Genomic DNA, 72,089 nt, shown 5'->3' with positions numbered 1-72,089 from the left:
CAGCTTTTTTTTTATTATTATTATTTTAACGAGGCATCTGCCACAACAGAGTGACACACTCTGCATGCGGTGAAATGTGCATACAGCGTGCTATGTCTAATTCAGGGCACATTAAATGCCATCAGCGTGAAAGCTAACCTGTTGCTGCCAGTGGGCATCTGGATACACTTTTCATTGCATTTTCATTGCTGCCAGAAAATCTTATCTGCTTATTTTTGCGGCTGCGTGAAAACGTCCCCGCCTCGATGGCTCAGTAATGATTATAGACGCTCGGCTCTCTGACCCGCATTATGTGCGTAGCCCAGCTACGACGATCGCATTTCGATGGAATTAACACGCTAAAGGTGGTCCGATGTCAGCGCATGCTAAGATCGCCAGATATATGGCCTAGTCGAGCTCTCCACTATGCGTGTTTTCACTACGCCGCTCCAGTCGGGCCGATATCTGCACGCTACGCCACAGAAGCCGACACGTATACCCGGCCGTAGCAGACTTGCTAACATGATGGAAACGGTGGGCTGCCGCAGGCAGTTTCCAACGACAGTGATACCCTGAGAAGGCCAGCGTTGTCGTCGGATAGGTGCGTCTCTTCTCTAGAGGCAACTGCAGCCCGAAAATCTGTTGGGCGCTTCCAATTCTCAGTCGTAAACAAATTCTTTAATCCTGATACTCGCCGATTTCTCTGCGCGACTAAGTCCATAAATGAAACACGGACAGCTAGCAACATGCAGGCATCTCAAGTGAGGCATCGCTCACACTTGACGACCGGCTGTTTGTGGGGTTTGCGTCGAGTACCGCCGTTCGCTCAGCCTAGCTGCTGGTGGACGTCCGACAGCGTGTGTACTATGATGCACTGTGGTCGCAACTACCGTTACTATAATAGTACAGTACAGCCGCAATGTATACGTAAGTATCTCACTATCTCCTCAGCCTTGCCCTGCCGCGCGACGCGTGTATGCAGCGTAAACACTGTTCGCACCGACCCTTCAGCTTCTTGGCATCGCAGCGTTGGCATTTTTGTAATCGGCGCCAAGTAGCAGACGACGGCGTTATTTTTTGTAACTTTTTTCCTTGTTTTTTAAATTTCGTCATCAATTTCTGTTTATACGCGTTTTAGCGCCGCCCCAATATTTACGTCACGGGTACGTCACAACATGGCCGAAAAGGCGAATATCGAGGATCGGGCCCCAGACCTTCTTTATTGGAATGCTCCGTCGCTTCTGCGCATGCGCCAGCAAAAAGAAGCGAGGAGGAATAATTTGCCGGACGTGACGTAAACCTTGTTTTATGTTGTTTGCCGCTTTTCGTCGCCGTTAAGTTGTTTCCTTCCTTCATGTCGCCGTTTTTAGCGATAGGCCGATAGTCGCCAGTGTCGCCGGCTCCGTGATCGCTCGCAAGCCGGACTTTGCTGTGGCGATGGTGGCGGACGGGTTTCTTGGCATCGTATTTTAAATATCGTAGCCGAGTGGCCTTGTGTGGCCGTGTTCCTTTCCACTTGTGATAATACTCCTTAAGCTTCGGCCTCGCGTACTGCTGTTCTTCAAGCGGCATGCTGTGATATTCCCAGTCTCCGACCTGTGGACTCTGCGACGCTAGTTCAGCCCGCCCTTGTCAATGGAACATGCCTCAGTATGTTGCAAGTAACTGGTATGGTCAGCATTCCATGTACTTACTTGCATTTCCCGAAATTTATACGAGTCACTGCCTTTGGACCATACTGAGGTGTGCAGCGCAAGTAGTGCAACACAAGGGATGAGAAAAACTCGTCTCCCATCGAGTGCGTAGTTGAATGGAATCTCGCTGTCATTTTTATCGTTGTCCTCGACTTCGACACCACTATTTAGTAGCAGTGGTAAATTTTAATCACCTGGAAATACCAGTATAAAAAGGCTGGTTGGAGCCTGTAATTTGTACGAAATTGCCTCTCTAATCCTGGATTTCAAGAGGTCGGTTATTGTATCCGGAGCGCAATTGTTTTGCCATTTTCGTTGCCTTTATCGGATGTACAATTCGGTGTCGAATTGATGCAGGAAGCTTGGCACGGCTAATCTATTATGAGGCTTCGGTGCGGTAGCCAGCCCGGGACTAACCGGGAAATAGAACCTCAACCGGGAAGGCCAGCTATTCATCACAGCTCTCAAGCGACTCGCTGCCGGCCGACTGGACTAGTCATGCAACCGTGTATATTCTCAAGTAAACTTCTGTACTTAGGAGTGCCGGGAGGTAGAACGCCCACGCAAAGAAAAAAATGCTCTCCACATCTCCCGACGCAGTCCTGCCTCTAGTTTTGCTCCTAAAGTTGAAGGCTCGAAGCGCAAGCTGTGAAAGTCCTGGTATTTTTGCACAGTATTTATCTTCCAGCTGCTCTAGCTCTAGACAGTTCTTGTATCGAATTCCTGTATTTTTTTATTTTTTGTCTCAAAACATCCCACGACGTCCTATTCGATCGATGTTATTTCTACCTGCCCTGTTGTGCTTATCATTGTAGACAAGCATGTAGACTAGTGTCAAAACAATAAATAAACAGTGCTGCGTTCGTGATTCCATCTTTGTCCAGTCATTGCCCTTGCGACTAGTTGCAGCATGCACCAAAAACAAAGTTTGCCAAAATTTCCTCTGCCTTAGGAAAAAACATGCCAGCTGTGAAAACTGTAAAGATATGGACTGATATCCCTTCATATTGTTTCACACAATCATGCTAATGATGTGTTGTATTTTCAAAGACCTGCTTGCCAGCGCAAGACGGAACATTGCGGACTGCATATTGATTGTGTAGTGTCAAAATACACACATGCATCTCGATTTCAGGACATTCAATACCCTCGGGTGGTTACAAAATACTCCAATTGTCATGATAGCCAACTGCAGCTATGGGATAAAAAAGGTATAGGGACATAAATCATTGCAAGAGTAACAAAACTGCGTAAATTTGCACTGTTAAAAATATTAAACACTACACAGTGAAAGTAGTTTTGCTAGAACCATTGCTGTGACTGACATGGCAAACAGTGCTTGTTGCCTTTAGTGATGTGTTGAGCACAAGGCCTGCATGGAGATTTTAATCCTGTCAGTTAGGCGGAGTTATGACCTGTTTTTGTCGTGTTATCATACATGCAGGCCAAAGTAATGCCATATGGTCCTTGGTTCCAACACTGCAATTCTGAAAAAGTGACTGCCAACACAGGTCCGATGTACACCGTCCCACTGCTGACTGTGTATATTCCTAAATGATGTCCAAGTCTTGGGCAGACACTAATCGACGCCGCTCACAAAGCAACATTCCTGCCAAGGTGGTTGCCAACCATAAAACCCACATGCCATAGCTGCCATTCATGGCAGCCCAGAAGTAATGAAGTGCTGACGAAACACATTTGAGATGTTCAGTGAGTTCACACAAGAGGGAGTTGTTAATATGGTTAATTAGTCATCCAGTGAAATTTACACTGTATTTATTTTGTTAAACAAAGCTCCTTTTGTGAAGTGAAACAAGCTCCTAGTAGCCACAGGCAAAAAGTAGGCAAATGGCTATACATATTGAAATACTTATTGTGAATTGTGTTTTATTGTCGGATTCCTTTAAAGGGACACTAAGGAGGATGGAAAGCAGGTTTCCTTTATTGCTAAGATACAGTGTTCTAATCTTAAAGAGACCACACGAGTCGCTTTGGGACGTTAAATGATATTCGTGATGACGTTGCCCGCCTTGTCCCTTATCGCATACATCTGGTTTTTGCCTATGCCCAATTTCTTCTTTACCGCTTTAAGGCTTCCCCCGTTCTTTACAGCATGTTCAATTTTCTCCATGTTATACTTCCTTATATCAGCCACATTGCGCTTATTGATTAGCTTTGATATCTCGGCCAAATTGATCTGGTCTGTTCGATTGGAAGCTTTCATACTCTGGTGTTTCTTAATCAAATCTTTCGTCTCTTTAGACAGCATACCGGTATTTGTCATATTGATCGTATTTATATGCTGCGAGCAAGAACGTTCTGATACATTCTAGCAATGCGAGGAGCAGAAAGCTGTCTTATTGAAAGGTCAGGACACTGATTGTAGGAAGGTGCTGCTGAGAGGTTTGTGATGAGCAGAGCCTGTTTAATTCATCAGCAAGCCTCACTGCACCATAATTACGATATGACATGAACGGCCAACACTGTTAAGTTGCGCTGACATATTCATGCGTTTTATGCATGCACAATGTCCGTCATTTTTGGTTGCTGAGTGGGCTTACACATATTTTTGATGTGATACCCAAAATGTGCGCTCTTTTTTCTTTTTTTCCTTCTTTCGTGCAGATGTCCGTGCTTAGGCTACACATGACCACCTCTCTTGCATATGCTCTGGTCGACGGCTGGCAGAGATGCTCGTTTAGGTAACTTTTGGGTCGTCGAACATCGGACTTTCACATTTGTATGAATCCACCGTCAACTGGTTAAAGGAGAATGATTCTCTCCTTGCTCCTCCAGGAGAGAAACCTAGCACATCTAATCTGACCCCTACACGCCCTTTTTTTTGTTGACCAAAGGTGTGGCCGTATATATGAAATAAATAACTGAAGCAACAAATAAATCTGCAATCTGCAAAATATGCTTGCACATTTAATGCCAGTACACTTAACCTAGCGATTACATTTCGTGACATTCTGTGAATTGCAATGCATGTCTGCTAATTATTATGATTGCTGTATATGCTGTACCAGTGTACCTGGGCAGCTGTTTTCCCTCTTTGTGGTGAATTTGTCAGTCTTCTGTTGGAGCAAAGATTGTGTTACCTCAGAATATTTTCTTACATGCATCACTGCATACTTTGCTTGAATGCTTCAGTGCACCCTTTTAAAGGGACACTGAGTACAACTCCATTGAGTCATTGGTCTCAGTAAATATTTGATTATTTCTCTCATTATGGCTGTGTTGTCTGGCAGCAATCGTGGCATATAGTATTTATTGGTGAGAAAATTTAAATTGGAAGCCTTTCCATGAGTCGATTCATGATGACCTTGCTGAAAAGGACGTGTCACTGCCACATTAGAGTGGATCATGACACACTATATCTTGCAGTAATCTGAACCAAAACTTCTGTGTGGAAGCATGCATTTTACTTGCAAAATTGGCCGGCAATGGCAGCATCTTTGTTCTGTTTTTTGGTCTTTCCATCCTTTTAAAACCTCTGCTTTCACTTTAAGTGGTCTCTTTAATGGTTTGTGGGGTTTAATGTCCCAAAGCGACTCGTGTGGTCTCTTTAAGATTAGAACACTGTATCTTAGCAATAAAGGAAACCTGCTTTCCATCCTCCTTAGTGTCCCTTCAAAGGAATCCGACAATAAAACACAATTCACAATACGTATTTAAATATGTATTGCCATTTGTCTACTTTTTGCCTGTGGCTACTAGGAGCTTGTTTCACTTCACAAAAGGAGCTTTGTTTAACAAAATAAATACAGTGTAAATTTCACTGGATGACTAATTAACCATATTAACAACTCCCTCTTGTGTAAACTCACTGAACGTCTGAAATGAGTTTCGTCAGCACTTCATTACTTCTGGGCTGCCATGAATGGCGGCTATGGCATGTGGGTTTTATGGTAGGCAACCACCTTGGCAGGAATGTTGCTTTGTGAGCTGCGTCGATTAGTGTCTGCCCAAGACTTGGACATCACTTAGGAACATACACGGTCAGCAGTGGGACGGTGTACATCGGGCCTGTGTTGGCAGTCACTTTTTCAGAATTGCAGTGTTGGAACCAAGGAGCATATGGCATTACCTTGGTCTGCATGTATGATAACACAACGAAAACAGTACATAACTCTGCCTACCTGAAAGAATTAAAATCTCCATGCAGGTCTTGTGCTCAACACATCACTAAAGGCAACAAGCACTGTTTGCCATGTCAGTCACAGCAATGGTTCTAGCAAAACTACTTTCGCTGTGTAGTGTTTAATATTTTTAACAGTGCAAATTTATGCAGTTTTGTTACTCTTGCAATGATTTATGTCCCTATAACTTTTTTATCCCATAGCTGCAGTTGGCTATCATGACAACTCGAGTACTTTGTAACCACCCGAGGGTATTGAATGTCCTGAAATCGAGATGCATGTGTGTATTTTGACACTACACAACCAATATGCAGTCCGCAATAAATGTTCCTCTTGCGCTGGCAAGCAGGTCTTTGAAAATACAACACATCATTAGCATGAGTGTGTGAAACAATATGAAGGGATATCAGTCCATATCTTTGCAGCTTTCACAGCTGGCCTGTTTTCCCTAAGGCAGAGAAAATAATTACTTGGCAAACTTTGTTTTTTGGTGCATGCTGCAACAAGTCGCAAGGGCAATGACTGGACAAAGATGGAATCACGGACGCAGCACTGTTTATTTATTGTTTTGACACTAGTCTACATGCTTGTCTACAATGATAAGCACAACAGGGCAGGTAGAAATAACATCGATCGAATAGGACGTCGAGGGATGTTTTGAGAGAAAAAAAAAGTAAAAAATACAGGAATTCGATACAAGAACTGTCTAGAGCTAGAGCAGCTGGAAGATAAATACTGTGCAAAAATACCAGGACTTTCACAGCTTGCGCTTCGAGCCTTCAACTTTAGGAGCAAAACTAGAGGCAGGACTGCGTCGGGAGATGTGGAGAGCATTTTTTCTTTGCGCGGGCGGTCTACCTCCCGGCACTCCTAAGCACAGAAGTTTACTTGAAAATATACCTGGGTTCCACGGTTGCATGACTAGCCCAGTAGGCGGGCAGTGAGTCGCTTGAAAGCTGTGATGAACAGCTGGCCTTCCCGGTTGAGGTTCTATTTCCCGGTTAGTCCCGGGCTGGCTACCGCACCGGAGCTTCATAATAGATTAGCTGTGCCAAGCTGCCTGCATCAATTGGACACCGAATTCCGTGTTTGTACATCCGATAAAGGCAACGAAAATGGCAAAACAATTGCCCTGCGGATACACTAACCGACCTCTTGAAATCCAGGATTAGAGAGGCAATTTCGTACAAATTACAGGCTCCAACCGGCCTTTTTATACTGGTATTTCGAGGTGATTAAAGTTTACCACTGCTACTAAATAGTGGTGTCGAAGTCGAGGACAACGATAAAAATGACAGCGAGATTCCATTCAACCACGCACTCGATCGGAGACGAGTTTTTCGCATCCCATGTGTTGCGCTACTTGCGCTGTACACCTTACTTCCGGATGATCCAAAGGCAGTGAGTGTGACTCGTATAAATTTCGGGAAATGCAAGTAAGTACATGGAATGCTGACCACACCAGTTACTTGCAACATACTGCAGGCATGTTCCATCGACAAGGGCGGGCTGACACGCATTGCAGAACTAGCCACGGCCGGTCTCGAGGGAGAGCGCGTTTCCCTCGAGACCGGCCGTGAACTAGCGTCGCAGAGTCCACAGGTCGGAGACGGTGCTATTGGTGCTATCTGTAACTAGAGAACGCATGGGAATATCACAGCATGCCGCTTGACGAACAGCAGTACGCGAGGCCGAAGCTCAAGGAGTATTGTAACAAGTAGAAAGGAACACGGCCAGACACGGCCACTCGGCTACGATATTCAAACGTTCAAACTACGATCCTACGATGCCAAGAAACCCGTCCGCCATCATCGCCACAGCCAAGTCCGGCTTGCGAGCGATCACGGAGCCGGCGACACCAGCGACCGGCCTATCGCTAGAAACAGCGACGAGAAGCGGCAGACATTTTACAAACAAAACATAAAACAAGTTTTACGCCACATCCGGCAAGTTATTCCTCCTCACTTCTTTCAGCTGGCGCATGCGCAGAAGCGACGGAGCATTCCAATAAAGAAGGTCTGGTGGGTACACAGGAGGGGCGCGGTTCTCTTTGGAGCTATTTTGACACGCTATGCAAATGGTGCGATATTTAATAAAGGGGCTACTTATTACAAGTGCTTAAACTCATCCCTGCCATTTCATTACGTTAATCTGGAGACGCCGTGCTCGCTTGGGCAGTCCTACGGAGCAGCGCGCGATGTTTGAATCGCTATTTCAAACTCTTTCAACATTTCTTCCTGCGGACAGCTATAAATCGTCCAGATGAGCTTGTACTTAATGTTTTCAACAAAGCGTGGTGTTTTGCATTCGTTCTTCCAGCAAGGGAATAAAGGCTACTGCCGAGGAGCGCTATTACCACCCGGAAAAAAACAGTATACATGCGAATCAAATCTTGTGCTTCGTAAGGTCTCTTAGGAACAGCTTATTTTTTACGAACCTTATTTACGAACACCTGCTTACATTTTGCAGCTTGTGCTTATTAATACATAACAACGTTTATCTTAAATCGTCAGTAATCTGTGATATATCTCTTTAATAGGTGTTCTTTATGTGCCCTAATCACCGCTTGTAGAAATTACAAATACGGTATGCGAGCAAAACACATTTATTTATTACCGTTCTAACATAAAGCACTGCGGTATTTAGCGGCAAAAAAAAAAAAAAAAAGGAACATATACACGACTCAAGCATTTATTCTCTGTTCGTAATTAACAAATACATATATCGCGGACATTTGTTTACGTGCCGCTGACCAAAGGGTGAACCAACTGTTTAGATTTTAAAAAATGTCAAGTACAGCTAGGGCAATACTTCAGATAAAATATGAAAAATTAAACCTGTCACATATGTATACGAGGGAATACGTTCATAGTGGGCACTTGAGAGCGGACGCTTTGCTGGGATCAAATCGTACAGAGTAAAAAAAAAAAAAAACACACATTATAATTGCGCGTCGTATTGGCAGATATGATGCAGTTCTTGGCGCGCACCGCAAGAAAACGAAAAATGCGAAAACGGTGACGGGGAACAAATGCACATGCAATTAATATAAGGCCTAATTCAGATGCGGACACTAATGCGTGTTTATTCTTCGAGTGTGTGGTATGGAAATGAGGACAGTCGACTGGATATACTCGCCAACTACTGCTTGCCGGACTATAATCGGGCTACTTGCCGCGGCTACTCTTTGCAGAACTAATCAGGCTATAATTGTTAACAAGGTTGATATTACGCGTGGAATACTTCCTAGGGAATTCAATTATTTTCCCTTTGAGAACTCTTGTCGTGGTGCGCTTACTTCGCAAAGAGCGAAGCCGCAAAAACACATGAGATTTCATTACTTCAAGTGTGAGCTTTCTGGTGCTCTAAGTAGGTAAAATTTTCGAACCTCCACATTTTAGATGAAGGTTGCAAAATCTGAAGTGCAAAGGCGTCCAAAAGGATCGTACACCCGAGCCAAATTTTTGGGTAAATTGCGACTATAGCTTGGAGCCTATGGCGCAGTTTTTGTTCGTGGCGAAAAACCATGCCGGCCTCAGAACCTCTCTTTCGCTGAAGGATTATGTAACGGAAGCGAATTAGGCGTACACTATAGCCTCTGCGTCCTCTATTATTATTAATGTAATCTGTTTAGAGGAAAGATAATTAAACACAAAGTAGAAGAAAAAACAACGTGCCGATGGTGGGATCCGAACCCACAACCTCCGAATATCGCGTCCGGTGCTCTTCCAACTGAGCTACATCGGCCGCTGTCCCCCCTGCTACTTGCTTGGGTATTTATGTTGTCTGTATACGAGCCCGGCTGAGGGTGGCGCTGGTGAACACTCTCATATATATATATATATATATATATATATATATATATATATATATATATATACCATCCCCAACGCTTTCCTTGGCCTCGCCGACTGTTGGCTTCTTTCTTACATATATATATATATATATATATATATATATATATATATATATATATATATATATATATATATATATATATATATATATATGTGCACCAAAACAGGACTGGAGCGATCTTCTGGGGTCAATAACTTACATATTACGGGTTGCTTGAGCACGCAGAATAAAAAATACCTAGAATGAAAACATTTTCTGGAACAATTAAGTCATTGTTAAACTATAATGCATTGAGATTAAATGTCTTAAGTATAGCGCGCATCTCTGGGTACTTATAAAGCTACCCGTTACAACGATGTTCCAACTTATGGAACAAAAATAAATGGTTTGTTCTTACATTAGTGTACAGTTTTACAAAGTTGTTGACTTAAATTTCGACGCCTATATATGTACGCGTTCGATTGCAGCCTTTTTGTGCACTGCTTTCTTCTTAATTCCCAGGCCTCCATTTGGTTCTTAAACTCGATTGTTTCCCCCTTTTTTTTTATTGCCTGTCATATTTCTCAATTTTTCTTCGTCTTTAGCTGTCTGCTTTCTTCTCCGTCGTGCGTTTGCCGTGCCGCACGAGAATTCCAAACCTTTGTTCACATTCGCGGTCGCTCTTTTCACGGCGCTGCGGGCCTCCTTTCTCCCTCCCTTGTAGGCGACACGTTTCTTTTCTTTTTTTCTCTGCATCCTTTACTTCCCACTTCTTCCACCTTTCCTGACCCACTGTGTTTAGTTATTTAGTAGCCGTTTACCTGGTGTAGTGTCGTTCGTTCGTAGTGTAGTCTCTACCTCTATGCGGGGTAGTCCATATTTAATTCATTCGAACTGAATGCCAACTTTTCTTGTGGCTTCAGGTTACTTACTGTAGTCGGCATAGTCTGCGCGTGAAATAACGGAATATACCATTTTTGACTGTTTTGATAATGGGGTTACTGTGGCCAGCTTTAGTCAGCGCTCGAACGCACATATTGCATGTATGACTTCTTCATACATCCTGTCTCCGCACTGCCCTCTTTTCAAAACGAGCGCATTTCTGGACGTCAATTAGGTGCTTCAGGAATGCTAAAGAAAGCTGTACGGCGAGTGAAGCGTGGTTTGCGAGTCTGTATTTGTACGCCCTCTCCAAGCTGTTTTCTTCAGAGCCCAGCTCCTGTCATGTTGCTTCCGCGAGGTGTTGCCGACGGCCAAAAGGGAAAATAAATTAGGAGATTACTAACAGTACTGAGCCCCATTAACCGGCATATTTATAAAATCTTGTCGCGAACAGGTCGAGACGACGCACAAGCAAACAAGTACATACAATGCGCGCGCTATCCACCCTGCTGCACAGTGCGCATACGCGAGCGCCCGGACGGCTGACACACCAGTTGCTGGTGGCGCCCTCTGCGCTGCGGCGCCTTCGTCATCGCAAAAGCGGCCCCCCGCTCCCATGCATTTCGCGGCGCGGTCGACACACTGCCCAATCTTCTAGAAGCTGTTTCTCTGCCCAGCTTTTCCTCTAGAGTCTGGTGAACGGGCAGCTTTCCCTCGCGCGAACGACGACGCGCGGGCACGCCGATTTTCATTGACGCCGCCAGATGGCGCCACTGCAACATCTACTAGTCGACTTTTCAATGTTTTCTTGCAATAGTGCGACATAGTACCGATGCTTTTGTGCGCCTATTCAGTAAAAGTAGTGATTGTTTCTCTATGCCGATGTATGTGGACCTCCACCCATGATAGAAGGCGTTTCATTCGACATTATTCGGGTTTTCGCCTTTGCACTAGGGTGAAAGCGCTCTTATTTCGCTGGCGTCTGCTACAGCTCATGCGGGACGAGTTATCGCGCACTGTAAATCGTTACGGCACATTCATCTGTACGGTACGGGTATTTTCTTGAGCCCTGCAGAGCCCGCTTTATTACAGAGCCAACTCAACTGTCCGCAGCAGACTGTTAGCAGAGCGGCCAGGCATCGTGCGCAGGCACGGGTTCTCGCATCTCTCCAACCACGCCGCAGTAACTTTCCTTTAGTCAATAATTATGATTATATTACACTGCACTATTCGGTATCCACTGGTAACCAGGAATCCTCATTTTAGCTTGATATCTGCTTAGCGTTAGGAAATTTGCCAACTGGTAAAATGAGAAGCAGCTTAATTCAGGCTGTTATATACGTATTCTTTTTTGACAAAGTGGTCATGAAAAAAACAAATCCTACGCTTTGAAACGAATCATCCAGCGATATTCTGTGGCGTCACCATTACTCCCTGTTCACAGCAACAATATCTGTTATAAATCATCGCTGTAAGCCAGGTGCTAAAATCTTTTCATCATCTCATATCCATAACATATATATGCCAAAAATACATACATGAGGAGGGCAGAGCAGTTTTGTTTAGGTACTTCACAAAGCTTCTCCACTGTTATTTTATTTTATTTGAGTGCATGGGAAAAAAGCAATCAACAATGAGTTGTTTTGTGAAATTATTGACTACACAAACAGTCCAAGAGCATCCATCTGCTCATCTTCAGGTGCTTTGAATCTTGACATTGCGCTCGTTAATGCATTTTGTGAAAGAGGGCATGTGGGTAGTTAAGCAGTGATTTCAGCTGCACCAATCTGACAGTGGTCAGAGCACCCAAGTTAGCAGGTTTGCTTGGCCAGTAGCACACTGAGTACAAGCTGTCTGCTTGAATTTAGGCTGAAGCAGGTTGTAAACACATTCTCAAGGTCAGCCACAAACTGGTATCACTTGAAGGGTACAAAAGGCCTCCGTTGTCCTTAAAATTAGTAAAATTAGCCAAGTTTAATACATGTGACTTATCTTTTTCTTTAAAAAAAAAAGATTAAAGCCTTTATCAAAGTTAGTTTGAGGTAGGATTTGAGGTAGGATAGAGAGGCCACAATTGTATACAGCTGCCAGCCAACTCGCTCACCCCAGGCAATTTTTAATTTTGATGTTAAGTAATTAGTAATTATTTTTTCTAATTGACTAACTATTGCCTTTAGACAATAACTGGGTTTGCAAAATTTGAGAGCGCCTTCTAAAACCTCCATTCCATTTATTTCCGATAAAGAAAGCCTCATCGTTTTTCCAAGCTCTAAAGAAAGCCCGCGAAATACAAAAATTATCAGCCTGTATAGCGCTGAGACTGGGCTGTTGAGTCACGGCCGCAGCTAATTTCTGTCACTCAAACCATTCACGGTTGGGAGCACCACAATATCGTAACGCATGAATGCGTCAGTCTCGTGATTTTTTTTTTTTATTTCGCGGGCTTTCTATAGAAGTGGGAAAAACTATGCACGTGAGGTTTTCTTTATCGGGAATAAATGAAATGGGGGTTTCAAAAGGTCCTCCCCAACTTTGCAAATCACATTTATTTGAAAGCAATACTTAGCAAATTAGAATTGCAAAATGAAAAATTGCCTGCACCGTTTTTTTTATCGATATTTATTGTCTTGGGACATCAGTAGGGTATGATATGAAGAATGAATAAATGATTAAATAAATGTGCCAGCTAGAGATCCAAGGACATACCATGACTACGCGGAATTGAATTTAATTTATAGTGAGCTGTCTGCTTTATTGAGCCAGTGGTAGTATTCGACATCACGCAAACAGTCGAAGCTTTCTTCCCCGAAGTCTTCCTTTTGTTCAGACCTGGTGCGCCAGGTGGCTGTCAGCAAGTGGTTTCTCTGGCCTATCTCAAATGGTTTATTTTTAACACTTGGCTGAAGTTAGCTTGGACACGCGGTATAAAATATGTCGGCTATCGTTTGGTGCTACAGGCTTAATAGCAAGAATCTGCACTAAGCACTACTCTCTGCAACATCAATATTGCCCACACCCAGCCTTGGCTTCACGGGTTTGACGGTAATATATGCCGGACAACCCGGCAAGAGTGTATAGGCACCGCATCAGGTGCCAGTGATGGCTTTTCACTCGGTATATCCTCACTTCTGCCGTTGATCATACATATGTGCGTAGTCAGGCAGCAGGATGAGATGCGGCTCGAAATGATGCTCACACACTGCCAATGTTTCTGTGAGAGGCTTTTCCTGCCTTCACAAGCTTCGTTTCCACTTTGTGCGATGTTTGTTGCCCCTCGGAGCAGCAAACAAAGGTGACTGGAGCATCCGGACAGCCGCGCTCCGGCTCGAAGCAAAACAGTGCGAGTTGGTCTTTTTCCTGGCCATTTCGAACTGCGCATGGTGCTTTTGAAGAGCTGAGATGTCTTAGTTGCTCTGATAGAAGGCAGAACTGAAAGTTCGAGGGCAAAATCGCTAGAATGTGCAGACTGCACGGCGCGCCAAGCCTTGACTTCCCTTTGCGGAGGGGCACGCGGTACTAGTTTAAACGTAACTGCAGCGCCAGCAACGGCGGTCAGTGGCGTCCGGCGTGCAAGAGCACGGCCGGTCTCGAGGGAGAGAGCGCTTCTCTTCTCTTACGGCCTCTCCAATGGGGTCTGTTTCCACCGCCCTCCGCGCCTCGGTGGGGTCGCCACCGCCCCACTGCTGCTCCTCCGCCCCTACAGCCGTTCACGCGCAAGGGAAACGCGCACTCGCTCTTCGCTCCGCCCGCATCGGTTGCAACCGGCAGGTCCTGATGTTTCACCCTTATGGCTTATAGGAAGAAGCCGTAATCAGCGTCTGATTTATCGTGTATCAGCAATAAAATAGTCAATAATGCGCGTGCGCGCGAGAGCGCGCGCGCCTTCGTCAGTGCTGTCGCGCACGGTCGAATGAAGTTTCGGGTGCATTTACATCAACACTTTTTCCCCCTAAATTTTTCACAAAACTATATGTACCATTTTATGCAGTGTGCTTTTGAAAGCTGTAAGCAGGTATAGCGCGGCCTGACGCTAGTGCATGACAAACACTGGATATTCCAAGTATTCTGTCAACCGCTGTCGTTTTCGTTTAGAGCAAAAGGCACTGACGAAAATTCATAGCACGTCTCAGATTCAGAGTAAGGAACAAAAGTTTACGCATACAGTTAAAATTTCAGTTGTCTAGTGATGTGGGCTGTTCTAGCTTCGTTTAAAACAAATCAGTAGGTTGAAAGACAGCAGATGTATACGTATAGTCTCGCGACTGACGCACACGTAGACAGTCGTAGTCAGTTTAATACGAGTGATAAAAAAAAAACATTTAATCAAGGAAATGGGCATAAACAGATATGCATAATTGAAAAGAGTAGGTTGAAAGACAGCAGATGTATACGTAGTCTCGCGACTGACGCACGTAGGCAGTCGTAGTCAGTTTAATGCCAGTGAAAAAAAAAAAAAAAAACATTTAATCAAGGAAATGGGCATAAACAGATATGCATAATTGAAAAGAGCAGCAAGCAATAAAAAAAAATGTCCTTCAAAGTTAACACATTCACTCATTCATCAAAACGGTACATGCGCGGCTAGAAAATGAAAGTCTCAAAATCTTTCTGGGCGGTTTGTGCACATAATTAAGGAGCTAGCCTTTCGTTCCTGTCTGTCACCTTCTTAGCATAATTGACAAGAAGGAGTCTGATAAATTTCTCACATGTTAAAGAAGCGGACCTTGGCTATTGTCAATGCCTTCCGGGCAACTCAGCAAAGGTGAGTTCTCAAGTGCTGGCTGGATTAAGGTTTGAAGGACTTCAAGAACATTTGTGTGTGGTAGGTGCACGACAGCTTTTTCAAAAAAAGACACAACCTTGTCCAAGAGAGCTACAAACTCTGGTTTTAGATAATGCAGTCCGCTAGAATCTTGTCCTTGCATGCAGAATAGTGTACATGGGGCTGCTTCTTTCGCTGGTTTCAAGAAGGATAGCACAAGCGTCACACCTGAAATCACTGATTAACTTCACAATGTATCCAGTGACGTAAGCTAAACCAGAATACGTGACAGTGCGTAATGGGATGACAGGAGATACCATCACTTCTTTCAGTTCCTCGGTTACTGATTGCGGCAGAACTGAAATGATTTCGTCGGTGTGGACACTATGTGCCTAGGCGCGCAATACAGCGCGACATACAACTCCTATATAGTCACCTCTGAATAAATAGCACAGAGAAAAGCTTTTATATCCATTATTGAGGAGTGTCCCTTGAGTAACAGTGGCGAATGTGTAATAAGCAACGCATTCTACCAAAATAATGGGGCAGCGATTGCTCTCTAAGGCAGGCATTACTGCACAGATAGTTACAAGGAACTATATTAGTTCAAAAACATACTAGAAAAAGAAAGAAAATATTGCTAGGAATTAGTGCTTGAAATAGATTTCCTGTTTTTTCATGAAATAATCATGATATCATGTAAACATTTCATTAAACCAACGTTTATTTGAAAAATTAAAATAATGTTTATAATACAACAGAAAACATTTGCTGGTCTATAAATTATAGCAAAATTGAAAACAAAACCTAAAGCGTTAACTCTGACGTTATACTACTAATACTTCATGACATGTAAGCATTGTGCAACTTACCATTACATTTTTATAAAATTATTTTCATCTTCGGTGTTACCTCGATGGTTTCTCATCGAGCGCTGAAAGACGGTTTTGCCATTGTTGCTGTTATGTTTGCCTTGAAGCTTCGATGTGATCACTGCTCATTCACTTTTTTTATTCATCTTCTTGCACAGGCTGGGCAAAAATTCAGATTAAAATGAACAAAAGTAGATACCATGCCGCAATACATGTCATATATATGCTTGTCGAGCGTTTGCTGAGCGAGAGTGTTTTTTAATATAAAGACTCCATTCACGTCTGTAGCACGCTGACAGGATGCCGCTGCAGCATCTAACTTCTGTAATCTTTCATTTAGGGGCTGAACTCACCACGAAACCCGCGGGCGACAGCGCGAAACCAGGCAAATGCCACCCGTCGCCACTGAAGCAGATGCGGAGCGAACAGTGAGCAGGTCGCGCCCCTTGCGGCGGCGGAGAGCGTGACTCAAGGAGAAAAGTTCCCGTTGTTCACGCGGCGATTGAGAAGGCCGTAAGAAAGAGCACGCGCTCTCTCCCTCGAGACCGGCCGTGGCAAGAGGCGCCCATTTTCCTTCCGTTCGCGCCACTAGAAAGTATTCTAGTTCACTATAGTTTTATCTACTGTGCTGCCCGGCGTCTTCGGTTACGGCCTACAGCCAAGCGTCTGCATACTGGAGCTCCGTCTTGTGTCTGCAGTCGTTTGCGCGGCTTGGTGCTGAGCTCGGAACGTCATAAAATGTGCGGTGTTAGCTTTATCATGAAAGTGCACAAGTTCGCAACGCTTGAAGCGCGGGATGCTGCGAGCAGGCTGAGGTACGTTACACTTACCGCGGCGTTGAAGCGTGCGAGCGCGGCGAACGACGGCACGGTGCGTAACCTCCTAGTCGTCGATAGGCCTAAATTATTTCTCTTCGAAGTCACGGCAGTCGGCGCTTTGGAACTGATCATTTCGACATTAGCGAGCCGCCGTGTCGTTCGTATACGGTTTGCGGGAGGAGGAGCCAACGCGGCGGTGTTTTCGGTGGTCTATGAGGTGCTGCCATCGTGCGGGGCTTGATCGCGCAGTTGATACTGTTATGCCCTGGGCCCTAAATCGTCGCGGAGGGTCCGCGCATATGGAGAGCGCCGCTGGAAGGCCGGATGTGGTTTTTCCTTGCGACAGCGGGCCGAGGCGTGCTGACGGGGGACGTCAGTATACAAAGGAGCACGGATCCCCTTTCGTAAGGATTAAAATAATGTCAGCATTCTTCCAAAACTCCGGTGACAATGTCCAGACATTGCATGTGCAGTGTGGCAATTTTTCAAGCACAATATCCCCACCGTCCTTCAACAAATCTGCAGTTACCTGAGCCTCCCTAGCTGCTTTCCCCCTTTTCATAGCTTCTAAAGCTTTCTTAACCTCTTCCTTTGTCACTGACGGAACGTCTGATTGCTCTTTACTATTGCTAATCTCATTATCAGCCTGGTTAAGTGTAGAACTCCTCGGCTACCTTGGTATGCATACATCGGATTTTCACCTACTTAATTTCCCCTTCACCTCTTTCAGGTTAGCATTGTTTTTTAGAGCATGCTCGATTCTCTCCGTAATATACTTCCTTGCGTCGAACAAATTACGTTCACTGAGTACCTTTAACATCTCTGCCAGTTCTATCCTGACCCATCGGATGAAGGTTTTCACTCCTTGCCATTTCATAATCAGATATTTCATCTGCTTAGGTAGTTTACTGGTAGCCTGTCTAATTATCCTACTGCCTACCTCTGCCATGCACTCATTATCAATGGCTCTGAAATTATCGCTCATTGCTTCTAGACAAAGATCGCCTTCGTCGCTTAAAGCTGAATATCTGTTCTTTCAGAGATCCTGAATTCGTACACAGTCTCTTTTGCGGCAAACCTTATTCGTTCCCTCCCAAGTGTAATTTGCTGCCGGGCTAGTTGATGATTCATGAAGTCAAGAATTTAGCGCAAAAATAAAGAGCGGACGAAGAAGGACATATAAAATGATTGACTAGCGCTAGTCAATCGCCTTATCTGTACTTCTTCGTCCATTGTTCTCTATTTTTGCGCTGCATTCTTGACTTCGTGTAGCAAGGGGCAGCAGAAAATGAAGTGTGCGAATGAGATGAAGTTTTCAAGGATTAGGTCGCCACAGCTGGCTAAACATTAAGATAGGCATGTAGGGACCTTGATGTCGATAGTGGTACCTGGCCATTTTCAATGGGTTCAATGACCAAGATACATAGGATTGGCTTACCTGTTACAAGCGATTAAGCATCTACAACCAGGGAGACGACACTGTGAAACTGAACGACATGGTGTTTTACGTGACAGGCATTGCCAGTTTGTAGAGCAGAAACCGCAAAGCAATCTTCACCACCTAGTCTGCCTTTAAACGCGCCTTTTCTTAGATCTTTGGCTGCCCTTGCATACAAAAGCTGTGTTCCAAACAGTACTTGTGAGCCTAAACCCAGCTGCAAGGATCCTTCACCAGTTATACTGAAGACATTGTGAACCTGTGTACACATCTAGTAGTCTCCAGCCAGAGATGGATCGGATAAAGCACATTCTCAAAAACATCGAGGCTGACGCAGTCCAGATGTTGTTGTCCTAAACCCTATCACTGTTGCCAATATATTCATGCTTTCCCAAAAGCAAAGCAGCGCATTCTGGTTCAGCCACCTGCTGTGCACTTTGAATCACTTTCCAGCTTAGTTCCGTCAGCAGCTTGCTGCTGGACCAGTTTGAAGACTGCAATTGGGGAGGTGATATAACAGCTACTCCTAATTGAGGACATTTGGGGATCTCCATCTAGCCTGGCCATGACCCTTCAGGCTGATTTGCGAGCAAGTGACTGAAGTGCTGCCATTCATTCATCTGCAGGTTCCTGCTGCAATAACGCTCATGTATGGCAACGTCAGATCTGGTCAGACATGTTTATCCCGTTCTGCCTTCCACTGTAGCCTGCCACCTTCATTCCTACGTAACCGTCCCCTCTTTTTGTGGACTCCTGGCGCATATATGACAACCTTCTTATTTGTTATGCGTGCAGAGTTTCTGGTCACATTGTGCATCATTGTCGCCACCTGCAGATGTGCCTGCCTTTACGCGCCCCTGAGCACTGGCCACGTCTGTCCTGCAGACAACTTTGACACCTCCACTCACCACCTGCCTACTCGCCTCCATCCTCATAATGCTACTCTGTTTCTTTGCTGCATCTCTGCCCCAGGAAAACTAGTTACTGGCTGAGGCAAGAACTGCGAATATGTCAACAAATGTAGGGCCGTTCCTTGTTGATACTGGTGCTACTGTATCTGTGATTTGTAGGAAACTGCACAAGCTAACAAAAGTGAGGACATCATTATCTGATCTTTCGCTTCTCACACCGTAATGCGCACTGTCTTTGGCCTTTGACTGCCTGCACGGCCAGGGCCACCATTCACAGCTCATTATGTACCATAGAATTTGTTCTCTCGTCATGCTCCTGTGACACCATTTCAGGTTTTGACTTTCTCTCTGACCATAGCACCATCGTCATCATCATCTGTGTTAATGCTTAATTAGAACTTCTCCCATGCAGTTTGATGATTTGTCTCCCACTTTGAGCAAACTGGCTGTGGCTGCAGACATTGAGCTCCCTGCATGCTCATCTTCGTCCTTACAAGAGAATTAAAGGAGACTTTTATCCTGCAGTGGGCGTAGTCAGGCTGGTTATGATGATGATGAGGAACCTGTTTGGCTATGCTCTTGCCATTTTTTTTTCTTTGCTGTTGCACACTACTGCATCCTCTTCTACCTAAAAAAGAAAAAACGCGACACCCCTACATAAAAACGTACACAATATCCATGGAAACCTACTTGTTGTGAGGTGCTAGTCATTGTTGCATGGCTAGTGTTCTGTACTTTCCAATGTGCAGAAAGTGCTGAGCATTATTTTCATCAAGTCACTCTAGCTTCATTTTTTATTTATCGATTTAATTAAACATTCCATCGATCCAACCTGGACGAAGATAGGAGTGGACACTATGTCAAACTTGGAATAGTGCAGCCATTTCTATCTAAAAAAGAAAAACAACTTTACCAAAAAAATAAACTGCTGAGTTCTATGGTGCAGCTAGGAAGTGCTGTCATCATCAGCCTGATTATAGGCAACCTGCAATGGAGTTTGCTGAGACATGTGGCGCCACCTGGCGGCCGACGGGAGCTAATACTGAGTCGGCGCAGAAGCAGACGCCGTATATGTTGCGGCCGCTGTGTTCCTTCTGCGTTCGCGTTTTGTTATCCCAGTGAGTGTGATTTACTCATTTAGTGACTTCAGTGGTCTCGTGCGATGCTTCGACTACTACGGATGTGAACAAGAATAAAAATAAGCGCAAGGGCGGCGAGAAAGACTACCACAATCACGAAGGAGACCTAAGCGTACCGCTTGCTGGGAGAATTCTGGGGAGAATGATGAGAGAAGGAGATATTGGCTGCGAGAGAGTAATGTAACTGAAATTTGTTTTGTTATGGGGCCATTGGCGTACAGACGCCAAGAAACTAAAATAAGACGATTGCCCGTGAGCGGAGGAAACGGTATAAACTTCTGACTCGGGGAGTCGCACGCTGGTTGGGGCACACTACTCAGTACGCGCTGTAAAATTTGGCGTGTACTGGTATATGCTGTGCAAGATCGAGTGGCATATGTCCAGAAAATCAACAAAGCCGTGCAGCCGCAGCATCGTATTCCAGCCGCATTTCAACGGAGGCGAAATAAAAAAAAAATGTTTGTGGTTCTGCGAACCGGATTTCTAATGCGGTGTCTATTCGGAACCACAAAGCCAAAATATCTTCAAAACTTCCAATTACAGATTTCAATAAGCATATTTATCTGTAAATTAGTTCTTAAGGTGCTGAAAAAGTTGAAGTGGCGGAGTGTATAGAGGCCCGTGATACTGTGTATGCTGAGAATGGAACTTCGTTCTATTGTTCCGCGCCAAATATTTCTTGCACCGACTGCTCAAGCTACTCAAGAGTCTCTTGTCTCAGACGATAGAATATTTCATCATTAGTAACAACAGTAAAAAATTCTAACTCTTAACGACCTCCGTTACGAAAGCTTTGCCGTTGAGTGCCAGCATTTCCCGCCGGCTTTCCCCAAGCTTGAGGTACGGAGATACAAAATGCATGCCAGTTATTGTTGTTGTTAAGGGCTTTATTTTTCCAACGGTGTAGGAGGCCCCCTACTCCCCGCCCCCGGCACGCACAGTTTTCGTTGATGACGCACGCTACAACCGCACAGTGCTTGCAATCGCCACGACATCCGTAGCGGGCACCGCACCATGCCTCCTGTAACTTCCGCGGCACTGTCGAAAGGTGCACCACGAACAAAAGTGTTCGTCATGGTATTAAACTTTAAAGCAAAACCGCGAGGAAATTATTATGCTGCTGTAATCAAACAGCAAGAACAAAAAAAGAAGAAGCGGCGATCAATCTCTTCTCAGGTTCTCTCTGCACTTTCAATGTTTGGGTATGAGGTGTGAACGCAATAGGTGAATGAAAAGCTACGTTTACAACATTTTTCATTCATTTAATTATTTCTTAATTCATCATCACATATCCGACTAATGCCCTGAGATAATAAATTTCGTTAAAAAAAATTCCGTCTACTCACGCGACATTCAAAGCTGTGCGCGCGGGTGTTCCGTCGCGAGCGGCGCGCACTTCGCGGTGACGTCGACACCGTTCGCGTTTTAAACATGAGCATTCTCGAACAGGCGGTGTCCTTTCGTCAGTATTGGTTTTCGGAAGTAGCTATCAAGACATTCGATTGCCTTAAAACTGCAGAAAAAGAGAGCCGAGATGCTTCTAGCCGTACAACGCGAACGCAACCCGACCGCGCCAGCCTACTCAGATTACTCGGCGCCGCCGTTGGCGGCGCTGAACGCTGCGCTCCACTAGCGCCGCCTGGCCACTGCAGGTTGCCTATACCCACTGCAGGGCGAAGGCCTCTCCTATATTTCTCCACTTAACTCGGTTCTGTGCTAGCTGCATCCACTTGACCCCTGCGAACTTCTTAATCTGTATGGTGCTTCATTTCTTTCTTTTCTGACATGATGGGAAGTTTTACTGAAGAGCCAAGATTTTGTTGGGGAAGCAGTTTCAGATAACAGAAATAAGCAGTTGTTCATATATGTGCTTGGAAGAAGAACATAGCTGCTATTCTGCGAGCATGAGACTGTGCGGCTTGTGTGAGTTCCTAACATTTTTTAGTCGCCCCAGTTTTTGTGAAATAGGGGTTTGTTTCTAACTAGACACGCAAGGTTTTAGACATTTCTTGACAGATGAACATAATGCATGCCTGCAAGACCTGAAAGGCACTGTGTTCTGTTGTGCCCGAGTGCGTATTTAGCAAATATGGTAAGTGCAGCACAGGCGCTCTCATTTTGGAGATGCAAGTTCAGGGGCTAACCGGATGGGTAGTAAGGACCTTGTAATAATTCTAAACATAGGTGAGTACACAAATTAGGCGGAAAAAGATTGCTAGATCAAAGCAGTGCATCTTACTGTTGCATTTCATATTGCTTCCCCACAGTGGCGGCAAGTTTTAGATGCATAGCTGCGGATGTCCTGCTGATGACAGGAAAGGTGCTTGCATTACAGACCATATTTTGTAAACATATTTTATAAGCGTTGTGTTCATCCAGAAAAAAAGTATTGTAGTATGCAATTATTTCAATTTGAGAGTTTCTATAGGCTCTTCAAGAGCATTATGTGCCTTTATTTGGACAAATGCTGCATCATTGGTCATTCCTCGTTCATATCCATACAGGTGCATAACCTGCAGGATTTTCATCCTCCTAGCGTGTGGGTGCTCATGCATGAAGGTAAAAATAAGAGTGCGAAACAAAACAAACTATCGCTTGTTTCTATGCTTGGGCCGCTTTGTTTAGTGCAGTTATAAAAGATCTGTATAGCATGAGTCACTGTAAAAAGTAAAAAAAAAAATCATCACGGGTAAGTTTGGCTGTAGTTGATGCCAGTAGATAGGCTGCTTGCTGTCAGTTGAACACATCAACAAAACTGCCAGGCTCAAATCAGTCACTTGTTTTCCAACATGTCAATCCAGTTGGATTCGTAATGGGACTGCTCAGCGTCAGTGTATTCTTTATTTTGGGCTCGGCAAAGTATTTTCATAGTCACTTCTATTTGTGCTTGGAATATTGCTTACGAGAAGAAAAAGGAGCAAGGGAATATCTTCGCATTTGTACTGGTTCCTCAAAGGTCTGCGCGGATGTGCCTTGCGATCACTGCTACATGTCGTGCGTCAAATGCTTCGATGGAGCAAAGCGGCCCTTGCGAGGTCTATCTGCGTATACATGCGCTCGTTTAAAATAAGTATTTCAAACAGGGCGCCGAATCTGCATTTGCGAGCGGTGCAGATGGCGGCACTTACCAAATTGTAACGAATCATTTTTTTTTTCCTCTTTAGGATGCAACATACTCAGCTTTCTCATCAAGAATACAGTTCTAAATGTTTGAAGTCATGTTGTTAGATGTCATTCAGAAGGGAACTTTTTTTTGTAACTGATATTTTCCATGAAGTTGTAATTTCCTGTGTGCTTTGGTCTGGTGATGTGCATTCAGAGCGCATAGTGGTGACGAAAGGCCTTCGGCAGGGCTGCCCACTGTCGCCGCTCTTGTACCTGGTGTATGTGTCAAGCGTAGAGCGGGCCCTGATTGCATCAAGCCTGGGATTTCGCCTGCGGCTCAGCACAAGCGGAGTCGACGAGGGCTGCCGACTGCCAGGACTTGCTTTCGCCGACGACCTGGTCGTGATGGCAGAATCAGCGAGGGACCTTCAGCGGCTCGTCGATATCTGCCACGCTGAAATCTCCGTGCTGGGGCTGCGGTTCAGCGCTAAGAAAACGGCGGTTGTCCGGCTGGCTGGTGAGCGCGCGGGCGAGGACGAGATCACGCTGGGCGGGCACCATCTGACCACCTGCACAGCGTACAAATACCTCGGAATACACCTCCCCGATGGGGCGGACATGTACTCTGTGCACGAAGCGGCGCTACGCCAGAGTGCTCTCCGGGCTCAGTGCATCCTCCGCCGCCGGTGCCTGTGGGGCTGCAGCCGTTATTTGATGGTGCGCGACCTTTGGAAGTTGGTGCACGTGCCGGCACTGTCGTTCGCCAACTCTGTGGTTTGCCTGTCGGCTGTTACGCGCGGATGGCTTGAGAGGCGACAACATGAGGTTGGGCGCATTGCCCTTGGCTGCCATGGCCAGGTTGCCATTGAGGCCATCCAGGGCGACGTAGGCTAGTCCACCTTCGAGGCACGGGAGGCGGCCAGCAAGTTGGCCTTTCGCGGCCGACTGCTCTTCTTGCCACGGGAGCGTTGGGCGAGGCGCGTGTTCGAGTATTTGGCTGCCACTTGCATCCGGACGGACTGGGCCAGGCGAGTTTACCAACTTGAGAAGAAGTTTGGCTTTTTCACCCACCCTATGGCGGCTGACTCTCCATCCAAATGGGCTGCTGAAGTGCGGCTGCGAGTCGGGGAGGCTGAGGGTGTCAGGTGGGCCAGGGATATGGAGGCCAAGTCCACGTTGGCACTGTACCGGGAGCACAAGCAGAGCATCGGCCCGGTTCTACGACAACAGCATAGGCAGCGGCCTCCTTTTTGAGGCACGGGCTGGTGCCTTGCGGACTTTGCTCTACCGGCGCCGTTTCGATCCTGCTGTGTCGTGTACTCTATGCGGGGTGTGCGGCACCCCTGCGCTGCCCTCGTCTCTCCATGCCGGCCATAGAGGGCGCCACACTCCCACAGGCGCTCGGTTTCCCCTCAACCCCACCCGCAACCACGGCCGGTCTCGAGGGAGAGGAAGAGAGAAACGCTCTCCCTCGAGACCGGCCGCGCCGGCCGTGCCGCAACAGTGGAGGTTCGCGTCTCCTCTCGATCGCGTCGCTGCATCCATCGGCCGGCGTCTCCGCGCTCACCACCCGCCCCACCGACCTCGTACCGACTTCCAACGCCGCCTCAACCAACGTTAGCCTCAACTGCCCTCCTCTCCGCGCCCTCCGATTCGCCCGGCGCCTCCGAGGGACCGCCCTCCGCCAGACCACGCCCCTTTTTCTCGTCAGTCGCCTCTCAGCGCTCAGCGGGAGCGGACGTGCCGCGGAGCTCTTCTTCGCTTCTCCCTTCGCCTCGTCCTGTCCTCTGCCTCCGCGCTCCCACTCGCGCAGCCTCCCATCTCTATCTTCCTTCACCCATCCACTCAGCACTCACAGATTCTTTTCCTCTTACTCCTTTGCTCCTTGTTCCACTCGGAGCCACTTCCCCGCCTGGAGTCTCCATCGCTTGGATTACCATCACCGTCCATTCCGCGTCGCCAGCACACCACTCAGCCCCACCTCCTACAACAGCCTGGACTTTCCAACGATCTACATTTTCTTCATTCCCACTCGCTTCCAGTGGTGCAGTGCTGTGGTGTGCCAGTTCAACTATCCAGGATTACCCCTCGCATCATGTGCGCCGCACCAAACGGATAAGTCTTACCCACCATGGATATAACCTCCGCTGACATGGATTACACTTTGGATTACCCTTTGGACTTATCCCACCGCAGTCGTCGCCTGTCGCTTGATCCCGATCGGCGTCGAAGCGTGAGTATCGGCACCGATACTTTTCCTGCTATGCATAACCTTGTCCATAGAGTCGACTATTTGCTCCGCGAGCATTTGGCAGGCCTTCGGGTCATTAAGGCAGCCTCCTCTATACGCGATTCGTCCCTCCCTCTCGTCCACCTAACTCAGTCGGATTCCACATGTGATCCCCCCTCCTCTGGACAGATCACCCATAAGAGTATCCCTACTGCTAAGTTTTCCTCCTCCGAGGATATCACCCCACTCGCCCAGTCCCCTGAGACTCTCGATACTGTTCCCCCCGTCATGCCTCCTCCATCAGATCTACCTGATAGCCTTACTTCCAGTAAATCTGGCGCATCCCCTCTCTTGGACCCCTCACCCCCAGTTAGAAGAAGCCGCGCCCACTTCCTCAAAGACCCGAGCCCCCCTCCCTCCTCCTCTAAGCCTCCCCCCTTATCCAAAATATCCAAAAAGCATCTCCCGCGCGCTAGCTCAGTCAGCTCACAGGACCAAAAGCATCCCGATACTTCTGACCACACTCAGTTCCCAGCCCTACTTGAAACCATCACCCCTGTGACTCCCAGATCTCCCGTCAAGGCAGACACTCCCATACAAGGCCCCCCCCCCCCCCCCCCCTCCCTCAAAAGAGCGGGCTAAGAGCCCAGCCCCCCCAGGATCACTACTGCCAGCGGCAACATCCTCGAGCTCGACGGCAGCCGATTCCCCAGCCATATCCAATAGCTCACAGCCTCCTCCACTCACAGCAGCTCCTCCCACTGCATCAATGGTGGCCCCACCATCTGAAGATGCCACAGCTCGCCTCATTCTCAGCCCGCAGGCGCACATAGTGCCTTTGCAGCGCTCCGCCCCTGATGCCTCCGGCTGGGTACATTAACACGCAAGGCACATCGCCACTCACCTCCACCAGCTGCCACTAGAGCGGCCACCGTACTCTTTCACCCCGCGTCCCCAAAGCTCTCCTTCAGGAGCGCGGTGAGGGAGGACTACTCGGGCTACCTCTATTCCCAGCCGGGGGTCATGGAGGTGAGGGTAAATAGGCAGAAGAACATAATTTCGGCCGACATTACATCCAGGTCCTTCCTCCCACCGCTACTCTCCCTTACCACCCAAGGATCCACCCCGGTGTGTGCCTTTGAGGCCGTTCCCAACCTGGGCTGTGTCGGATCCATATATGGCCTTGATGACGAGATCTCCGAGAACAGAGGGCAGCAGAAAGGGAAGGGGAATTGGGGCATTCATCCATAAAAGTACAAATTGGCAAAGAGTCAAACAGGAATGTAAGGAACATTTATGGCTAAAAGGAAAAGTGGCAGGGGAGCAAACACTCCTTGGCTTTGTATACCTGTGGACAGGAGCAACTGCCAAAGAGGAAAACAAGAAAATGGTAGAATGTATAGCAGGTGACATTAATGAGCTAGGAAAAGGATGCGAAATAATTATAGTAGGGGACATGAATGCTCATATAGAAGATATAGATGGATACACAGACTCGACAGGTACCATGCTGCTGGATATGTGTGAAAGACACGACTTAGTTGTCTGTAACAGTACTGAGAAGTGTGACGGGGTCATAACGTGGGAGGTAGGGAGTCTGCATTTGACAATAGATTATGCGATAATGTCACACAGGATGTACGATAGGCTAAGGGTAATGAACATAGATGAACATGGTGCCAGGAGTCTAGGCAGTGATCATAAACGTATCAAGATGAGTTTTGGAATAAAAACTAATTCAGGAATGAAACATGATGACCAGCCAGATGGGATCTTTTACTCGGAGCAGCAAATAGAAACAGCAAGCACCCAAATTGAAGCAGTAATCTCTAAGGATAATAAAGCAGAGTGGTCATACACAAAGTTAATGGGACTGTTTGGGCTAGAGTTGGCTAAGGTGCGAGTCAGGAAAAAAAGGACAAGACGAAAATCAAAGCGCTGGTGGGATGGGGAGGTGAAGAAGGCCATAGAGAAACGTCAGGAAGCCTCCAGGGAACACAGATATTCTAAGCTTAGGGGAGACCCAGAAGCAGACGTTGAGAGAAAATGGGATAAATACATAAAATGTAGAAGAGAGGCATCCTACTTAATCAATGAGAAAATTAGAAGACAAGGGTCCCAGTGGCTGTCAGAAGTAAACAAAAGGGATAAAAATGCAGCTAAGAAATTCTGGCAACACTTGAATTCCCTTAGTAATAAGACTAGCCTAGAGCAGAGGTCTATTGTTACAGATCAAGGTATTCGGCTAGAAGGGGAAAAGGCAATAGAGCATATAGGACTAACGATGTCAGAAAAGTTTAAAGAACAAAGAAATGTAGTAGGTGCCTTAGTAGAGGACGATAGACCGGTTAGTGCAATTGTTCCAATTGGACAAAGAGAGTGGGAAAGGGCTGAGAAGAGAGTACCAAGTAGCACATCAGCAGGCCCAGATGGTATTCCTATTAGGTTATTAAAGATGTTGGGCCCAAAGTCTAAGGAAACGTTGAGAGGTGGTGAGCAAAATGTTAATGGATGGCAAAGTTCCTGATGAATGGAGACTAAGTAGAATGGGCATGATATATAAGGGAAAGGGGGACAAAGCTGACATAGGCAACTACCGTCCCATAACAGTAACATCAGTGGTCTACAGGGTGGTGATGCAGATTATAAAGGACAGACTGCAGGCATGGATAGAGAGCGAGGGGGTGCTGGGAGAGCTGCGGAATGGCTTCCGGAAGCAAAGGAGGTTAGAGGACAATCTGTTCTCATTCACACAGTGTATCGAGGTAGCAGAAAAGGAACACAGACCCCTATGGCTAGCTTTTCTAGATATCAAAGGAGCCTATGACAGTGTACTTCAAGAAGACTTATGGAGTAGTCTGGATGTGTTAGGTGTGGAAAGCGGAGTAACTAATCTTTTAAAAGATATTTATAAGGATAACCAAGTGCTAATAAAATTGGGAAAAAAAGGGTGTCGAAGCCTGTAGAGGTAAAGAAGGGGCTTAGACAAGGATGTCCCCTGTCACCTTTGTTGTTCATGCTGTACCTGCAAGGATTAGAGGCTAAACTAGAGGGGAGTGGACTCGGCTTCAACCTTTCTTTATTCAAGCAAGGAGAATTTATCCCACAGTCATTACCAGGACTAATGTACGCAGATGATATAGTACTGATGGCTGACAACAGGGTAGATTTGCAGGAGTTGATGGATATCTGCGGTACAGAGGGAGATAAGTTAGGTCTGCAGTTTAGCAAGGAAAAATCGGCAGTCATGATTTTTAATGATAATGAGGCCGGCGAACATAGGATACAGAAGGACATGCTGGAAGTAGTGGATAAGTACAAGTATCTTGGGGTGTGGATAAATACTGGAGCTGAATACCTAACGGAGCATGAAAAATATGTGGCAGCTAAGGGAAGTAGAAACGCAGCAGTCATGAAAAACAGGGCGCTGTGGAATTACAATAGGTATGAAGTGGTGCGAGGGATTTGGAAAGGGGTGATGGTTCCTAGTCTGACTTTTGCCAATGCAGTCCTGTGTATAAGATCAGAGGTCCGAGCACGGTTGGAAATTAAGCAGCACGAGGTGGGTAGGCTTGCTTTGGGAGCTCATGGGAATACGCCAAACCATGGTGTGCAGGGTGACCTGGGATGGTCTTCTTTTGAGAGCAGGGAAGCTGGCAGCAAGATAGCGTTTGAGCAACGATTGAGAAAAATGGGAGAAAAGCGGTGGGCTAGGAAAGTCTTCAGCTACCTCTACATGAGGAATGTTGACACAAGATGGAGAAGGCGGACAAGAAAATTGGCAAGCAAATATTTGGACAGCAGTAGGGGGACCAGCCAGGAATTATCAATTAAGAAAAAGGTTCAGGAAACAGAGGGGTCTGTGGAAAACAGGAATGGAGACTAAATCAGCATTAGAAATGTACCGAACGTTCGAGCAGGAAATAGCCAAAGAAAACATTTACGATAATTTTAGGGGCAGCCCATTGTTGTTCGAGGCTAGGACAGGAGTATTGCGGACTAAGACGTACCGAGTCAAGTACGAAGAGATAGACACGCTGTGCAGGGTGTGTGGGGAGGATGAGGAAACGCCTGAACACTTAATAATTTCCTGTAAAGGGCTCCGCCCTATAGTTCAAGGCAATGGGCCAGATTTAGCCAAAGCATTGGGGTTTAAGGATAATGAAGGGAAAATAGACTTTAAAAGTGTAGAAATAACCAAACGAAGGTTAGCTGATTGGTGGCTGAAAGGAAGGCAAGAATAGGTCCACACTATATATTACTATTCACGGCTAGGCGGCCTGTGGTGCCGCCGCCCGATTCAAAGGGTTCAGCCTTATCCATCCATCCATCCATCCTATGCAGTTGACAGCTGACAGCCGTGTGGTGCGGGCGCGTGTTCCATTGCTCCTCCGATTGCACGTGGCTACCGGAAACGGACGGACTGGCGACAGCGGGAGCTTCCGAAGCGTTAAATAGATGAGTTCTTTCTTTTATTAACTTTGTTTCGTTTTCAGCTAGTTAGGTTAGGTGCAGCCTAAAGAATAGATTTTAGCTCTTGGTCCTAGCGGCCTGGTTTTTCGTGCCGGCAGCTAGGTTTTCTTGGCGTTCATTATTTAGCTATCTTGTTTAGATAAATATTTTTTTTCTAGGCTATTGGCATTCGCAGAATTGGTTTTAACGCGTGTTTGCTAGTCGTTTCTTGTGTCTTCTTTTGGCAATTTGTATATTCTGAGAATTCGTAATAGATATAGTTCAGTCGATGAGCGCTTAAGATGTGCAATCAAAAGAAGGTGAAGTGTACTCAGTGTGAGGCGCAGGTTAATCTCAAGGAAACTCGTTTTGACTCTGTAGGTGAAGCGGAAGGCAGCGACTTTTTGTGTCGGTGTTGCATACTGAGTGCGCGTCTAGATAGATTTGATCAAGAAAGGGGCAGTTTAGTGTCTCGTGTGGATGATTTAGAAAATGAAGTACGTTTGTTAAGAGCGGAAAATCAGAAACTGCTTGGACAGCTTACTCAAACTGAAAAAAAAAAAGGGGCCGACTTTATCCTTGGAACCAACGAGGACGAACAATCCAATGCGGGCCACGTGACTGGTGCCAGCACTGGCATGGAAGGCATAAGCAAAGTAGGTCAGGCGGATCCAAACCATCAGAGGTATTTAGAAGCAGCTAAGACGCCGGAAAAAAAAAAGGAAGAAGTAAGGAAGAATGAAAATCCCAGAGATAAGGACACAGATAACCGAAAGCCCAGGTGCTTATCGCCGGAGATTCTAACATGAACAGGTGCAAGCGAGATATCTTGGAATGTGTAAGGGGTGATAAGAGAGTGTCGGTTGGAGCCTTCCCAGGGAGAACAATGAGGGCAGTGCTAAAAGAGAGTAAAAAAAGTCTGTTGAAGAATTCCGCAGAGCGCAGTATGGTAATAGTAGCCGCGGGGCTAAACGATGTCCTAAATGGTGACGCTGCAGGAGTGGTGGAAAGTTTAGCTAAGGGAGTTGACGAGATCAGGGAGATAGCACAGCAGACGCAGATAGTTGTATGCACAGTACCAGAGGTGCTAGGATTGAATGGAAAGATGGAAAAGGACGTGGTGACAGTTAATCAGGACATAAGAAAGTTAAGCCTAGAGAAGCGTTTCGAAGTGGTTGAGGTAAACAGGGAGGTACATAAAGCAGGTTTTGGTAGGGCTTCTCAGCCAGATGGCATTCATTTTAACAGAAGGGTGAGAGCAGAGATCGGCTGGCGCCTGGCAGGCAGGGCTGTAGCTTTTTTAGGGGGTCCGCGAGGACTCCGTGCACAGAGGTAGTTACAAGTGAAGCAGAAGAAAGTGTAATAATGGAGGCTGAGCCAGGTCGAGAAAGAAAAGTACAAAAAAGAAATTTAACACTAGGATCAGCTACATAAACGTGCAAGGAGGTAGAAAAAGAGCGAAATGGCTAGAGATAGAACAGCAGTTGAAGGATGACAAAATAGGCGTGTACGCTCTTTGCGAGACTCGTCTCAGGATCCGCCGTTTATAGAAGGCTATGTCTGGGAAGGGTGCAACAGAACGAGAACGGAAAAAAAGGGTGGAGGGGTAGGTATGTTGATGCACCAGGGAACAAATTGGCAAAGAATTAAATCATCTTGTAAAGAACATATCTGGGTTTCAGGAACAATTGCCGGCATAAGGACATGGCTAGGGGTAGTTTATTTTGGAACAGGACATCAATGCAGGCAAGAAAACAGGGATCTTGTTGAATGTCTCAGTGACGATATAAGCCAGTTTGGAAACGGAGCCAATATTATTCTACTGGGGGACATGAACGGCCACATCGACGACCTGGATGGATACACGGATTGTAACGGGAAGCTAATGCTAGATTTCTGTGAGCAACACAATCTAGTTATAGTAAATAAACAAAATGCGAAGACCAAATCACGTGGGAATTCCGCAACAGGCAGATGACCATTGACTACTGTCTAATGTCGCAGGGAATTTATAGCTAGGTGACAAAAATGGAAATAGAAGAAGGGGTGTGTAGTCTGGGAAGTGATCATAAACATATTAGTCTGCAGGTGGGGCCCTTGATGAAAATAGAAATGGAACTTACACAAAAAGTAAACGCAAAATAATCGATGATCAAATAGCGCAGATAGCAGCAGACATAGAGGAAGCAATAGAGAAAAGCCCCATGGAAAACTGGGATTATGAACAGGTAGAACTACTCATAAGGAGGAAAATTAAGGAGGTTAAAGTACAGCAAACCGCTGGAATGAAAAGAAGCCACGGAGCTGGTGGAATGAGGAAATCAGGGAAGCTATTGAACCACGACGGGCTGCTTCAAGGGAACACCGAGTGGCAAAAAAAAGCACAGGTATCTCGGGAGGAAATCGACCAAAAAATGGGAATCATATCAACAAAAGAAACTTCAAGTGCAGGCCCTCGTCCAAAGTAAAATAAGACAGTCCACCGATCTCTGGATGGCTGATATACACGATGCCTCTAGAGGCAGAGCAAAAAAATTCTGGAACCATATAAGCTGGCTAGGGAAGAAGAATCAAAGAAAGCAGGATCGGATTCAAGATAACGAGGGAAATTGTTTAAAGGGAGATAACGCAGTGAACTACATTACATCAGTTATAGCCGAGTCATTTAAGAGCGACGATAGGTTAATCTCCGCAAATCAGGAAGCAACACAAGGTAGCAGAATACAAAGAAGCTTAGAACTGACCAATCTAAACTGAATAAAGGCAGAAAAAAATATTCCTAAAAACACATCTACAGGAATAGATGGAATTCCGATCAAGCTGATTAATGAACTCGGTCCAAAAAGTAAGGAAACGTTGTTAAAAGCTTTGGAAACAGTCATAGCGAATAAGCAAATTCTGGACAGCTGGCGGCAGAGTAAAATGAATTTGATTTATAAAGGGAAAGGAGAAAGGATGCACATAAAATCCTACAGGCCGATTACCATAACATCTGTAATGTACAGGTTAGCCATGCAGGCGGTGAAATTAAAGGTGCCAGCATGGGTTGAAAGTAACAAGATACTCGGAGAACTTCAGAACGGCTTTGGAAATGGTAGGCGCTTAGATGATTGCCTGTTCGTGCTTACCCAATGCATCGAAATATCTAGAGTGGAAAATAGACCTTTGTATTTGGCCTTCCTGGACATAAACGGGGCGTACGACAACGTAAGCAGGGAACTTCTGTGGAACATATTAAAAGAAGGTAGCGGTTATGAGATAATAGAGTTCCTACAGGAAATATACCGGGATAACAAAGTAGAAATTACGTGGGAAGGGATAAGAAGTACGGAGGATGTCAAAGTATGCAAAGGATTAAGACAAGGCTGTCCTCTATCACCGGTGATGTTCATGCTTTATATGATAAACCTGGAACGGAGTATACAAGACAGTAACCTAGGTTTTAACCTGTCATACAGATTAGGTGGAAAGGCGGTAGAGCAGCGCCTCCCCGGTTTGATGTATGCAGACGCTATTGTGCTGCTAGCTGAGAGTATGGTAGAATTGCAAACTCTAGTTAAGTATTGCGGAGACGAAGGGGACGCTCTAGGCTTCAGTTTCAGCGCAGTTAAGTCGGGTCTGATGATTTTCAACGGCTCAACAGATCAGGGTCTTAAAATACACGGCCCTGAAATACCTAGAGTAGCAGAGTATAAATATCTGGGGGTATGGGTAAACGAAGGATTGGCATACATTGGAAAGCATGAGCAATCACTTAAGGCCAAAGGGCGAAGGAATGTCGGGATAATGAAGCATAAGGCATTGTGGGGATACAATAGGTATGAGGTTTTGAGGGGTATTTGGAAAGGAATTATGGTGCCCGGACTTATTTTCGGAAATGCGGTTTTGTGCCTAAAATCAGAGGTACAGTCGACATTAGAAACAAATCAGAGATTCGTTGGACGATTAGCACTAGGTGCCCACGGCAAAACTACAAATGAGGCGGTACAGGGAGATATGGGCTGGGCATCTTTCGAAGTACGGGAAGCTCAGAGTAAAATATTATATGAGGAACGCCTGAGGAAATTGGACAGTAACAGATGGGCAGCTAAAGTATTTAAATACCTTTACCTAAAAAGCGTTGACTCACAGTGGAGGAAAAGAACTAGGAAACTAACTAGTAAGTATGCTAGTAACAAGGACGGAGAAATAGAGCATTAAGCAACAGGTGAAAAACACAGAAGGTAAAAATTGGATAAATTCGATGGAAAAGAAACAGAGTGTGGAATTATACCGAAAGTGGAAAATGCAGATCAGGAAGGAAGATTTCTTTGATAACTCAAGAGGCAGTGCCCTACTTTTTGAAGCTAGATCAGGGTGCCTTAGAACACGCAGCTACAAAAAGAAATTTAACAATGGAGATGACTCATGTGCTGTATGTGGAAACTCGAGTGAAACAATTGACCATACTATACTCGAATGTAATGGTATCCATCCGGAAGTTGGTGCAGGCGCAGTCACTGTTCCTAAAGCTCTGGGGTTTAGAGATAACAGTGGCCGGGTGAATAAACCTTCGGTGGAAACTAGCAAAAACGACTGGAAGATTGGTGGCTTAAAAGCAGAGAAGTGACGTAATGTTAGTAATGTAGGAACAAAATTTAATGAATAGAATGGTGGTTTAGTTAACCATTCTAAATCAATAATTAAGATATAGGGAGAAAAATGAGCATGATAGCTACTGCTACCACCCCGTTTCAAAGGGGACGCTCCTATATTCAGTCCAGCCATCCATTCTTCTTCATGGCGCCGTGCTTGAAGCATTCAACGTTCGGTGTTAGAGGCAGAAATATGTGTTGCTATTATGCGGTTACATTTCCTCTTTACCGCTGTGGTTTTCATATGCTTTCCCAGTTTTTATAAGTCTGCAACCAGACCCTTAAACGCTGTGCTAAAACAACGTTGGCTAAAACGTTGTCATACACTTGCAACGTCGGCGAACCGAGACCACCGATACGCGCAGTTCACCTCATCTTGGTAAGTTCGCTCCTATTTGAAATGTCCGTGCATCGGAAACGAGCTTAGGAGGGTAGTACAATGATTTCAGCGGCTTCTGCGAGGTTAAAATGGTTCAGTGCCATTTATAATGTCAATGCGTGGCGGCAAGTACAGAACTTAACCGAGCGCACAAAAAGCATGTTTGGAATGTATCGGCAGGAAGAAAGTAATTTATTGTTTCCGATGTAAAAAGTGCCAGTTATTCTCTAGAAACGTGCACGCAAGATTTGAAGTGATCGATGTTGGGATCAGCTTTAACAGCGCTTAGTTTTCTTTTGTTCGCGTTCTTTGACACGTCACTCTTTGCATCTGTGCCCAACCTGAAGCACTGTTTTTTTTGTGGGTTGTATTCGTTTTTAATTCATACTTTTAGCTCTAGATTTCGCCTATGTACTTCGAAAAACTGCAAAAAAAAAAAAAAAAAAAAAAAACATCTTCGGTAGTCATGGTGTCCATGTCACACTCTTACCAATAATCTTTTTTTGCACTGTTCAGCTGACTTGAAGGGAAACAGCACACCAGGTTGCTTGAGGCGAATTTTTATTTCGGTTTTGCGGGTTCAAAAAGTTTGCTCCATAAAAATCCAAACTGCTGTAAACTGTAGTACTGTACGCATGACCGTTCCGAGACCCACACATATTACTGCTGCTAAAGCCGGTCGCAATTGCTTTCTCATATAACTACATTGCCGGAGTGAAATAGATTGTTTACTAGGTGGAGGGTTTTTGCTGTGACAAAAGCCTATTTCATTTACTTCACATACTTTACCACAAGAATCAATCTATTTTGCAGCCCTTATCTTTCCTGTACTGCTTCAGCCTTGAAAAGAACAAAGTACATAAAAAAAAGTTCTGTTGGCAGATAAAGATATGTATTCTGTGGCAAGTTCATGAACAAAAACAAAATGGTAATACACCCCAAGAAACTGAAGCTCCTTCTTGGCTAGAAGCAGCTGTGTCTGCAAAACCTTTCAATGAACTGCCTATCGACATTACTAGAATAAACTCGTTTGTTCTAGAAATGCCTTGATACAAGACTTCGTGTGGAGATTGTGGCCCATGCAGCTTTCACTTCAGAAGCCTTGCTCTTTGCAGATAATAAGAACACTGGTGGAAGGATGGCTGCCATTCACTTGTAGCTGTTATCAGTCGGAACCGTTTCAACTCATCTTGTGAGTATACAGTTCAAAATCTACAAAATGTTTCATGCATGGTAAGCAAATGATAGTAGCTTACTGATTGAAATAATAAAGATAATTTTGTTTCAAAGTGTGTTGTCCACTAAATATTTTAATTTATGAAATGCTCCGACCAGAAAACGGTTGGTTTGCTCAACTGAGAACATTCTGGCTGAGCTACATGTGTTACAGCAATATGATTAGCAGCAGGTGCACTGCTCATCTCAGGCAGAGTGCTGAATTATGCGATGTGTATCAAAGAAAGCAGTACCACGCATTGGCTGCTGGATCAGTCAAATGTATACTTAGTGGAAACACTTAAGGTAAAGTAGACTTCAAATAGAGGCTAATTACTCATTAGCACCCACACAAGTGCAGCCATACAGGTAAAATGAAAGGCTATACAAGTTTTCCAGAAGCTTCAGTAGTAAAAAATTTGACGTGGTCCAAGGAGTGAACCCTGGACTGTTACTCATGTGGGGCAGTTTGTCTTCCAACTCATCTAACCAGGACAACCAGTGGATGGTGGGGCTAGGCTGAATTTATCAACAATGCACAGGACTATATCTTATGCTTCAATCCCATGGACACCAGAAAGGCCTTCAAGAACTGGCCCTTTATGTCTGATAGTGCACAGTGCACAGCTACACGGTACTAGTGCTGCACTATTGTTACTAAGGGCCTTGCACTTGAATGTGCCCGTCGGACCTGTAAAGGGACAAAACATGGACCAAAATGTAACAATATGTACTAAATTAGATTATGGTGTAAATAAAAAAAATGTCTCATTTAGTATAGATCGAGCACTACAATATCCAAGAATTGAGGATTTATTTTAATTTGGCACTGAAATTGCATAAAAACGACTGAAGGAATCTCTTGCAGTGAAACACTGTCATCATACCTATAGTGAACTAGAAAACTTTCTAGTGGCGCAAACGACCACGCTTGGGCACGCCGTTTTTCATTGACGCCGCCAGGTGGCGCCACTGCAACATCTACTAGTCGACTTTTCAATGCTTTCTTGCAATACTGCGACATAGTACCGATGCTTTTGTGCACCTATTCAGTAAAAGTGGTGATTTTTTTCCCTCTACCGAAGCATGTGGACCTCCACCCATGATGGAAGGCGTTTTATTCGACATTATTCGGGTTTTTGGCGTTGCACTAGGGTGAAAACGCTTTTATTTCGCTGGCGTCTGCCACAGCTCATGCGGGACGAGTTATCGCGCACTGTAAATCATTACGGCACAATAATTTGTACGGGACAGGTATTTTTCTGAGCCCTGCAGAGCCCGCTTTATTACAGAGCCAACTCAACTGGCAGCAGCAGACTGGTAGCAGAGTGGCCAGGCATCGTGCGCACGCACGGGTTCTCGCATCTCTCCAGCCACGTCGCAGTAATTTTCCTTTAGCCAATAATGATGATCATATTACACTGCGCTATTCGGTATCCACTGGTAACCAGGAATACTCATTTTAGCGTGATGTCTGCTTAGCGTCAGGAAATTTGCCAACTGGTAAAGTAAGCAGCTTCAGGCTGTTACTTTTTTTTTTTTTTTTTTTGACAAAGTGGTCATGAAAGAAAAAAATCCCACGCTTTGAAACGAATCAACCGGCGATATTCTGTGGCGTCACCATTACTCTCTGTTCACAGCAACAATATCTGTTGTAAATCATCGCTGTAAGCCAGGTGCTAAAATCCTTTCATCATCTCATATGCATAACATATGCAAAAAATACATACACGAGGAGGGCAGAGCAGTTTTGTTTAGGTACTTCACAAGGCTTCTCCACTGCTGTTTTATTTTATTTGAGTGCATGGGACAAAAGCCATCAACAATGAGTTGTTTTGTGAAATTGTTGACTACACAAACAGTCCTAAGAGCATCGATCTACTCTTCTTCAGGTGCTTTGAAGCTTAACATTGCGCTGGTTAATGCATTTTGTGAAAAAGTGCATGCGGCTAGTTAAGCAGAGATTTCAGCTGCACCAATCTGACAGTGGTCAGAGCACCCAAGTTAGCAGGTTTGATTGGCCAGTAGCATACTGAGTACAAGCTGTCTGCTTGAATTTAGGCTGAAGCGGTTGTAAACTCATTCTCAAGGTCAACCACAGACTGGTATCACTCGAAGGGTACAAAAGGCCTCTGTTGTCCTTAAATGTAGTAAAATTAGCCTAGTTTAATGTATGTGACTTATATTTTTCTTAAAAAAAAACAAGATTAAAGCCTTTCTCACAATTAGTCTTCAGAATGCATTTCCTATACAAGGCGTTTGAGGTAGGATTTGAGGTAGGATATAGAAAGACCACAATTGTATACAGCTGCCAGCTAACTGGCTCACCCCAGGGAATTTTTTATTTTGAAGTTATGTAATTAGTAATTATTTTTTCTAATTTACTAACTATTGCCTTTTGACAATAACTGGGTTTGCAGAATTTGGGAGCCCCTTCTAAAAACTCTATTCCATTTATTTTCGATAAAGAAAGCCTCGTCGTTTTTCCAAGCTCTAAAGAAAGCCTGTGAAATACAAAAATTATCAGCCTGTATATAGCGCTGAGGCTGGGCTGTTGAGTCACGGCCGCAGCTAATTTCTGTCACTCAAACCATGCACGGTTGAGAGCACCACAATATCATGGCGCATGAATGCGTCAGTCACATGATATATTTTTTTTTATTTTGCGGGCTTTCTATAGAGGTGGGAAAAACGATGCACATAAGATTTTCTTTATCGGGAATAAATGAAATGGGGGTTTTAGAAGGTCCTCCCCAACTTTGCAAATCACATTTATTTGAAAGCAATACTTAGTAAATTAGAATCGCAAAATGAAAAATTGCCTGTACCGTTTTTTTTTTTCGATATTGTCTTAGGTCATCAGTAGGGTACGTATGATATGAAGCATGAATAAAAGATTTAATAAATGTGCCAGCTACCATGACTACGCGGAATTTAATTTTAATCTCGGCTGTCTGCTTTATTGAGCCAGTGTTAGTATTCGAGATCACGCAAACAGTCGGAGCTTTCTTCCCCGAAGTCTTCCTTTTGTTTAGACCTGGTGCGTCAGGTGGCTGTCAGCAAGTGGTTTCTCTGGCCTATCTCAAATGGTTTATTTTTAACCCTTGGCTGAAGTTAGCTTGGAAATAGTTCAGCAATTCTTCCCTCAGGCCGAAGGAAGGAAACAGACCAATTTTCATGTCATCACGTGGCGAATATGGATATGTCAGCGAAGGCGGAAGCATTCCGAAGCCCATTTCACTGGCCGGAATTGTGCAGTGTTCAGGTACTTGTCGCTGATTTTCCATGCCTTATCTCGAGAGGTCTTCATTATTTTGAGCGCGGGGGCGAATGGGACATTCAACGTAATTGAGTGTACGTTGCTTTGTATGCTTAACGCCGCTGCAGAGTCGTTCAGTCCTTTGATTGCTCGAGTTTGCCAAATCAAGAGTGCCGGATTAGTTTGGAAAAGTGTCGTCACATGTAGCCGTGGCATTGTTTTTGATAGGCACTTAAAATGCCAATTTATTTGAAATCTATAGTTGCCATTAATCCAAAATTTCAAGTGTTCTCACATATATATTTTTTGCTGTATGGGGCTTGCGATGATGCAATGAAAGTCTGAAAATGTTCAAGCGTGCCCAAAAGATGGGGCATTCCAATTTTCAAACTACCGCTATTTTCCCAAAAGTATCAGTAAAGGAAGGAAGGTGGTGGGACTTCAGCATGAATAGGTTTGGTGTTTTGGAGCGTGGTTCCTAAACGAGCTGTCCCTTGGCTTCAGCCAAACATGCCCTGGGTGAATGAGCACTCAGGTGAAAGCATGTCCTGCTCTGTTTCAGTCCAGTTGCATTTGCAGCAGAACCTTGCTGGTACGTTCCTGGCTCACACGGTTTCCTGTTCCACGCGCTCAAAATCACAAGCAGTAAAAAATTGCCTAGAGAGTTACAGTATTTTTGTCCCGGTTTATATGTTCTCGGATAACGCGATTCCTCGATTACTACATTCGAAATCTCGACAAACTGTGGTCATAAAATACGTATTGTGAATAACCGGACATGTGCTAATGTGCGCTCGCGACATAAAGTGAAAAATAGTGCTCACCTGCCAACATTGCCCTTCTTAGTAGAGCCTGGTTGCAACAGAGCGAAGCATAAAAAAAAAAAGCCAAGCAGCCAACAGAATAGTGTTCCTGTGGAAAAACACTCTTTCATGGGGAGAAATGTGGTCGCTTCTTTGTGGGGCTTCAGGGGAGTAGTGGTGAACCATTTGATAACTATAACTATGCTCTTGCATGCGAGCAAGCCGGATCTGGTGGAACGCAGCATGAGTAAAAACGCGGTGACTGTAAGCTACAGCTTCTCCATATGGCAGTGGTGCAAAGGGGCGAAGCATCCGGAAGCAAAGGAAGGAAAGATCCTGGCTTGCTGTCTCCGAACTGTATTTGTTACTAGATCTCCTCCAAGCTTAGGACAATGCAAACACAAACCCAATTCTGCCAGGCTAAAAAATTGAGCCATTCATACCCGATATCAATAAATGTTAATTTACACTTTTCTATAGTGAAAATTCAATTCTAAATACCTTTTTAGCTTGCTCAACAGTTTTGCAATTTTCAAAATTGGGCAGTTCGGATCAAATGCTTTCCCGGATAATAGGATTAAAAAAAGAACCATATCAACAAGGTTTTACGGTTTGCCTTTGGTGCAAAATTAGCCTTCTACATATTAATAGTGCCCTGCGCCTTCCATTCGGGGCCCCCCACCTGCGTAACACCACCAATGAAACAAGGTCAGCACCACCGCATCCAGCTTTAGTCTGGAATCAATCCCGACAGCTTCATTGTGAGCACTTTCCAAGGAATGGACTTGGAAACAAACAAGTTTATTATTTTCCATTCACCCGAGATTGTGCTTTCCAAATTGGCATCGGTGCCTCTTGACAAGCACGCTCTATTGCCTTCGGACACAGCCACTTTTCTTGATGTAGTTCTTGGTAAATATATAAAATTTAATCTGCATGCTCACTTTTACTAAAAATGATTTCATGCTGTTCTCTGGTCTTTTTTTGCTGCTGAAACCTGTCTTGACACAAAGGTTACTGACTACTCTAGCTGCTGCATATGTCACATCACCATTCAACGTCCTTTCAATTTCCTCCAAAATCCTTGGATTACCTAAGGCTTTTTACGAGTCATAAAAAACGAAAATAGTTTTCACAAAAAGTCGTCATAGCCATTTAATGTTGACATTCATAAGTTCGACAAGTATTTAACCGAAACTTACTGAACATGACTACTGTCAAAGCCAAATAGTGAAAAACGTAATGACACCTACTGCCATTCGTAGCTCATTAATGAATTCCTTAATAACTGGCTTGACCTCCATCCGATTAGAATTAAAACTGATGATTTTACATAGACTGACCCTGATGATGTTTCAGACTTCAGTGATCATTTTGCTTCGACTGTAGAACTCCAGTAGCAGCCATCATTGCCAAACCTGCCTCGTTGTGAATGTTCTTTTTCCTTGCGTCCCACATATGCAGATTAAGTAAAAAGAGTCATTTTTTCGTTGATAGGAATGGGGCCAGAGTTAGATTCCAATCGCCCTTTTGACATTAAGCTTTTGGCAGAAGAGCTTTCACCTGTGTTAGTAGCTATATTAAACAAAATGTTTTGTTCTATCATGTTTCCTGACGGTGTAAAGTTATCAAAACTATTTGTTTTTAAAAAAGGGCACCGCATATTTATCACGAACAACCGACCAGTTTGAAAAATTATCGAAAAACTAATCTCTGCACGACTCATGGCATACCTATCAGTACTTCCATCTAATCACTTTGAGTCTAGGATTTTCCACTGAACATTCTCTGTTTTCTTTTACTGACAAAATGGAGGATGCCATTGAGGATAGTGTTATCATTGGAGCATTATTTAGAGATCTACCCAAAGCTTTTGATACAATTATCCAGTACATTCTTCTGCATAAATTATTGTACTTGAAAATTCGTGATTTGCCTTTAAGGCTTCGGAGCTATTTATCCAACTGATACCAAATTGTTCAAGTAAATAGTAACCATGGGAGTTCCTCAAGGATCTATTTTAGGCCCTTTACTTTTCCTTATACACAGTAGAACCTCTTTATGTTACCGGTTCATATGATTTCCGTTTTCATATGCTCAAAATCACACGCAGTGAAATGTCTCCATGTTTTAAAAAAATGGCCAAATTATATGTAGTCTTCTTGTGAAGATTGTCAAACGTAGCTTAAGGCTGATAAAAAGATTATTACCTGCACCCTAACATCATTTCACTGTAGGATACGCTTATGGCCGGTGCAAAAAGCGGCACGATTTGAGGCCACACAGCTGGTTTAAGCTGGTTTATTGTAATGAGTGAATTTTAGTGCCGTGTGATATTCAATTAGTTTTATCCAGAGACTAGGTCTGTCACACATTGCGCGTGAGCAGCACTAGCGACAGGAGGCATGTGCAGGTGCTGATGTGATATATTTAAATCTGCAGGCTCTGGTCATCATCCCCCTTGGCCTGTGCGTTCAGCTGGCTATGCTGTCTTCAGTATAGGGTAAGAATCACTGCACATTCAATGTTGGACGATTCTTCACACACTCTTGTTGGCCAGCCTCCATGGAGCATAGAGGAATCAAGTGTAGTGCATCACACTTCCCATTTCAAACCATTCCACACGCCCTCCGTTAGGATGTAATTGATGTTGGCCACCTTAGAGAAAATATGGAATGCATGTAACATCATTACTTCTCTAACAGTGGCAAATGTTTGTTCTTACTGTTCATTCCACGATGCCTAATTGATGATGCTCCGCCTCCTCTGTTCATTATTTAATTTTGAAGCTCTTTAGCTTGTCATTGATTTGGAGTTGAGGTTTTGTGTCTCAGCAATGGAATCTGTTTCACAGCTCGGAAAAAAAAAATTCTGCTCAGGCACTCTACACAAGTTTGGCGATCACGTATGTGTCACTGTAAAGAAATAAATGCATTAGGTCCAAAACAAAGCCAAGAACTGTAAGTTTCACCCTGCACTGGTTTGGTTCACCGATGGCTAGTAAGTTTTCCTTTGGAAGAAAGTTAATTAAAGCGAACTCTCTTTTGAAACTACTAAATGTATCACTATAGATTTGTGTGTTTTTCTTTGTGTCCATTCTTGAACACCATGGGACTGATGATTGCTATCAAGTACCAGCAGCAGAATGTTATGGGAGACATAGGTCTTTAAGATCAAAAAATTGCCAAAAGATCGCTTTTCTAAAATAATTTTATTGGAACCTAGAGGTTCGGAAGTGCAAATTTCTGAAGTATTATAGTCCTCTGAATAATACAGTAGCCGACGGGTTTTTCAGGCTCCAATAATTCGGACTTGCGCTATATTTCAGACTTCATTCAAGAACCGTCACATGCCCCAGTGGAACGTGCACATTTTCACGATCAATATTTCGGGCACTGTGGTGTCCAAAAGTTCACTTTTTCAGACCAAGTTTGGTGCCAGCAATACTGTGGAGACGCTTTTTTTTTTGCCGAGGGCTTTCTTTCTAGGCATAAAATTAAGGCGAGTGGACGTCGTTGTTGCAGACAATTTTGTTTTGCGCGGCTGTGAAAGCTTAGGTAAAGTGAGTCATTCAGACGGACTAGCTTGGTTCTCTGTGTACCATTCCCATTGGAGGCAATGGCAGTAAGGGAATGCTCTGCCGTGTCATTGCGGCAGCCTAAAGCGCGCTATTGGATGGAAAAACGGAGCCTGAGCTTTGTTTGATCACCGCCGGCGAGTTAAAGCAGAACAGGAGGGGGGGGGGGGCATTCACGGTAGGCCCTTGGTTTCTCCTGGTGAATTACATCACTGTCTTAACTGGTGCCTTCGCTAACCATGGAAACGGAAACTGCATGGTATTGCAGCGTGAGCATGACCTGCGTAAGTGGCTTGGACATGACGTAAGGTTACAGCATAGCTATTGTGTTTGGAGCTTCGCGTAATCTGCTTCTGCGGGGCACCACTGTGCATACGGTGATCGCTTTGAGCGAATTGCATGCTTCTCGGCGGCACGCATGCCTACCAATTGGTTCCAGTCACCGCGCCCGCACTGGCGGCCAGGCCCACTGAATTGAATTGTATTTGCGTGTGCGCAAGTGCAACTTGAGGGTATTAGTGTATTTAATGATTGCATTTTACACTTGTACTTAATATACTTGCAGTCTTTCGAGGATGGTTTTGAGGTCACGCGTCGGCATCTTGGGGTGATACGCACCTTACATTTTCGGGCTCGGTCAATAGCTTCGACCATAGGCAGATGTGATAGCCCTTGTTGGGAAGCTTGCGAGCCCTGAGCGCTCGTTTATTTTTAGCGTCCTTCGGCCAAGATTTTGCATGATTTCCACTGTAACGCCATGGCATGTTTTGTTTTCCTTAAGGGGGGACATGGATCTTAAAATTGGTTTTGTTATTTACTGCACAAATTTTATGAAACCTCGCAGAATTGTTGTTTTTTCTACTGATTGTTAATTATGCAAAAATTTCTTTTCTCGGGCAATTGGTTCTAAAGGTATTAGAGAATTATTGCTACTGTCTGCCCAAACAATAAGGAAAAAAATGCTCATCAGAAATTAATTTTTAATATACAGATAGGTACTATAAAGTGTTAGGAATGCAATGTTGGAAGTAGTTTTAAAATTGAACTAATAATAGAGATTTAGCAGCTCACTGAACTTCGCACTCACAGACATGGCAACTGTGTAAGGATTTCAAGATAAGATATAAAAGTTTTATAAGTGAAAATAAAAAATGTGACGCTAAAAGGAGCAGGGCAAGAAATGAAAGGATGTGTTTGGGGATATTTCTGTGTACTTGGCCATCACTAAAAAAAAAAATAAAGAAAGTGGCGCAACACAATCGATCGATAGGATCTCTCTCTCAGTAGTGTCTTTCGTGCTGTAATTATGGAAGATCATCACCATCTCGCCCAACAACCTGCTTAGTCGAGTGAAAGAATGTTTTTTGGGTATGAATTTCGGAGCCTGCAACCAGTGATCCCATGGCCTGAAAAAGAAAACAAGAAGTGACAGCAGCATTAAAACTACAATTCGGGTGGATAATGAGTCAACACCTAAAGCAGGTTCAATGCTGATATGCATTTCTTGAAAGTGTATAGGCATTCCAAAGAGTCCTGATAAAAAATGCATTCCGAGGAACAGTTCTGAAAAGCTTTTTGCAAGGAGGGGAGAAGGACAAAGAAACAATAATAACCACGCATGCCAAGCCGATTATCTGAAGAAAAAAAAAGATACAAGGGGGAACCTAATTAAGACGTTATAAGAAGGAAATCTTTGGAAAAACAGATGCAGGTTATGCTATTGCAGAGGTAGAAAAGAGGCACAAATTAAAGTTTGTGTTTTTCATTCATATCGCTTGTTCTGATAAGTGGAACAAATTTATTTTTGTAGCCCAGGGAGGTGGGGGGGGGGGGGGGGGGGGGACATTGCATATGTGCATTTGTGAAAGACGCAAGGTCTGAGCTGCACAGGCCCAGATGTCGCCACAAATTTTTTAACCAAATGAAGCATCACCATAAATACAGTAGACTCCCTTTAAGACGAACTCCGAGGGACCATGAAAATTGTTCGTCTTATCAGGAGTGCTTCCAAAAATGTTTGAGCATGCAGAGTGTGTCCAAATACCTCGTATATGAGAACAAATGAATAAAATGGCCTTTCAGGAAAATAAACTGCAATACAAGCATTTATTGGACTAATGATTGTCTACTACACTTTGCAGTAGTAAGGCATCAGGCATTGTTTACTGTTACCCAGTCTGTTACTTTTTTTTTTGTGTCTGTCATGAAAATCGACGGCCTGCTACAAAAGCAGACATCTCGCTTAACTTTTGAAGATACCCTTCAGTGCCCTGACGCTGTTCAAAAAACTGCACTAAAGTGTCTAGGCAGGCATCAGCTGCATCACAGGTAACTAGTGCAGATTCAGGCATAACATTCAAGCTGTCATCTTCAGCAGCAGTTTCCGATGGTAGGTCTAGCACTTCTTCAATCAGAGCGTCCAGTGTGTCAGCCCTACACGTTTCCACACTTTCGCCAATGCTGACATACGCACTGATGTCAATGAACACACCCTTACTGCTCAGTGCAGAAACAATGCTTCTATCCTCCAAGTTCGCAGTGTGGTCCTCGTTCGTAGTATCGCAGTCATTCTGCACTGAGCAATCACTAAGCGCCACAAATCCTGCATGGCGGAAGGCGTTGGCAATAGTGGCTTGAGTAACCTGCTCTCAGGCGCTCGTCAGTAAGTGGACAGCACTTAACAAGTTAACTGTGTACTCCTTACTGCTCTCCATGCAAATCAGCATCCTTAGCAGCAGAGAGCGACGATAGTGCCTCTTCAAGCTACTTATTACTCCCTGGTCCATAGGCTGCAGCGTCGGCGTTGTATTCGCTGGTAGAAACTCTAGTCGGATGGCATGAAGTTTGGCGATGTGGCCGTGTCCGGGACAGTTGTCAACAACGAGAACTTTTCTCTTCTGTCTCTGGAAGTGGCGATCCATCTCTTGAAGCCACTGCTCGAAAAGTTCCTGCGTCATCCACGCTTTTGAATTAGCCATTTACGTGACCGGCAGCGTTTTTATGTTTTTAAAGCAGCATGGTGCTTTAGATTTGCCAATCACCAGCAACTTTAGTTTGTCAGTCCCAGTCATATTTGCGCCCACGAGGACCGTTACTCGAAGCTTGCTCCGTTTGCCTGCCACGCAGTCATCACCAGCTAATGCGAGCATTTTATTTGGGAGTAGCTGGTAGAAAAGCGCAGTTTCGTCCACATTGTATATGTCTTGAGGAGGGTCATATTCGTCCATGAGTTCATTCATCTTGTTCTGCCTCCAATCGCTGCAGACTGCTTCATCCACTGCAGCGGCCTCGCCGACAACACAAGGAAAGGCCAGTCCATGCCTTTTCCCAAAACGGTCGAGCCACCCATCGCTGCACGCAAACTCGACATTCAGTCGCAGGGCAATTTCTTCCGCCTTAGCTTTCAGTAGCACTCCATTCACTGGCAAATTCGCACTGCGTGCTCTCTTCACCCAGGCAAGCAGGACGTCTTCAAGGTCTTTGTGCATAGCTGTGCGCATCCTCTTCCGCTTCGGCGCAAACTCACCATCTTCCAAAGCACTGATAATCCGCACTTCGTCCTTCACGATACCGCTCACGGTACTTTTTGCGATGCCGAACTTGCGCGCTGATTCAGTCTTTGAAAGCCGGCCGGCGCGAACTTCGGTCAAAACTTCGGCCTTCTCATGAAGCTCAAGCGGCTTTTTTCGAGTTGGCCGACTAGCCATAGCAGCACCACGGCGAACACGGTGCGCACGAAAACAAACAGCGCACACCACGAGGTGACAGCGTACAACCTAGTAGAAAATTGCGGGACACGACGCACACACCTGCCACGAACAATGGATCTGTGCACTGCTTAGTAGGCGTCGTTGGCGGTCAGCAAAGGCGCGGAGCTTGGTAGCACTGGCATGGCGACACTATCACGTGATCACCATTGGGAAACGTCATTGGCTGCTTTTTCTTACCGTTTTTCTTTCCCGCGTTTCGCTAGTTTTGCTCGCTGGGCCGCGCATGCTCTTTTTTTTTTCTCTCTCTCTCTCTTCCTCTCTGTGCTCTGTTTCGTCCTTGCCCGAGGTCATACCAAGACAGCCGGCGTTACGCGAAACGCGAACCTACTCCTACTGCGGGGACAAAAGGAGTGAGCGGGGGAACGGTGGGAGAGGACGAGCAGCGGCACTCTTCCGCCTTCGTAGAATCGCATTTCCGACGCCGAAGTGCTTGGGTCTGCGTGCGTCGGCGGCACGTGTGGTCGTGGCACTGAAAAGCTTTTTTTTTTTTTTCTTTCCGCTGAAGCACTGCTCAGACAGTCGAGTAAGCTACGCGGGTGGGGTGCGGCCGGCCGTGAAAATTCATCTCAACCGATTAGCGATTGCAAAGTGTTCATCTTAAGCGCGGATTTTTTTTGCATTGACTCTATGGGGGACCAAACAAACGACCTCCACTGTTCATCTTAACCGAGGGTTCATCTTAAGCGAGTTTGTCTTAACGGGCGTCTACTGTATCCTCATTTGCACCATGGCACGGGGATTAGTGTCAATTGCACTGAACGCATTGTGCTACAACCAAACCTAACGCGGAGCCTCGCGACATGCACTTATTATCCTCCCAGTAGTGAAACAGAAGTGACATCAACACCCCTAGTTCACCAAGCTTGGTGCCAATGTAGCTTGCGTACAAATAAGAGTAGTACTTGCACTCATGGTCCGCAATAACCTTTGTACCTCATGCGGCTCTTTAGATGTACTGTACACGGAAGTGAGACATTAATGAGGCTTGGTAACGCACCCCGCGCTCGTTCGCCGACTCAGTATACAACCTGAGCTGACCTAGCGCTGCAGTTTTTCAATTGTGCAGCGAAAAACTATGTCTGGGAGTCACTCAAGCCAAAGCAAAAGGTCCCTCTGTGATTGAGAGAGTACTTTAGATCAAACTAAGACATTGCTCCTTCCAGAGCATGGCGGGTGTGTACAGTGTAAGAAAAAAGGAATGTGGCCCACATTACAGAGCTAGGCAGGCCAGTGGGGATAGTCAGGATCAGAACGGCGATGGTAGAAGATGAAGTCGTCATTCTGCAATGTTCCAGATGAATGCCCTGGATGGTGTGCACTCTGTGGCGAGGAAGGCTTGATTGGGACAAGGGCTACAGTTTTCGATGGTGTTAATCAAGGTCTGCTGTCGAACATGCAGGTTATTGTGTTTTAAGGAAGATGGCCAACGTGGCAGAAAATACGCCACTGGGCACAGGCGCTTCCATCTCGGCCACCTTCCGCTTCCTGGACACCACAAACGTTAACATGGAGGATGCCGACGACAATTTTAGGTGAGCGCGGTGCTGTTTTTTACAACTAGGAAAAAGCCGTGACTTGCTTTACCGTGCTGAATAATGCCTAAAGAAAATTCTGAAACTCAGCACTGCACATTCACTTTATGCTTGTTGCGAGCTGTTCCAAATTTCATTATCAGCATCCTACATTTTATTTCTTGTAGCAGATTCCATGCAAGAGTTTTGGTAGTTCTAGGTAGGCGTACCCATTCCATAACAACACTAATCCGAAGCAACGTTACACGCTACTTTATTGTGTAGTGATGAAGCTAAGCCCAATATGCGGCAAAGCCCATTTTAGAGGTGTGTCATTATAAACATAGCAATAGGATCGTACTGGCTCCTCACTGTTTACAGCTACATAACTGGAAGGGAAGCCCTTTTAATACAAAAATAGCTTAGATAAAAACACCTTGATAGTTTAATTATTTGGCCAATTTTAGGCTGCTCACGACACGCGTCACCTCTCACTGTTCGCCCATAATATGCAGAACTGTAATTCTTCAACTTTTGTATTTACTCTGCTCCTGATATCTTTATTTGTTCCTCCCCATTCCCAACACATATTTTGCAGTGGGTGTTAAAGCTAGCGTGCAGCGCAATAAGGCTATGGTGCAAAGTATGACCAAAAGCATAGTGCCCCGGCACCGTATAAATTTTCTACTGAAAGCCTCCTCTAAACTGCCCATCTCGCACGCTGGGTTACTACAAATGCACAGCCGCTTTCTGAACCATCACAACCATGCATGTCTCTCCCCTCCGGGGTGGTGCAGTGGTTAAGGCGCTCGACTACTGTGCCCTAGGCCTCGGCGGCCGCTTTTCGATGGAGATGAAAAGCCAGGTGCCCGTGTGCTGTGTAATATTAGTGCATGCTAAAGGACCCCAGGTGATTGAAATTGCCGGAGTCCACTACGGTGCCTCTCATAGCCTGAGTCGCTTTGAGACGTTAAATGCTGCAAAAAAAAAAAAACAACTGCATGTCGTTAACAATGCATCTCGAATAGCTTTTCTCTGCGTTCACTTAGCTGACTGCACAGAGCTCGCAGCTTCGGCAGAATGGAAATGTTCATACCGAACAGGTAGCGTGGGAAAGCATTGCAGATGCTTCAGTAACTCTTTGCTCATCTTGCTAAGCTTTATGTTAGGGCACTGTGATAGGCACAGGAAACTTTACTGAAAGCGGCCAAGCTCTGCGGTTGGTTTTTTCCTCCTTGGTTGCCAAACGACAGCTCGACATTACTGTCGAAAACAGCAAACCGCACTTTACATTGGGAACTGCTGTTATTATGTGCCCAGCCAGGTTATGTCTCCAATAGTAGTCTCAAAACTGTTGCCAAAGGTATGCCAAACCCTATGTATTGCTTTTCAGTGCAGCAATTGAGCTTATGGCGCAAGCGACGACTTAAACATAGGCAATAAAAAGGAGGAAGTCCTTCTTTGGACTACCTCTAACGCTTCTAGGAAGCCATTGTTACACACTAACCTTAGACTAACAAAAGAAAACCTTGTCACTTCGTAACTTCGGCCACTTGCAGGCTGTTGTGATAAGGTGCTTAGGCATCCACTTCCACTGCAATGCTCTGAAAATTATTTTTTAAATATTGCTGTTCATCCTCTTTTCTTGTTTTGTTCATCCTCCTTACTCCAATTGAGAAGCGAGTACCAGTACAGAGCTCCCCTGAGGCCTTAGAATGCTGACATTCTCTCAATCCGTGAGGCAGCATTATCGTCAGCTGCGAAAACTGCTGTCACAGCTGTTCCCAATCTAAATGCAGCTGTAAAGTGCCTCAATGGGCTCCCATAGCCTATCAAGAATATGAGTAACTTGAACGCAATATATGGTGTTTCAGTGCAGAGTCCATGCTTTATGGTGCGAGCAATAACTGAAACATATATTAAAGAGCAATCAATAAAAATGAGTCCTTCCTCCCTCTGTTTCTCTGCATTGTCATCATCATCAGCCAGACCATACCCACTGCAGTGCAAAAAGGCGTCCCCAATGTTCCTCGAATTAACACTATTATCTGCTAGCTGCACTCACTTTACCTCTTCAAACTTCTTAACCTCACTCCCACTGACTTCCTGGCACCCCCTGCTATGCATTCCATCCCTTGGAATCCAATTTGTTACTCTTAGCACCCATCTGTTATAATTTGTCCTTCCCGATTCCCACTGAATCCTTAAATTCCTAGAGGTATTTCACTGACCCACTCTGCATGTTTATCTCTTAGCGCTATACCTATCATTTTCTGTCACAGCTTTCTGCATTCTTCGCAAGATAAGTTAAGGACAACGGTTAAGCTGAGGAAGGCTTCCTTTTGAAGCGTTTTATATACACGACGGCAGTGAGGAAGTAATATCTCATTTCTTGTCATTCATTATCTTGTGCAAACGTCGCCACCTGTGGAGTAAATACGCAAGACAGTGCTCAAACATCTCGAGCGTAGCATACCGAGCGCACTGAAGGCTATTTGCCGCGATATCGACCTAGAGGTGGCGCCACCGTCACTCCGGTAGTGTGGATCGGCAGCCGGCGGCGCTCGCAGAAACGCACGCTGCGTAGGTCTGCTTCCGAGTTTACGGCGGGTTTGTCGGCGATGAAAACGTGTCTTCTGCAGTATTTCTGCACTATTGCAGAAAAAAATCCAAGGATTTCGCCAATGCAGCAGAAGAAGTGCGGATTTTAGGAAAACAAAGCACGCAACCACCAGTCTTCTAGATTTACTGTGCACGTTTCTTACGCTGTACCGCGCTCACGCGCCTAATGCTTGGGCCTGCCTAATGACAGCTTTGTTTTTCTTATCGACTTTTAAACAGTTTGCGCGTGTCTCATGCGAGTGAGACCGGCGAATTTAGTGCCAAGCCCGCACAGATACCTGCAGTACTTTAGATTGAATCGATGCAGCCTGGTTCATTATATATCGTACTTGACTCGAGGATTAAGCTGGCTAAATGTAGCACTGGCAGCGCACTGCATAGCGATTTGCTTTAGACTAAGTGCACATCAACTCTGGCCCCCAGACAACCACGCACAAGTATTCCCCAAAAATGAGATCCCGCCGACACTATACAGGAAACCTCGCCGCACAGGAAAGCTGATTGTTCAGGTGTACAGCGCTGACTGAATTGAATGTGCAGAGATGCTTTTTGCGGCCACTGTCATAAATTGTGATAGTGTATTACTGCATGCGCCACTAACTGTAAATGATTTCCTGAAACCGAGAAAAGTATAAGGGATTTCTGATGTGTGTGATGTTAATATATAACGGTAAATTAGTAGTGTAATTATTTTATTTTGCAATGCCAATAAATTTCACCATGTGAGATAACTTTTGCACACTTGACAGAATTTACAATAATCAGCGATTAATTTTCAGTAACGTTAAAGTGCAAGCTACGAATTACTCGCTGCGAAGACATCGTTATAAACTGCGCATGGGCACTGTCATGTTCTGGGAAGCAATTTTACAGGCTGAAAATTTCTTTATCACTAATTATTTAGCAGTGACTAAATCTTATGCGAAGTAAAATATTAGGATTGCTTCCAAAATAGATGCCGGATATAAAAGTATTCCGAAGGAAATGGAGGTCATCTTATCATGCGACTATAAAGATGTATTTATTCCTGAACTAAACACTGATATTTAAGCCCGCATGAAGCTGTTTTACTCCCCTTGTCAGAAACTACGAGTTTACGCGGAAGACAGCACTTGGACGAAAAGGGATTATAATGATTATAATAGGCTACCAGTAAAGTACATTAATCTAGGTGTATTATGTAATATTTAGGGTAAAAATTAGGTGCAGGGAATATGTTTCTCAAACATTCGAGCATTTCTCTAAAGCCAAATGTGCTCACTAAAACTTTTACGGATGCACAGAAGCCTTCAACAAAAAAAAAAAAAAAGAAATGCATATTGGCCCGGGTTTAACGCATGAAAGCGGGATCGGCTATGACAGATGATTGCAGAGGCTGGTTTTGGTGTCTTTTTTTTTTTTTTTTCATTATTAACACCACATTTACCACGTGGGATTGTTTACTGTGCAGTCAAATCCCACAGCAGAGGAGCGCCTTTCGAAACGGTTGTGATTGAATCCCCCGTTCTCAAAACCAGCAGTCGAGTGGCCTAACCATTGAGACACCGCGACAGAAATTTAAAAGCAAACAACAAAAAAAATTACTCACACAACTCTATCGTGAATACAGAAGGCATAGTAGGCATAGAGTGGTCTGTTCAAACTGCATTCTGCTATATGAAGCAGTCTGCGGTGGCATATGTTTTAGTAGCTGCGGTATTCCAAACAGAAACGGGAATATGCGATTTCTGAGCGTTTGCATTAACTTTTATTGACGGCAGCGACCTGTTTTGCTTTGACACGGCGGTAACGACAGTACCACTTCGTTTGAGACTTGCATGTCAAAGGATCTCAAGCGCCGAAGACCGCGATGGATGATGTCCTTATCCAAACATGACATGCTCGATACGGACAAGTATTTTTTTTTAATGAAGCGTGGGGTTATAGACCGTTCATATTTATTTTGCAAGAGGCATATAGGTAAGCAAAAGCTCACAGGAACCGCGAAACAAACAAAAACACTCCTGCACGCGCGCGTAAATCACTGCGGGCTGGCACGCGACGCGAAAACAGATCCACACTGAGTAGGTTTCGCCGCTGAGCCGCAAGGTGGCGACTCTGCTCGATCTCGAGGCCAATAGGCACCATGAAGGAGTAACTCGCACCGCTGTGCGCATGCCCCACGCAGCAGGAGGGAGATTCTTGTGGGGGACTGGCTTCTGGACGGGTGTGCCTCGCCGCGGAGACGTGGCAGATCTGTTGTTCATGGGTCGCATTTGCCGTTCATTCTTTGGTCACAAATTAATTGCTAGGTTGCACATATTTTCACTGGCCAGATAAAATATTTTTCATGTCCCTAAATAAGCTTAACGAAGCGAAGCGACACTAAGTTCGGATCGCTGCCATCCAACCAGTAGTCAGCTGGCAATCATGCCCTGATTTGGTGCCTCCAAATTTTCCACGAAGCGTTTCTCCCAAAGTAGGATACACTACCCTCACCTCCGTTGGCTCTCTTTCTCAACTCGTTAAAAAAAAAAAATTTGTAACTCATAGGCATCTGCTCTGTCTGCGTGGTGCCAATTGGCATGCCCGACAAATGGATTGCGTGTCTATTGGGACCACCACGCGTACCCGGTGAGTCGCGCTCATAGAGGAAGTTCTTTGCATAATTTTTATTTGCTGTCCTGTTATCTATATTTCCCTGTCCACGATAGTTTTCACGAGCACCTGTACAATGCAGAGAGTAATCGATGGGAATGGAGCGTTTAATTGTATATTTACTATGTCTTGCGCTTAGTTTCGCAAATTTGTCTGAACTTTTTTACTTTCTTTCATTTTTCCTCCCTCTCAGCTCGTTCCTTTTTTCCTTTCATGCTCTGCCGCTACTTCTCCCTTGTCTGCCATTCCATACACTTTACTCATTTAGTTGTGTTAATGAAATTTCGATATCTACTGAGCTGTTGCACCTCGAATGATGAACTTATGCCATACTGTTCAATAGAGACTAGTAACATTGGTAAATGTTACTTTATTTTTTTACCTATTCGTGGACACTCTGAACACATTCATACATTCGTGACACGTCATTCTGCTCCAAACAAGTGGTCGAGCGGCCTGCTGCCACTTGTTACCTTCCCCCGTCCTAACTTAGTTTCGTGGCAGAGAACTTGCATGTATGGTTAAAGAGGTAATAAGTATTGTTACAAAAAGGAAAAAAAAACTAGCATTCAAGTTTGGATCTGAGGCAGGACGTTCTTTCAATGACAGAAAAAAGTGGAAACTTCCTCACCAAAAAGACAGCTAAAGCTTTTCAAAGGTCTTCTAGGTAATATGAGTACCTGCAGCATTGTCAAGACCTGGTGATCATTCTTGAGTTTTCATGCTTTTCGTGTTGTTTATTTTTTCTCATACTTTTTTCTCCTTTTCAGCTCCAGCTTCATTTATTCCTCTTCTTCTCCCATACTCGTTCCATCCTTCTCCACTGCGCAATTCCTCGCAGCTTTCCCTTTTTCTTTCTCAGCCAATCCCGTTTGGATCGTCCGAGGCTGGCTTTGTATGTAGCTGTACCACACGTGGGAAGAGGGGGGGTGGCTACAATTTTTTATTTTATTTTGTATCTGTTTTTGTATCCCCTTCCCCCCTTCGCTTTTTGCTCGGCCTTTTCTAACTGCTGCGCGTTTCTTCTGCCGTCTTCCGTTTCTTGTATTTCCAGCCTAGAAATAAGTACCTAGCAGGCAGCCAGGGCTTGTCCGTGTCTCTCCATCTTGTGTTGTGTGGCTCGTGTGTTGTTTATGCTTTGCTGTATCACTCCAGCTGGCCGAAACTGCCACCATTTCACTGCGCAGACCCCGACTACATTCCACGACCAACTCTTTCAAGTGCGCGCCCTGCCCAGGCGGCCGCGCCTGTCCCTACAAAAATCTGTCGCCCACTCGTGGCGCAGCCTGTTCGCTGCGAATGCTGCCCCTGGGTTTATTCATGGTGCCCACAACAGTTTTGAGCCTGCGACTGGAAATATATGGCGAGGGCAAACATGTTATTATACATCTTACCAACTTGCAGTGTCATTAGCGGAGAGAGGGAGAGCAGTATCTACGGTAACTGCTGGGTGTCATTTCTGGCATCGCAACCTATCGAGCACGTCAATTAAGCTGTAACCTAGGGCTTGCTCTTGCATCTAAATGTGAGTAAGGCGGTGGACCAAAAAAAAAAAATAAATAAATAGAGCTGCGGCGTTTTAAAAATGCATTGTGAAGAACACAGACACCTTGCTAGATGTGGACGTAGAAGACTCTTTCTGTCTCATTGTTGTCGTGCAGAGCATCTCTGGTCTGGACTGGATTGATCTGCTGACCTCAATGTCACCAAATAAACCCTCTTCTTCATTTGGTGCAGGTGCGGGGAGTCAAGAATGTTTGGGATTGTCAAGGGGCAGCAAGGAGTAACGTACATGTATCGATCTTTGACCAGGGAGCAGGTCTGCACTGTCGAAAACAAGAGAGTCTCCAAGATGTCATCGTTGCTTGGCCCTTGTTGCTTCTGCAGCCCACGACGATGTGCTCTTGGCGACGACCGCTATAAATCGCCAGAGCTGAGCAATGGAAGCTTCTTCTCGCTCATCGAGCTACAGCCAACCAACCACGTGTGTGCTCTGCGGGCCATGGTAGAACTGCCTACTGCAGTGACGGTGGTGACGAGTGGCCCAAAGCGCAGGCAGCCGTGGCGAACTACGGCAAGTACTGTCCCTCGCGAGGTCGTCCGCTCGCGCTGTGTGTGCAGTGTCTGTATCCGGTGGTGTACCATGCAGCGGAACTTTATATAGTTGCCTAATTCACAGGTACAGTTTCAATAAACGTGCACTTTCGAAGCGTATTTGTCAACGCTTCACCGTTCTGACTTCGTGGGCTCTGAAGCTGTTGGACTGCTGTATAGAATTGCGTGTCATCCTCCTTGGCGGCCTTGTGGGCTAAGGGCTGACAAGGCCCCTTGCAGTAGCTGCCCAGCTTCTAGCAGCCTACGCACTGCGTACTTCCCATTGGGAATACATCCATGAGGTCCTCCATCTGCACGTGATGGACGCATGAAACTTTGACGGGATGGAGTCAAGGCGGCTGGCAGCCGCGATCAAGGGCCTCAGCTTGTCTCCGGGCGAGTCACGTCCGCGCCAATGATGATCACCGGCTTCTGGAAGATAGCCGGCTTCTCCTTGGTCAATAGGCCATTGCTGGTGCCGCCAAGCTTGGCATTGATCATCTGACACAGGTTGGTGATGAGCTCAGCGTCGCACTTCTTGATAACGTTGTTGTCCATCACGCACCGGGTGCCCAACCCGATCTCTGTCTCGGCCACCTGCTGGATCTCGGCGTAGTTCGACTTCTTGGTGAGCACGATGATGACCGTCTCCAGGTTTGCAGTCTTGCGCTGTGTTGCTTTGAGCGAGCGAGCGCAAGAAGACCCTGTGCGCAACGCCGAGCTTCATGGCCCCGGAAACACTTTTAAAGGCAGGACATAGCTTCGAGGTCGACGTCTGGTCGATAGGATGCATCATGCACAAGCTGCTTGTGGGGCGACCTCCGTTCTCTGCTTCTACTAAGGAGGGAATATATGACCACATCAAAGCACATAGATACAGCGTCCCTCCGACAAGCCCTTGCTTTCCCAACTCCCAACGTGCTGCCTGGTGATACCACCGTGTTTTGACGCACTTGAAACCCCTGCGACCACTGACTGCCGTCAGCCCCTTTGGGAAAGGGGCAAGGACCTCAAGCTAGAGGCCATGGTTACTCCTGTGAGGAAGCCTCAGGGCAAGGAGGGAAAGCCAGCGCAGAGCCTGAAGCCGCAGCGGCCAACAAGACAGAAGGCAGCCCAAGCGCCACCTGCAACTGCTGCAATATCGAAGACTGGCAAATCGTGTTGCATGCAAACAAAAAGAAAAATGCTTATCCTCTAGGTTTTTCCAGTTTTACTCGGTCCCTAAAGTTTAAAAAATTAACCTCCTTGGTATTATGGCTCTTTTTTTTTTTACTGTGATAGCATGCCTTGCAGTTTGACGCTTAATTATTTACAAGCATAAGTACACACAGTGTTGGTGATAGGCAGCTATGGCTAATTTCCTTTGGATCACATTCGTACGGTCCAGTTTCACATCTCTTCCTTTTTTGTCCCGAAAGTAAAGTTTCTTCCCTGTTTAACAGCTCTAAAATTTGAATTCGTGCTGCAAAGCGCAGAATTTTTTTTTCTTTTTCTGAGCAACTCCAAAAATTTCTACAAGTCCTTTTTGAGCTGTTGCACCCCTGGGCTCGAATGCTAGGTCGCCATTGGTGAGGCCTGCTCAGCAGCTGTCGTAGAAGGGCATTGAGTTGTTGCGTCCTTAGCATGCCGCTTTATTTGGTTGCCCTCGTTTGTTTGATTTTTAACAGTGCCGAAAGTGGCTGCAAAGCTGTCAAAATCCATTGACTTTGACCATGAGTGCAAAGTCTCGATGGTAGAAAAAAAAATTAGGAACAGGTCAGAAATCTTTGGGTTGACACCAAATTTATCGGGGAGGAGCCTGTAACCGAAGAAAATTCAGCTGGAAAGAATATTGGGTTAATTTACATGGGAATCGCTGCATTGCGATTGTCGACAGCAGAAAAAATGTTAGAGTTTTAAGCATAGCTTTATTTAAAAGCTTTCGCTCATATAACTATAATCAAGCCATGCTAAACACCCACTATTTTTACAGCTGTCGACAAACAGTAACATATCCACCCCCACTTAAGCATGGTGATGGTGGCCGACCTATAGTAGCGTGTCGCTGGCTTAGCTCCAAAGAGCTAAAGGCGTGGCCACAAAAAAAAAAGAAGAAAAAAAAATCCACTGCAGTTTTGGCAGGGTCAGTCTGAAGTGTACCCATAGTGCGTCTCACCACTGTTTGCAACCACTATGGTTTAGTAAGGTTGTACAAAGATTTGGTTTAGGTAGATGCTGAAGCTTTGTCTTTGAGCAGATGGGGTAATGCTTTTCCTTGACACTGACTTCCACTCTGTTTATCTTTTTTTTTTTTTGTCACTTTTTATAGAAGGAAGGCGCAGTTATCCGTCACTTTTCGGTGGGCGCAACACTTAATTAGGTCAAGATCAGTCGGTCCCAGCGAGGCGAATGTCGAAGTTGCACCCTGATAGTAAATACCGTAGCAGTCCGGCCGTGTTGGTTATTCATGATGGTAAAATACAGTGCCGAGAAGGACGAGGACAAAATGAAGACGCATAGGACACACGAGCGCTGACTTGTAACAGTTTATTTCGAGCCCTAGAGCCTTATACAGATGAAAACACCCAACATCATACATGCGCAGTAGGCAATACATTCATATCTTGTCTTAAATATATCAACTCCTTACGAGTAAGAGCGGTAGAAGGCTTGGCTACGCCAGACCCACCCAAGATCTATCATTTCGGCTTCTATAATCTCGCGAGTCAGTTGTGTGGTTTCTACGTGGTCATAGGCCACCAACCACCGCGGGTTCGACTGTCGCGCGAGCCAAAGCCCCGATCAGCCGTCACCACGCGCACACTGAAACACCGCAGCGCGCACTCAACCTCCACAGGGAGGAGAGCACTTCACTGCAAGGACACAAGCCTACAAGTTCACAAAGGAGACGTTTATTGAAACTCCATCCTACAGTGGCACGCACACACGCGCACACACACACACACATATATATACAAATGCACATACACACACATACGCAGTCACTGTGTTCCAGGAGCGCGCGAGGAGCAAGGCTCACCTGCGCGCACGAAGTGACACGGAGTGCGCGCCGCAAGCACGCAAGGGCGGGCTGTGATCTCTCTCTCGCGGTGACCAAAGGGTTTCTTTGAGAGAGAGTGGGTAACCACCGCAAGGTACGCCAGTCGTGGAGCGTTGGATCACGATCGACAGGCTCGAGCTGCGCTCTCAGGTACGACCCGGAGTGGACGAACTCGAGTACACACTGGTTCTTGCAGACAAAGGCCGGCAGACAAGAACAGTTGCGTACACACCTTGCGATGTCTCGGAGGGGTCTCTCCTTCGGCCCCGCTCGGAGGGTCGCGTGAGCGCGGCCGTCGAAGCGGTGCCATGTTCTCGCCAATAGGCGCCAATTGGAACAGCCACTGGGACGCCAGGGCGGAGCTGTGGCCCGAACGACAGTGACAAGTCGTCCGAGCCTCTCTCCGCCGCCTCAGGCGGGAGAAAGGGAACGAGGAGAACAACTGGGAAGCGGGCGGCGGCCGCGTAAAAGGCAGCCGCAGTAAGCCCGAATCCCACATCCTCCTCTCCTTAATTGCCCTCCTACCCATCAGCGAAAGCACGCGGCAGGTTCCCAGCATGAAGAAAAGAATGCTATCCTCACGCAACAAGTCAACTACGCTTCAGCTCCACCCAAAAAGGTCTCAAAGAGACAGACGCTCAAGAAAGACAAACATTACCAAGGTGCGCAAAAAAAACCAACCAAAATGGCATGAAGAATAATGTGCAAAGTTCCACAAGTTCCGAAGGCGAAGTAACAACAACTATGTACAGAACACAACTATGTTCAGAAGTCCCAAAGTTCGTCGGTGCAGCTCAGGAATCCTTCGGTGACTCACCGCTCGTTGACTTCTGGGTGGCCAATGTTCATCCTTGGCTGCAAACGATCTCGGTCGGTGGTGATACAGGTTAGGTGCAGGGACAGCGAACACACCGAAGGGGCCCCGGTTGTGGAAAGTCCGTGACTCCGTGGCGATCCAAGGCGCATATGGGAAGACCGTGCGGGGCTTCCTTTCCACCGCGCTCCACACACGCCGGCAAACACACATGGTGCGACGTCGTCGCCTCCACGCCCAGGCACGCACATGCACAGCCACTCACACACCATACAAAGGGTGATGCCGACCTTCAGCGGCGAACCTGTCCCGAGCACCTTCGCAATCGCTGCGGCCTTGGGTGAAAGGGGCATCGTCCATGCTCTCCATCCCCAAACGGCCCCAACTTCATTTCCAAACACACCGAAAAAGCCGCGCGTCGGGGCTGCCTAATGAACAACCCTCACAATTTCAAGAAGAAAGGGAAGAGATGACGCTCTGTACAAAAGAAGGCACTCACTGTACAATATTTACAAGATAAGAAGCAAGGACGGAAACAGAAGAAAGCGAAAAATGGGAAAAGAGACACAAAAACAAAATAAAATACAAAGGCTGTAACTGAGCGAGCTAGAAAAGGGAGAGACCAACCTTGCTTCCGGGTAGGGCTTGACGAGCAAGCTCGCTCGGTGAGGCTGTATGCCTTCGGTTGCAGAAAAGGCCCGTCGTCCGGCATCAATCACACAGGTGAACGTCGCCTCACCTTGTACCGGTGCGGGGCACGGCTGCGTTCCACCGCATCGGTTGTGCCTTGGCACTTGCCTGTGGTGACAATGGGCACCAGCGCAAGCTCGTCAGACCGTTACGCATGGGCCTTCAGGTCTGCGATGTAGGCATGGCTGGCTTTCCCCATAGGGGATTCTCCAGCAATGAGCCCCTGCTTGTTACTGGGGAAATGCCCTATGAAATCGCAGGTGGCCATCTGCCACAGACACACACTGTCAGTTGGTTTCGTCATGCCCGGTGGCTTCCCACCCCTCGACTTCCCCATTTGACAGAAATGGCAGGAACGGCAACAGCGGAAAATGTCGCGCTTCATGCCGGGCTGCAGTCACCCATTGACTCAGTTTCTTAAAACCTTGGAGCCACTCAGATGACCAGCCAATGGTTTGTCGTGAGAGAAACGCAACAGAGCGCCGCTCAGAGATTGGGGAATAGCCACTTTAAATGGTTCATGGACTCATCATCCGTGACTATGTATTTCAGCGCGAGCCCGTCATGGCCCAGCAAATATGAATCCCCGGGGCACGCCGCAACACACGCTGGCTCGTGCCTCCCTGCGCCCGCTCAATACAAGTAGCGTAACGGCGCTGCTCCCGCTGCAATACAAGCAGCGTAACGGCGCTCCGTCTCCCAGAGACCGTCGCTGACATCGAGACAAAACGGATCATTTTGCTGGACCGTCGTAGCTCTTCATGGCTGAAAATGATCCCAGTCATCGAAAAGGAGAGCCTGGTTTCGTCCCCCCGCAGGTTCGCAGCAAACCTTCTGCTGGCATCGGCATCTCAGATGTGCTCACAAAGAGCTTTCACCCTCGCCTGCTTTGCGAAGCGCTGCTTACCCGGATAGCGGAATGGGGAACCCGTCTGCGGGCGTCCCCTCCGTGCCGATCTACGGCTCGTCCGCTGTTTCGCCCCCTTCGCCTGCCGGCGTAAAGACGCCGCCGCGGGCGAGTGGGGCACGGGATAGCGCGTCAGCTACCACGTTCGTTCTCCCCTGTAGATACTGCACCGAAAAGTCGAAATGCTGTACCACGAGAGAATGGCGCGCCAGCCGGCTCGCAAGTTCACGGAGCCGCATCAGCCAACTGAGCGCGCTGTCGGTGCGGTTTCCAGAGGGAGCCCGGCCGACGCCTCGCCGTTCCCCGAACAGAAATGACTGCATGCGGGGTACGGGTGCTGTTGTGCGGAGATGCCGGCAGCGGCGGCGTCGCGCACATTGCTTCCGCAACGGCGTAAAGCTGAAACAGCGGAGGCATATGGTCAACGGTCGCACCGCAGGGTGGTCCGAAGAACCATGTAGCGTGTTTCAGTGCCTTTGCCGAGTGCCGCGCAGGGGGCGGCAGGCATGGCGCATGAGCTTGATCGTCAAGGCGACCGGCTCGGCCGATGTGCTGTCCAACGACTCATGGAGCCAGGGACAATTCACGTTGGGCGCCAGTTGTGGTTTCTACATGGACATAGGCCACCAACCACCGCGGGTTCGAGCGTCGCGCGAGCCGAAGCCCCAATCAGCCGTCACCACGCGCATACTGAAACACCCCAGCGTGCACTCAACCTCCACCGGGAGGAGAGCACTGCGCTGCAAGGATAGAAACCTCCAAGCTCACAAAGGAGACGTTTATTGAAACGCCATCCTCCAGCGGCACACACACACACACATATATATACAAATGCACATACACACACATACGCAGTCACCGTGTTCCAGGAGCGCGCGAGGAGCAAGGCTCACCTGCGCGCACGAAGTGACACGGAGTGCGCGCCGCAAGCACGCAAGGGCGGGCTGTGATCTCTCTCTCGCGGTGACCAAAGGGTTTCTTTGAGAGAGAGTGGGTAACCACCGCAAGGTACTCCTGTCACGGAGCGTTGGATCACGATCGACTGGCTCGAGCTGCGCTCTCAGGTACGACCCGGAGTGGACGAACTCGAGTACACACTGGTCTGTGTGGACAAAGGCAGGCAGACAAGAACAGTTGCGTACGCACCTTGCGATGTCTCGGAGGGGTCTCTCCTTCGACCCCGCTCGGAGGGGCGCGTGAGCGCGGCCGTCGAAGCGGTGCCATGTTCCTGCCAAAAGGCGCCAATGGGAACAGCCACTGGTACGCCAGGGCGGAGCTGTGGCCCGAACGACAGTGACAAGTCGTCCGAGCCTCTCTCCGCCGCCTCAGGCGGGAGAAAGGGAACGAGGAGAACAACTGGGAAGCGGGCGGCGGCCGCACAAAGGGCAGCCGCAGCAAGCCCGAATCCCACAGTTAACATCGGTTTTTTGCGATAACATGGCATTGTTGGTAGTCAGGATGGCACACGGACATTTCATCTGGATAGTGTTGGCTTACATTTTCGTCATTACAGTTTAGTTTACATTTCCTGCAGTGTACATCCAAAAACCCACCTCGCTTTTCAGACATTGTTACAATGTTCCCGGAGACGGTCGTTCAAGCACCTACCGCTTTGCCCTACATAGCTTTTCCCATATTTCAAAGGGATGCTGTACACCACTGAACGCGAACATTCTACAAACTTTGTACGGTAGTTCTTCTTGCAATTAGGGTTTCTTGAACCACCGGGCCTTGTCAATCTGCACAACTTCTGCATCTTATCGGGGGCAGAAAAGACAACTTTCATATTCCCCCATTCACCGATCTTTTTCAGGCGATGAGACAGGCCACGAATGTATGGGATCACAGCAATTCGCTTATTAGTAGGCGGCAGTGATTTACTAGTTTCTTATGAGCACAAGCGCTTAAGTAGGGTTTCGGCGACACTGATAATGACATGTGTGGGATATCCCGCAGCTCGGAGACGAAGGATCTGTTCGTTGAAGCTGGCAGCCATAAGTTCAGGGCAAGATTTACACAGGGAATTTCTTAAGCACAGTCCCGCAATACCCCTCTTTACAAGTTTGGAATGTGCAGACCCAAATGGGAGCAGTGGCTTATTGGAGCGAGGTTCATACTTCCAGTAAATCTGTTCGTTACGAAATAAAAGCCTGATATCCAGAAATCTAATGCTGTCGTCAGAAGGCATCTCGTGTTAATTCTAGAGGCGAAAAACCTGCGCGTAAAAAGGTTAATGTGTTAGCAGCTAGTTCTTCAAATGAGTCCGAACTGCAGTCAAGGAAAATTAAGAAATCGTCAATATACCTAAGAATCTTGGTTATGTTAAAATTTGGTAGACGGCTACAAAGGCCTCTGTCAAGATCAGCTAAAAATAAATCACTAGGAACTGGGGCTATACAGGAACCAATGCAAATTCCTTCCTTCTGCAGATAAGGTTGCCCCTCCCATTGGATAAAAGTTGACCGGAGATAAAAACTAAGGAGTTCCAAGAAGCCACTGCTGGACATCCCGGTCTCATTCATAAAAGCTACATTTCCAAATGTGTCGATGCAGTCCTGGACACAAGAGAGCAAACTTGACTGAGGCAAGGAGTAGAACAGATCCTTAATGTCTACTGAGAACGCTCTGAGATTTTTATGCGGAAAACACTCTAGGTAATTCAAAACGGCGTCAGAATTCTTACGGAGGAAAGGGTCGTCAATGCTCAAAAGGTTGAGCTTTTTCTGAAAGAAAAAGGCAATGGATTTTTGCCAAGTGCAGTCTTCTGAGACAATTGTCCTGAAGGGGGTGTCAGCCTTGTGCATTTTGACGCTAAAAAAGACCTCTAGATAATCTCGGTGACAAGTTTCTATGCTCTTAACAACATTTTCTAGCTTCAGCCTGGTACAGAGCTTTTTTGCTTGAGTTTTTACCCTTGACATGCTTATGTTCTTGCGAGGAGTAAAAGAATTCGAAACAGCTTCTAAGGCTTTGACATTAAAAAACCTGTCAGTCAGCACCATCTCCTTGTCGGCAGGTAGAACGCAAAGAGCGCGATCTTTCAAAAAGGACAAAATGCGCCTAACTGGTACCTTCGGTACAGGCTGCTTGCAGTGTCTTCATTTTGTCCTCGTCATTCTCTGCGCTTTAGTTTTCCATCTGATAGTAGAGCTTACTCTAACTTTGGCGTACACCCTTCGGCCTGTGAGTCACGCTCACAAGGTGCACTGAGGTGCTACACATCGTCAAGGGCAATATTATTGGGAAAAGAACAGATAGGGATAGGCAAGGTGGGGAGCAGTGCATCAGAGACCTTGGAAGATTCTGGGTGACACAAGCTCATGCCATGGCCCGGTTTTGGTATCCATCTTGTCACTGGCCTTTACTCTATTCCATACATCGAGGGATCAGGCACAAGTTCTGGGTTAGATGAGCCCCACAGTCCCATGTTATGTCACCGAATCTTGCTGTTTCTTCACAGAAGTGAAAGGTTATCTGTAAATTAGATAGGGGTTAGGGAGGACATACCCACCAATGCACCGCTCACTATTCAGGGAGCGACAGGGGGTGTGGAGGAAGTGATCCTAGGCAACGGCGTACGGCAGTAGGTCACACAACCGCAAAATTGTGAATGGAGCCTTCCACATTGGGATATTTTGCAGGTCAGCACACTTGGACACAGTCGTAGCCAGAATTGATGTGAAACTGCCTCCAAAGTGCACAATTGTAGATTCTCAGCTGGCCTCTTTGCTATCAGGATATTTAGGTACGCTCAGTTTGAGGAAGTATCGAAACACTGATGACACACTACGGTAGTGGTAAAGTGGGCAGAGTAAATAAGATTTTTGCCAGCACACAAAAAGTGCCAAGATCCTAATTCAGTGATAAGTTACTAATGTGGAAAACATTGCCAAGCAGATTAAGGCTTCTCAGCAGCCCTCTTCAGCTATTGCCCAAGTAGCCAAAATAGAGCCTGCAGGTTCGTGGCTGGCAGCAGTTGTGTACTAGTGCAAATTACTTTCGGAACATTTTTCGTACAATTGCAAAACAATCTGCGTTAAACAAATTAACTATTGAGCAGCTAAAAATGTTTGGTTGGTTTTGTAGGATTTAACCTCCTAAAGCGAGTCGAGCTACGAGTACCCGTATTGGAGGGCTCCAGAAATTTCGACCTCCTGAAACTTGCATTGATCGCAGTGCACATTACAGCGTGTTGCACAATTAGAGGCGCGATATAGAATGCTTCTCCCAGCTAGACTGTGGAATCCTCGCAGTTCAAATGGCATTTTGTCGCCAGTATTTTTTTAATACCAAATTTGTTTGGGGTACTTGGCTGATTCGATCAAAAGTAAGAAAGATGTTCCCATCTTATGCGGCGGCGAAGACAACGCCAGAAAAGCCGCTGTCCCAGCGATGATACTAGTGGCGCCACCTCATGCTGCTTACAACAACTCAAACCTTCTGCCAAAAACATTTGCCCCCTCTTTTCCTGGTACAGAGTTCTCGAACTACTGCAGATGTAGTACAGCTTCATTCGGGCGACATGAAAGATCTCGGTACGTGGCATAGCGGACAGTTGTGGCGGATGCACAGGGGTGACCTCGTATGTCACTGAAGTGACTGGCCATAAAACACGGTAGGGTCCTGCGTAGCGTGGCAAGAGCTCACACAGCCCAACTCTATGAGCGGGAGTCCAGAGCAAGACGAGAGAGCCCAGAATAGTGCACGTCCCAGTGACAAGAATCATGGCGGCGTTTCTGGGAATTTTCGGAGGAAGCTAGTCAGCGGCGAGCAATAACACGAGCGGCGTCAGCTCGAGATATGGCGTCACGAATGCAGGAACTGGCATTAACGGTGGGAGGCAGTACGCTGTCAAACGGAAGGGGAAGGTCGCGGCCGTATAGAAGATAGAAGGGTGAGTAGCCCATTGTGTAGTGACAGGAGGAATTATATGTGAACGTTACAAATGACAAAGTAACATCCCAGTCACGGTGATCATCCGACACATACATTTACAACATTTCCGTGACCGTGCGGTTGAGGCGTTCGGTGAGGCCGTTCGTTTGTGGATGGTAAGCGGTGGTGAAATAGTGCTTAATGGTGCAGTACCGGAGAATTTCGTCGACAAGAAAGCAGCGGCCACGGTCAGTGAGCAGCTGGCATGGAGCACCATGGAGCAGGATCACGTCACAGGAGAAGAAACGCAGCCGCGTCAGTTGCACAGCTGGTGGGTATCGCTCGGGTGACAGCGTAGCGCGTAGTATAATCCGTGGCCACCGCAATCCATTTATTCCCCGACGAAGAGAATGGGAAAGACCCGAGGAGATCAAGGCCAACTTGGAAAAACGGGTTTACTGAAATTTCAATCGGGTGCAGGTATCCAGCCGGCACCACTGAGGGCTTCTTCCGTCGCTGACACCGGTCACGAGAAGCCATGTAACGAGGCACAGAGCGGTAGAGGCCTGGCCAAAAGAAGCGGTGGCGGACGCTGTCGTACGTACAAGATAAACCAAGATGAACCGCAGTGGGCGCGTCGTGCAGTTGCTGTAGAACGTTGGCACGCAGGTGTTCGGGGACTACGAGCAGAAGCTCGGCGCCATCTGGTCGCATATTCCGCCGGTATAAGGTGCCGTTGTGGAGCACAAACAAAGCGAGGGTAGCATCAAGATGATTAGTGCTGAGGTGATTGATAATGCTGCAAAGCTTCGGATCTAAACACTGTTCATGGCGAATGTTTAAAAGGTCAGCGATGGCCAACACACGTGTCATCGACACGCTCGAAGGTGGTGGATCCACCGGGTTGCGGGACAGGCTGTCGGCGTCACCGTGCAGTCTGCCGGACTTGTGGACAACAGAAAACATGTATTCCTGAAGGCGGAGGGCCCAGCACCCCAGGCGACCAGTAGGGTCCTTCAGCGTAGAAAGACAACATAAGGCGTGGTGGACAGTGATGACGGAGAATGGGCGGCCAAACAAGTTGGCGCAAAACTTTGTAATGACCCACACGAGGGCTAAGCACTCACGTTCTGTGATGGAGTAATTCCGCTCAGCCGCAGAAAGAAGGCGACTGGCATAAACAATGACGCGAGTGCGACCCATCTGCTGGTGGGCAAGAATGTGACCACTGGCGTCGGTGCGTACCTCCGTTGGTGCCAAGGGATTGAAGTGTGCCAGAATGGGTGGGTTGGTGAGGGCCGCAATGAGCACAGAAAAGGCTTGAGATTGTTCTTGGTCCCAGCAAAATGGAGCGTCGTTCTTCATAAGATTGGTGAGTGGACGAGCCATCTCCGCAAAGTTGGGGACAAACCGCAAAAATAGGAGCATAGGTCAAGAAAACTACGCACGTTACTGGTACAGCGGGGTGTAGGAAATGCCCTTACAGCACATATTTTGTCTGGGTCGGGTTGAACGCCACGGGCATCGACCACGTGACCACGCACCTTGAGTTCACTTCGGCCGAAGCTACACTTCTTCGAGTTAAGCTGAAGGCCAGCTCTTTGGAAGACTTCAAGAATGGCATCAAGGCGATGGAGATGGCTCTTGAAGGATGATGAAAAAACAATAATGTCATCGAGATAACATAAACACGTCATCCATTTGAAACTTTGCAAAAGAGAGTCCATCATGCACTCGAATGTTGCGGGTGCATTGCACAGACCATAAGGCATCACCTTGAATTGGTACAGACCATCGGGCGTGACGAAGGCGGTCTTCTCTCGGTCCCATTAATCGACAGCGATCTGCCAATAACCGGAACGAAGATCAATCGAAGAAAAATAGCTGGCACCGTGCAAGCAGTCAAGGGCATCATCTATCCTGGGGAGTGGGTAAACGTCCTTTGTAATTTTGTTGAGGTGTCGGTAATCAACGCAGAACCTCCAAGTATTGTCTTTCTTTTTAACAAACATGACAGGTGATGCCCAGGAACTGGTAGAAGGCTCTATAATGTTCCTTGCCAACATCTTGTTGACTTCATCTTGTATGAGGCGATGTTCAGAAATGGCGACTCGGTAAGGTCGTCTGTGAATTGGGCTGGCGTCTCCAGTATCGATGCAATGTGTTACGAGGGACGTTTGACCTCGGTCACCAAAATCAAAAATATCACTGTATGATGTCAGAAGGGTCGTAAGTACTTTAGCACGATCAGGGCACAATTCAGGAGCAACCATGCCAGATATGCGGACCTTCTGAGGTGGGAACGGTGCAGGTCGTGTCGGCACTCCAGCAATAGGGTCACGTAAAAGAGCAGCCACATTAAACTTCGACAATGGGGTCAGTTCGGCGAGAGAAATGCCTGTAGGAAGAACTTGCATAAAAGAGCTGAAGTTCAGGACTGGAATACAAGTGCTGTTATTCGCTACATGCACTATATTGTGAGGGAGAGCGATGCTACGCTGAAGAGTCACGTCCGGAACGGAGGGAAAAAGCGACATGATCAGGTACACTGCGGCTTCTGGTGGTAGGAAACTAAATGTAGCGGAGACGGAGCGTTGTTGTCAGAGCAGAGCGGCAAGTCTAGATGAATCAGTCCAGAAGGACAGTCAATGAGAGCGGAGTGTTCTGACAAAAAGTAGAGTCCTAATATTACGTCTTGAGGGCAACTGGTGAGAACTGTAAATAGCACAGGGATGTGGCGGTCGGCAATGAAAACTCGCAGTATGCATACCAATGACAGTAGCTGTGTTGCCTTCAGCAATACGAATGGCAGACGAGGAAGCATGTGTGAGGAATTTGTTGAGGCGTCGACAGAGCGAGGAACTGAGAACAAAAATGTGGGCACCAGTGCCAATAAGGGCAGAAACTGAAACTCCGTCCACAAGAATATCAAATAGGTTACGTCTGGTTGCGGGGGTCAGTTCCGAGTTGACAGTCCGGGTCAGTAATGCAGCGTCACTCCAGGGCGCTGCACTCGCTAGTTTCTCGAGTAGGTGCCGGCGTATGATGAGGAGGAGTTGCGGCGAGGTACTGGTGAACGGGATCGACGAGCCAGTGGGGATGGAGATCGGCTGGAACGACAGGCAGTGGGTACGCTTTCGTTGTGAGGCTCATCTTGTTGAAGAAGATAATGACCGGGTCCATCGTAGGCAGGGCGGAGCTCCTCTGGGTGGGCAGGGAAGCGTCGAGGTCCTTGGTAGTATCGGCGGTCGGCGTTGTAATAGGAGTGAGGAGCGAAGAAGGTACGGCTACGGCAATAACGCAATGTGTGACTGGCGCGACAGCAAATGAAGCAAATTGGCCTGTGGTCTGATGTGCGCCACTCTGCAGGATTGCGAGTATGGTAGCGACGTGGGGAAGGTGGGCTGGCAGTAGCAGCAGCCACTACAGGAACAGGATGGGATGGTGGCGTGGGCGGGACGGGGCTGGAGGAGAGGCCGACGTTTGCAAGTTCTTGGCGAACTACGGCCTGTATCATGGCCGCAGTGTTGGGCAGCGGAAACATGAGTGGTGTAGGAGCTAAGGCCTTGAGTTCTCTCCGGATGATCCGAGTCATGTTCGTGGGATGAGAAGGCTGTTGCAAAGGGGCCAGATCATAGCAGGATGATGCAGCTGCCGTGTTTGGAAGGTGCTCAAAGCACTGTACGAGGCGTCGTTGTTTAGCCTGCTCGAATTTTCGACAGACTTGAAGCACCGAGTCGACGGTGGACCAATCCATGCAGAACAGGATGTTGAATGCATCATCCGCAATGCCCTTGAGAATATGGCCTACCTTGTCATTTTTTGTCATTGAGCGACACAACGCAAGCACGTCTTGAATGTAGGCAAGGTAGGACTCCGTGGAGGATTGGATGCAAGATGACAGTTCTGTTTTTGCTGCGAGAGTCCGACCAATGGGCTTCCCGAACAGGTCCTGAAGCTTTTGTTTTCAGATTGGCCATGTCACCAACTCTTGTACCTGATTTTGGAACCACGTGCGAGATGTGCCCGCCAAATAGAAAATGATGTTGGCCAGCATAAGGGTCGCTTCCCAGTGATTGTTCTTCCCGCAGCGCTCGTACTCATCCAGCCAACCTTCCACGTCTGTCTTGTCTTCGCTATTAAAGATGGGAAAGTAGCGGATTTTCGTGAGCACGACTGGCTGAGCTGAAGTTGCCGCAGTGGTACGGGTTGCGTCGGAGGTCATAGTGGTAGTTGTCGACGTCGTTGAGAGCCCAGGTAGATGACGGCCACCGCGGAAATCCAGCTTTGCAAGGAGTAATCTGTGTGCACGGGGATCTTTGGTCACCTCCACCAAGATGATGTGTGGCAAGAAGGTTAGTCCGACAACACAACGGCTGACGACATGAGTGAATGTTCGGGTAGGCGCCAACCTTCTCGTAGTACCAGCTACCGTTGCTACGGCTTCGTCGTCTTTCCATGTCACTACTGTCGATCGTAGTCTTCTTTAACGTCCAGCGACGCAGGCCAAATATGTAACAATATTTTGGAAGTTGTTTCCAATAAACCAAAAGCAAGGAATGAAAGTTATGCTGCCGTTATGAATGATCTTAACATATCTATTGTATGTGTACAAATATGGCTAAGCCAAAGAGCATGGAACGAGCAATGCATTTAATGAAAGATCAGCTGCTGTTTGATTTTCATTCTTTGTTCCTGTGACTATTTCTGTCTGTAAAATAAAGATATATTCTTATTTGGTGCCATCTGCATTCCTTACAATTAATGGTCAATAGGAATGATGTTTCAGCCTGAAATCATTATATAAGGCTAATACTAAGTTTGGCTTTTTGTGTCAGAAGCACGCGTGTTCAGTTAAATGTTTGCTTTTACTGTAGCGCAAATGCTGGCATTACCGAGGCTTTTGCATGTGCAAATGAAGAGTAAAACAGGAACGTTTTTGCATAAAGCATAAATCGTGGCCTGAGTGAATAAATTTAGCTGTTGCCGCGACTCGACCTC

The 72,089-nt window shown here is 46.3% G+C and overlaps 1 protein-coding gene across 2 annotated transcripts; it reads left to right on the top strand.

The window, feature by feature from the left end:
- Positions 1-16,742: 16,742 nt before the first annotated feature.
- LOC146183137 (uncharacterized) lies at positions 16,743-58,374 on the top strand. Of its 2 annotated transcripts, XM_084608692.1 has the most exons (5): positions 16,743-16,983; positions 36,390-36,466; positions 42,994-43,054; positions 49,298-49,430; positions 56,406-58,374. In XM_084608692.1, the coding sequence occupies exons 4-5, from the start codon at positions 49,318-49,320 to the stop codon at positions 56,830-56,832; spliced, it is 540 nt and encodes a 179-aa protein (XP_084464818.1). In that variant the 5' UTR covers positions 16,743-16,983; positions 36,390-36,466; positions 42,994-43,054; positions 49,298-49,317; the 3' UTR covers positions 56,833-58,374. The 2 variants fall into 2 exon arrangements, with proteins under 2 accessions (XP_084464818.1, XP_084464819.1); XM_084608693.1 differs by lacking the exon at positions 36,390-36,466.
- The last annotated feature ends 13,715 nt before the right edge of the window (positions 58,375-72,089 follow it).

This window comes from Amblyomma maculatum, chromosome 7 (genome assembly GCF_055883805.1).
Source record: "Amblyomma maculatum isolate TAMU_Amacu chromosome 7, ASM5588380v1, whole genome shotgun sequence".
Lineage (NCBI taxonomy): Eukaryota > Metazoa > Arthropoda > Arachnida > Ixodida > Ixodidae > Amblyomma > Amblyomma maculatum.
This window is presented reverse-complemented; position numbering and strand designations above follow the sequence as displayed.

Bases quoted from the DNA above. Each gene is read 5' to 3' on its own strand.
- LOC146183137 (XM_084608693.1), top strand. From the start codon at position 49,318: ATGGCCAACGTGGCAGAAAATACGCCACTGGGCACAGGCGCTTCCATC. The intron at 49,431-56,405 runs GTGAGCGCGGTG...CATTTGGTGCAG, and splicing joins GATGCCGACGACAATTTTAG to GTGCGGGGAGTCAAGAATGT.